General features: G+C 45.3%; 5 protein-coding genes across 5 annotated transcripts; all 5 read left to right on the top strand.

Moving 5' to 3' along the window:
- The first annotated feature begins 14,453 nt into the window (after positions 1 to 14,453).
- On the top strand, positions 14,454 to 16,115 carry LOC124655112 (purine-uracil permease NCS1-like). Its single transcript, XM_047194073.1, has one exon. The coding sequence runs from the start codon at positions 14,454 to 14,456 to the stop codon at positions 16,044 to 16,046; it is 1,593 nt and encodes a 530-aa protein (XP_047050029.1). The 3' UTR covers positions 16,047 to 16,115.
- Positions 16,116 to 29,370: 13,255 nt separating this feature from the next.
- LOC124683187 (hydroxyproline O-galactosyltransferase GALT2-like) lies at positions 29,371 to 33,626 on the top strand. The gene is made up of 7 exons (XM_047217751.1): positions 29,371 to 30,136; positions 30,973 to 31,205; positions 31,290 to 31,580; positions 32,108 to 32,236; positions 32,638 to 32,811; positions 33,147 to 33,254; positions 33,348 to 33,626. Exons 1-7 carry the CDS (start codon positions 29,371 to 29,373, stop codon positions 33,552 to 33,554), a joined length of 1,908 nt encoding a protein of 635 aa, XP_047073707.1. The 3' UTR covers positions 33,555 to 33,626.
- Positions 33,627 to 40,610: 6,984 nt separating this feature from the next.
- On the top strand, positions 40,611 to 42,923 carry LOC124683185 (pentatricopeptide repeat-containing protein At1g53600, mitochondrial-like). The gene has a single exon (XM_047217749.1). The coding sequence runs from the start codon at positions 40,611 to 40,613 to the stop codon at positions 42,636 to 42,638; it is 2,028 nt and encodes a 675-aa protein (XP_047073705.1). The 3' UTR covers positions 42,639 to 42,923.
- Positions 42,924 to 43,549: 626 nt separating this feature from the next.
- Positions 43,550 to 45,745, top strand: LOC124683186 (cytochrome P450 703A2-like). The gene is made up of 2 exons (XM_047217750.1): positions 43,550 to 44,530; positions 45,080 to 45,745. The coding sequence occupies exons 1-2, from the start codon at positions 43,607 to 43,609 to the stop codon at positions 45,743 to 45,745; spliced, it is 1,590 nt and encodes a 529-aa protein (XP_047073706.1). The 5' UTR covers positions 43,550 to 43,606.
- A 515-nt stretch (positions 45,746 to 46,260) lies between these two features.
- Positions 46,261 to 46,723, top strand: LOC124655101 (non-specific lipid-transfer protein A-like). The gene is made up of 2 exons (XM_047194066.1): positions 46,261 to 46,604; positions 46,714 to 46,723. Exons 1-2 carry the CDS (start codon positions 46,261 to 46,263, stop codon positions 46,721 to 46,723), a joined length of 354 nt encoding a protein of 117 aa, XP_047050022.1.
- The last annotated feature ends 25,366 nt before the right edge of the window (positions 46,724 to 72,089 follow it).

Below are 72,089 nucleotides of genomic sequence, written 5' to 3'. Positions count from 1 at the left end.
TCCACGAGATGGCCCCCATAGCCTTCTCACTTTTTGATGATGATGAGTTACCACATGCCATGAATGCACCTTCTTGCCATATGCACCATCGCCATGCATTTCATACTATCTTGATTGACACTAATGGTGATGTGCACAAGACATGGAACATCATGATGGATGATGTGTTCCTCTACCATGCACACACGCTTTTTGTTTTCTCTTTTGTGTGTATAGGTACCCGAAGGACAAATTCCACCGCTACGGAGCATGAGCTCATGAAACACGCAATTGAGAGCTACCCCAACAAGGACGAGATACATGATCCAACCCATGGGATTCACGCCAAAGGGTATGTTCCCAAACGCCTTCGCCCTCGTGTGTTTCCGGCTTGTCTTGTCGAGCTTCCGGTTTGGACCAATGCCTCGTCACCTCTTTTGCCTCTTATGCAACATATCTTGACACATCTTGTTGGCACAATGCATGGTTGTTGTATGTCTTGATGTTATCATCATACACTCCGAGAATCTCAAGGACCATGTTATACATGTGAGAGACACCTTATGCATCTTGTGCCACATGTCACTCATAAAGTTGCTCTTCTTTGGATTTCTCATTTCATCTTTGGCAATTGAAATGGATTCTTTGACACTTGAGGATACCCATACTTGGCTCACGCCAACCATACTTTCCCAAGCTAGAAGTTTCCATCTCTTTGCCATTGCACATAACAATTTTTCCCAAAATTTTGCCGCCGACACTTGCCTTTTGATTGTTCCATTTGTGTGGGACAATGCTACACATCACATTTTTGACACTTTACAAACCAAACTTTTACATGCACAAACTTTTGCCCCACCAAATTTTAAATACATCAACACTCTTTTGGTTCCCATTTTTGCCAAATGCCTATTGGACCGCGATCACAAAATTGGCATCCACAAGCTTTCCATTTGCAAGTTGTTTTTCCCCAAGCTCTTCTTCGACCGCGACTTTATCCCTCTACCACAACATGGGACAACCGTCATGGACTACACCGTCTGTGAGGAGGAACAAGAGTCGAGGACGACTCTTCCCCAAGGGGGGGGGAGATGATGTAGCCCCGCCTATCATCGACGCCACACCATGGCCAAGGATTCCCCCAAATGGACCAACAACACAAACCCCCGCCATATATGTCAAGGTGAACTCTTTCCTCTCTATGGTTGACCTCAACACCAACTTGAATGGTATGCTACCTCATGCCTATCATCATGGTGTCCATAGGTGCCGACATCGACAAGGACCAAGAGAGAAGGAACTCCCATGGTGCAAGGAAGGGAGAAGAAGAAGAAGGAAAGAAGAGAAGAAGGAAGAGGAAGAAGAAGCGGGAGGAAGAGGCCCAGCCGGCCCAAAGGCCGGCCAAACCGGGCCCCAGGCCGGCCAGGCCGGCCCCAGGGCCGGTCAGACCGGACCCCAGACTGGATCCACCCCGGCGACAACCGGCATCGTACCGACGGCAAACCGGGAAACTTTTGCGAACTTCCCGGTCTGGCGCCCGGTTGACCGGCCCTGGCGCCAGGCCGTCCGGTCCCAGGCCCGGTTGGCGCCCGGTTGACCGGATTTCACGGGACTGACTCGACCGGAAACGGCCCGAGTCAATCAACCGCATACCTTTTCGACCCAAGTCGCCTTGTACCTCTATATAAGCACCTAGGTCATCCCCTTTACCCCTTAGACAAGATTTAGGCTTAGACATGAAGTTGAGCTTTGTCTCCCTAGGGTTTCATCCCCTTTGTATCAAGGCTACCCTTGTTGGATGATTGGATTTAGTGTGTGAGATTCTAGTGCTACCCACTCTCTCTCCCACTCCTAGATTCATCTCCCTCACCAATCTCTCCGCTCGGAATTCTACCGCGCGTCTCTTCCGGGTTGATTCTATTGGCGTGGTCCATCGAGCCACGGGGTAAGTAATCGATTGTATTGGGTTGGTGTGCGTGCGTGAGTTCATCGTGTTCTTCGCGCTCTCCCTCTCTTCCTCCTTTGGATTTCGGGTCAATGATGTCTACGGGAGCTTCTATTCTTGTAGACAGTGTTGGGCCTCCAAGAGCAGAGGTTTGTAGAACAGCAACAAGTTTCCCTTAAGTGGATCACCCAAGGTTTATCGATCTCAGGGAGGAAGAGGTCAAAGATATCCCTCTCAAGCAACCCCGCAACCACAAAGCAAGAAGTCTCTTGTGTCCCCAACACACCTAATACACTTGTCGGATGTATAGGTGCACTAGTTCGGCGAAGAGATAGTGAGATGCAAGTAATATGGATGAGTATGAGTGGTAATAGCAATCTGAATAAAATATGGCAGCGAGTAAACATGCAACAAAACAAGTAAACAAACGGAGATTCGATGCTTGGAAGCAAGGCCTAGGGATCCCGCTTTCACTAGTGGACACTCTCAACAATGATCACATAATAGAACCACTCTACACTCTCTTGTTGGATGATGAACACCACTAATTGTGTAGGATTACGCGAACCCTCAATGCCGGAGTTAACAAGCTCCACAATATTCAATGTTCATATTTAAATAACCTTAGAGTGCAAGATAGATCAACACAACCAAACCAAGTACTAACACAGCATGCACACCGTTACCATCACACTATGAAAGGAGGAATAGATCACATCAATACTATCATAGCAATAGTTAACTTCATAATCTTCAAGAGATTACAATCATAGCCTACACCAAGTACTACACGATGCACACACTTTCACCATTACACCGTGCAGGAGGAATAGAGTACTTTAATAACATCACTAGAGTAGCACATAGATGATATTCAACTAGATCACATAAAGAGAGAGATGAACCACATAGCTACAGCGGAGCCCTCAGCCCCGGGGGTGAATTACTCCCTCCTCATCATGGAGACAGCGATGGCGGTGAAGATGGCGGTGGAGACGGCGGTGGAGATGACTCCGGGGGCAATTCCCCGTCCCGGCGGCGTGCCGAACGGAGACTTCGTCCCCCGAATTCGAGTTTCACGATGGCGGTGGCTCTGGATGGTTTTCTCTGGTTTCGTCGAACGGGCTCGAGGTTTTAGGTCGTGGACGACTAAATAGGCGAAGAGTCGGAGTCGGAGGGGCCACGGGGGCCCACACACTAGGGGCGCGCCCCCTTGGCCGCGCCGCCCGTGGGGTGGGGCCCCCCCGGCTCCCCTCTCGGCCCTTCTTCGGTGCTCCGGAAGCTTCCGGGATTTTTAAGATCTTCGGTGTTGATTTCGTCCGATTCCGAAAATATTTCCTTACTAGGATTTCTGAAACCAAAAACAGCAGAAAACAGCAACTGGCCTTTCGGCATCTCGTCAATAGGTTAGTTCCGGAAAACGCATAAATATGACATAAAGTATGCATAAAACATGTAGGTATCATCAATAAAGTGGCATGGAACATAAGAAATTATCGATATGTTGGAGACGTATCAGCATCCCCAATCTTAGTTCATGCTCGTCCCGAGTAGGTAAACAATAACAAAGATAATTTCTAGAGTGACATGCCATCATAACCTTGATCATACTATTGTAAGCACGTGTAATGAATGCAGCGATCAAAACAATGGTAAATGACATGAGTAAACAACTGAATCATAAAGCAAAGACTTTTCATGAATAGTACTTTCAAGACAAGCATCAATAAGTCTTGCATAAGAGTTAACTCATAAAGCAATAATTCAAAGTAAAGGCATTGAAGCAACATAAAGGAAGATTAAGTTTCAGCGGTTGCTTTCAACTTATAACATGTATATCTCATGGATATTGTCAATGTAAAGTAATATAACAAGTGCAATATGCAAGTATGTAGGAATCAATGCACAGTTCACACAAGTGTTTGCTTCTTGAGATGTAGAGAAATAGGTGAACTGACTCAACATAAAAGTAAAAGAATAGCCCTTCGCAGAGGGAAGCATCGATTGCTATATTTGTGCTAGAGCTTTGGTTTTGAAAACAAGAAACAATTTTGTCAACGGTAGTAATAAAGCATATGTGTCATGTAAATTATATCCTACAAGTTGCAAGCCTCATGCATAGTATACTAATAGTGCCCGCACCTTGTCCTAATTAGCTCGGATTACCTGGATTATCATCGCAATGCACATGTTTTAACCAAGTGTCACAAAGGGGTACCTCTATGCCGCCTGTACAAAGGTCTAAGGAGAAAGCTCGCATCGGATTTCTCGCTATTGATTATTCTCAACTTAGACATTCATACCGGGACAACATAGACAACAGATAATGGACTCCTCTTTTATGCATAAGCATTCAACAACAATTAATTTTCTCATATGAGATTGAGGATATTTGTCCAAAACTCGAAACTTCCACCATGGATCATGGCTTTAGTTAGCGGCCCAATGTTCTTCTCTAACATTATGCAATGCTCTAACCATTTTAGTGGTAGATCTCCCTTACTTCAGACAAGACGAAAATGCATAGCAACTCACATGATATTCAACAAAGAGTAGTTGATGGCGTCCCCAGGAACATGGTTATCGCACAACAAGCAACTTAATAAGAGATAAAGTGCATAAGTACATATTCAATACCACAATAGTTTTTAGGCTATTTGTCCCATGAGCTATATATTGCGAAGGTGAAGAATAGAAATTTTAAAGGTAGCACTCAAGCAATTTACTTTGGAATGGCGGAGAAATACCATGTAGTAGGTAGGTATGGTGGACACAAATGGCATAGTGGTTGGCTCAAGGATTTTGGATGCATGAGAAGTATTCCCTCTCGATACAAGGCTTAGGCTAGCAAGGTTTATTTGAAACAAACACAAGGATGAACCGGTGCAGCAAAACTCACATAAAAGACATATTGTAAACATTATAAGACTCTACACCGTCTTCCTTGTTGTTCAAACTCAATACTAGAAATTATCTAGACCTTAGAGAGACCAATTATGCAAACCAAATTTTAGCAAGCTCTATGTATTTCTTCATTAATAGGTGCAAAGTATATGATGCAAGAGCTTAAACATGAGCACAACAATTGCCAAGTATCACATTATCCAAGACATTATAGCAATTACTACATGTATCATTTCCCAATTCCAACCATATAACAATTTAACGAAGAAGATTCAACCTTCGCCATGAATATTATGAGTAAAGCCTAAGGACATACTTGTCCATATGCAACAGCGGAGCATGTCTCTCTCCCACACAAAGAATGCTAGGATCCATTTTATTCAAACAAGAACAAAAACGAAAACAAACAGACGCTCCAAGCAAAGCACATAAGATGTGATGGAATAAAAATATAGTTTCACTAGAGAAACCTGATAATGTTGTCGATGAAGAAGGGGATGCCTTGGGCATCCCCAAGCTTAGACGCTTGAGTCTTCTTGATATATGCAGGGATGAACCACCGGGGCATCCCCAAGCTTAGAGCTTTCACTCTCCTTGATCATGTTGTATCATCTCCCTCTCTTGATCTTTGAAAATTTCCTCCACACCAAACTCAAAACAACTCATTAGAGGGTTAGTGCACAATCAAAATTTACATGTTCAGAGGTGACATAATCATTCTTAACACTTCTGGACATTGCACAAAGCTACTGAAATTTAATGGAACAAAGAAATCCATCCAACATAGCAAAAGAGGCAATGCGAAATAAAAGGCAGAATCTGTCAAAACAGAACAGTCCATAAAGACGAATTTTATTGAGGCACCAGACTTGCTCAAATGAAAATGCTCAAATTGAATGAAAGTTGCCTACATATCTGAGGATCACTCACGTAAATTGGCATAATTTTATGAGTTACCTACAGAGAATTAGGCACAGATTCGTGACAGCAAGAAATCTATTTCTGCGCAGTAATACAAATCTAGTATGAACCTTACTATCAAAGACTTTACTTGGCACAACAATGCAAAAAAAGTAAGATAAGGAGAGGTTGCTACAGTAGTAACAACTTCCAAGACACAAATAAAAAAAACAAAATTACTGTAGCAAAATAAACACATGGGTTATCTCCCAAGAAGTTCTTTCTTTATAGCCATTAAGATGGGCTCAGCAGTTTTAATGATGCACTCGGAAGAAATAGTATTTGAAGCAAAAGAGAGCATCAAGAAGCAAATTCAAAACACATTTAAGTCTAACCCACTTCCTATGCAAAGGAATCTTGTACACAAATGAATTCATGAAGAACAAAGTGACAAGCATAAGAGGATAAAACACGAGTAACTTCAAGATTCTCAACATAAAGAGGGGAAACTTAATATTATTAAGATGCATATAACCATGTTTCCCTCTCTCATAATAACTTTCAGTAGCATCATTGATGAAATCCACAATATACCCATCACTTAAAACATTCTTATCATGGTTCATATGCATAGAAGTATCATTAATTTTGGCATAAGAAGAGTTCTTCTCATTAATAGTAATTGAAGCAAGATTATTATCAAGAATTTAAACATGGTAAACAAGTTGCATATTAAGGGAATTGTTTTTGGTAATCCAATCATGACTATGACAAGTTTCATAATGATAGTTATAACCTATATCATAGCATTCTTTATAATAATCATCAAAGGTCGGAGGCACAGTGTCATCATAAGAAATAGAATAGTTATCTTTCACAGTCGGTTTATCTGTGACCATACCATCATTGTTATTAGAAGGAGATGTATCAAACACATAATGATCAGTAGCAAAAGGATTTTCAAACACCTCTTCCCCAAGCTTAGAGCTTTTTATATCATTATGGGAGGAAGCATGGATAGCACTGATACTATGGCAATTATTATCATCATCATTTTCAGAATTAGTTTCCCAGATTTGCAATATCAAAAGTAGTGTGCTCATTCAAATCATGATCACTAATGTATGTAAAGGGCATAGGAAGATCATTGTATTCAGATTCATTATCATAATAATCATTAGGAGCAACATACTTACGGTTACCTAGCGTTATCTCATTCACGCGGGGATATGCCGTTACCTCTTTCTCTTTATTCTCCTTCTTCTTCTTCTTCTTCTTCTTCTTCTTCTTCGTTCCCTTCTTCTTCTTCTCTTCCTTCTCCTCGTTCCCTTCTTTATGAGGAAGAGGCTTGAAGGGTGGCTTGTCCGCATAACCTGATTTACTTTCGAAACAATAGAAGAAACTTGGGAGGATTCCTCCTTTTCATTAATTAGTTCAAAACACACAGCGGTCCTATCATATTTTGGCAAGGTGTCATCTTCTAAAATATTTTGTATGTAAGTATTTGTATGGCTATTATCAATACAATAAGAAAAACACCCATGCAGGACGTCATCAATATCAAGATCACTCATATGTAACAAAGAGATTTTTCTTGAGAGCTCTTCACACCACAAAAATAAAGTAAGTTCATCATGCTGATTAGGAGTAATTTCATCATCACAATACCAATTTGTAGCACTCATGGGGTTCAAATTATCATTGGAGGAGCATTGAAAATTAAAATGACCCACTCTATGGCAAACTTCACAAATAAAAGGATAGTCGGCACAAACCTTTTTACCAAGATCATCTAGAGCCCTAGCCCACTTTCTAGTTTTTTCATTAATATGATGGATACAATATTCATCTTTGACTTGATTAATTCCACAAGGTCTATGCATTCCACAAAAATTAACATGCTTATAGGAAATAGCATTCTTATGAGTTTGAGCATGCTTATTGCAATCATTAACAACAATTTCATTCTTCATGCAAGCCTCTTTAAAAGGTTCATGATACTTATCAAAATTCTTCTTAGGTAATTCAAAATGAGAAGCAAAGGCTTTATAAAGATTTGCAGCAACTTGAGAGTCAAGACCATAAGTAGCACTCATATCTCGAAATTTATCAGTATCCATAAAAGCTTCAATGCATTCATAATCATAATTTATACCTGACTCTTCACCTTTGTTGTTATCCCACCCTTCAGTGTTCTCCTCAATCCGATCAAGAAGATCCCACTTAGCTGCAACCTCCTTGCTTGTGAAAGATCCCTCCGAACAGGCATCCAGATAGTCCTTGTGTTGTCCTGAAAGCCTCGCATAAAAATTGTTAACAATAACATTACGGGAGAACTCATGAATGGGACATTTGAGCATTAGTGACTTCAATCTCCCCCACGCTTGAGAAATACTCTCTCCATCACGAGGATAAAAGTTATAAATATAATTCCTATCAATATGCACTTCATAAGGAGGATAAAATTTAGAGTAAAAGAGAGATACAGTTTCCTCCCAACCAAGAGAATGACTATTCTTCAACAATTTATACCAATGCGCCGCTTTACCAGACAAATGAAACGCAGAATAGCTTCTTCCTCACTTCATCCATAGAGATACTTGCACACTTGAATAACCCGCATAATTCATGCAAAAACAGTAAATGATCTCCAGGATGGACAGTTCCATCCCCTTCATAGCGGTTATCTATAACACGTTCAATAATTTTTATGGGTATCTTGAAAGCAGTGCTTGCAGTTGGTGGATTTAAAATATCACAAGCATCATTAGAGTTATCGCATATGGGAGATAAAGCATTATCAGAACAAATTTTCTCCCCTAAAGATGGGAAACTAAAAGATCACGTAAACTAGCTTCCCAAGCTTAGACTTATCCATAGCATTAGCAATGATTGCGTTCATACCAATAACATTGCTACTAGCATGCAAATGAGGTTCCATAGGTTCTTTAATTTTCGCATCACACAATTCATGTCTTAACTTAGGAAATAAAATAAGAAGCTCATTGTTGTCCATTATGCCTAACTAGTGTAAAACAAGAAACAAAAATATGCAATTGCAGGATCTAAAGGAAATAGCTTCGAGCACACACACAATGGCGCCAGAAAAGTACTTAGTTACCTGGAACCGGAGTATGAGTGCCTTTTACCTTTCCTCCCCGGCAACGGCGCCAGAAAAGTGCTTGATGTCTACGGGAGCTTCTATTCTTGTAGACAGTGTTGGGCCTCCAAGAGCGAGAGGTTTGTAGAACAGCGACAGAAGTTTCCCTTAAGTGGATCACCCAAGGTTTATCGATCTCGGGGAGGAAGAGGTCAAAGATATCCCTCTCAAGCAACCCTGCAACCACAAAGCAAGAAGTCTCTTGTGTCCCCAACACACCTAATACACTTGTCGGATGTATAGGTGCACTAGTTCGGCGAAGAGATAGTGAGATGCAAGTAATATGGATGAGTATGAGTGGTAATAGCAATCTGAATAAAATATGGCAGCGAGTAAACATGCAACAAAACAGTAAACAAACGGAGATTCGATGCTTGGAAGCAAGGCCTAGGGATCCCGCTTTCACTAGTGGACACTCTCAACAATGATCACATAATAGAACCACTCTACACTCTGTTGTTGGATGATGAACACCACTAATTGTGTAGGATTACGCGAACCCTCAATGCCGGAGTTAACAAGCTCCACAATATTCAATGTTCATATTTAAATAACCTTAGAGTGCAAGATAGATCAACACAACCAAACCAAGTACTAACACAGCATGCACACCGTTACCATCACACTATGAAAGGAGGAATAGATCACATCAATACTATCACAGCAATAGTTAACTTCATAATCTTCAAGAGATTACAATCATAGCCTACGCCAAGTACTACACGATGCACACACTTTCACCATTACACCGTGCAGGAGGAATATAGTACTTTAATAACATCACTAGAGTAGCACATAGATGATATTCAACTAGATCACATAAAGAGAGAGATGAACCACATAGCTACAGCGGAGCCCTCAGCCCGGGGGTGAATTACTCCCTCCTCATCATGGAGACAGCGATGGCGGTGAAGATGGCGGTGGAGACGGCGGTGGAGATGACTCCGGGGGCAATTCCCCGTCCGGCGGCGTGCCGGAACGGAGACTTCGCCCCCCGAATTGGAGTTTCGCGATGGCGGCGGCTGCGGATGGTTTTCTCCGGTTTCGTCGAACGGGCTCGAGGTTTTAGGTCGGGATGACTAAATAGGCGAAGAGTCGGAGTCGGAGGGGCCACGGGGGCCCACACACTAGGGGCGCGCCCCCTTGGCCGCGCCGCCCCGTGGGGTGGGGCCCCCAGCTCCCCTCCGGCCCTTCTTCGGTGCTCGGAAGCTTCCGGGATTTTTAAGATCTTCGGTATTGATTTCGTCCGATTCCGAAAATATTTCCTTACTAGGATTTCGAAACCAAAAACAGCGAAAACAACGAATCGGCATTTCGGCATCTCGTCAATAGGTTAGTTCCGGAAAACGCATAAATATGACATAAAGTATGCATAAAACATGTAGGTATCATCAATAAAGTGGCATGGAACATAAGAAATTATCGATACGTTGGAGACGTATCAGTCAACCGCAAGATCGGGCCACAAACGGGGTCTTAGACCACATCACTTAGCTAAGGGATGATCTCTTATAAAATAAGAGAAAACTATTTTCTCTATTGTACCATTTGTCTTCCCTTAGCAATTCAATTTTTTAATTTTTTTTAATTAATTCACATTTATTGTCTAGGGGTAACAATATGAAATAATGCATTGTATCATTTATATTTAGTGTCTTTTCTAGATGCGGACTTGCCCTTAGGGCATCTCCAACAGGCGGACCCAAACGGACGCGCTGGGCCGTCCGTTTTAGCCCGTTTGCGTGCCCGCGCGGACACCAGGACAGCGCCCCGCGTCCGCGTGTCCGTTTGGGTCGCACGCTGCGCCCAACGCAGCGGCCACCCATTTGGCCATTTGGCGTATTTCTTTGGGAAATAGGCCATCTGGCCACACATACTTATAAATAGTATCTATATCTAACAATTATAGATTAATATCAAATAGCATAAAATAATATCAAATAAAATGTTGCATGATGAAGAAATAAAATGTGCCATAGTTCGAACAAATATAAAAATTACAAATTGCACGGTGGACAATTCCGTGCACCGGCCATCGCTGCTGCTCCCATGTGCTTGGGGCCTTTGGAGTTCGCCGGCGCACGGTTCAGGTCAATGGACGAAGGAGACGGCCCCGTGAACGACTCGCCCACCTCCGGTGACCCATCCCGTGACGGGTACGCGTACCGCGCCGACTGCGTCCCCAATTCGTGTGCGACGGGCGTGTACCCAAACGGGGCAGTCGGCAGGGATGTTGACCTTGGAGGAAGGGGCCGGGTCACGGACGAGGCCGAGCTCCCCGCCGAGGGCCGTGCCGGCGCCCGGGAGGATCAAGTGCTGAGCGAGCGCTGCGTGGCCATAAAAGAGCATGGCATGCTCTTGCATGACGTCCGCCTTCGCCTCTGTCTTGAGTTGGAGAAGCTGCTCCGCCGCCCGCTGCCGCTCCTCCGCGGCAGCGACATCCATCTTCCGTTGCTCGAGCGCCCTACGGCGGTCGGCCCTCTTCTTGCTCTCGATCTTCCTCTGCTCCGCGGTGAGGTCGGCCTTCGCCTTCTTCGTCGCCGGCCCGGGCTCCACGACCACCGGCCCGTCCAGTTGAGGAGCCTCCGCCAAGGGAGGACCGGCAACGGCCGGGAGGCTGTGCCTCGTCTCCGATGGTGGCGGTGGCGGCGGCGGTCGCTTCGTCGGCCATCTCTAGGTTTTGGGAGTGGAGTGGACTGGGTGTGTTTTGGGAGACAGACAGGCGGGCCAGGGGCGGACAAGGGGAGGACGCGAGCGACCAGCATCCAGCGTCCGCGGCCACGCAAACTCGTCCCAGATTTGGGCCAGGTTTGGGTCGTTCCGGACGCCGCGGCCATCCGTTTTAGGGATGGGTCCGCGCGCTGGGCCGCGTTTTTGTCCGGTTGAATCCATCCGGACGCGCGGGCGCGGTTTGGGTCGCCCCGTTGGAGATGCCCTTAGAACCGCATCGGGGAAGTAGGAACAATTCTCTTTGTTTTGCCAATTTTGTCAAAACAGAAACTGAAAACATGCCGCGAGGCTTAGTGGTAACATAATCATTTGGTCCTATGACATTCAAAACATCGAAAACAAAAAGAAAACACCATGGGATTTAATAATGTAAGATTAAAGGCAATAGATGCACTGTTGATTCGCTTTTGACCAAAAAAGGAGGTTGTGGTTTGTGCAGGCAGCTGCGCATGATTAGCACCATGCCATGATTCGTGGATGTGTTTACCATTTTCCCAGGGCCCAACAACACTTGAACGAACACTTCCGGTGATATACATCCCGGATAATGAAAAACTCGAAAACCATGCTTTCAAATTTAAATAAAAATATTTCACACGTACATATGCATGATCATAATTATTTTTAAAATACAGATGCTAATTTGGCAACATAAAAATACAAATATGCAGGACTTTTACTTTTAGAAAACACCAAACTCCAATAAACCAAAGGCCAAACCCGCTTGAAAACAAAATTGTCCCTTTTGTAGAACTTGACTTGAGAGACCTCCCCACGATCGAAACTAAGTCGAAGTCTGGCTCCAAAGACGACGCTGAAGCATGTGGCGACAAACTTGTGCAATTCGCTCCACTCGATCTCTTCGGCACCTACGGAAGTTCAACATCAAAGAGAATAGAACCGAATTGCACAAATTCTGCGCGCGCCGCGCTATTCGATACGTAGGCAGATTCCAGAGTAGTCCAAAATGTACGTTTGTGATGCTACATGAGAGAAAAAAACGATTTGACAGGGTTGTATTATTTTTGCAATAAGGATACGATCACTACATGTCCATTGGTTCTTGTATGATAAACATCTCTATCAAAAACAAGTTAACTTTTCATGGTTATCATCCATGATCTGAACATCACGATTATTTATTGCATGTGCATGACCGTATTTTATCAACCGTAGGTCCATAGCCGGACCCAACCGTCCCTAAGTCCGGGCACACGCCTAGGCTTCAGGCCGGCGGCGCATCCTATTTTAATGAAAATTTGATGAAGATTTGACCGGGCCAGGCTTGATGAAAATCTTAGGTCCGCCACTTCGTAGGCTCATAATGCATCACCACGTAAGAGTCAGCAGAGAAAATATTTCACGGATCTCTCACTATTTTATTTCACCACCAATATGTTTCTTTTGAAAGAAACTACTCCCTCCGATTCATATTATTTGATGCTAAAATAGATGTATCTATAACTAAAATGTGTCTAGATACATCTATAATAATGTCAAGTAATATCAATCGGAGAGAGTAATATACAACTCGAAACTATAAAACAATCATAACATTGGGGAAGGATTTGCGAACTTGGTAAGAGATATAGAGAAATGCTTTAAAATTTGCTATTACAACATATTATTCGGAAAATATCAAATGTTTAAGGAAGCATAAAACACGAGGACGTTGCTTCACGTGTGCTAAAAGAGCTATAACTTATGATTTACTCATTCTCCGGAAGCTTGGGAGATCTTCAGTGTCCGGGGGCAAGAGATATGTAAAAACTCCTTGGTTTCCACTAGGAAAGAATTCCAAGGGGGTAAAGATTTCCGGTTACCGTGATTAGCGGAAAATCCCGACTAGTTACCGAATGAATTTGAAATTCAAAATTTGAATTTAAATTCTCTAGTATGGCCATTTAGCTTAGGGGGTATAACCAAAAAATCAGAATTTTCGTGCGATAAGTCCATTTTCCGCGAGTGGTCAGGATGTCTGGTTACCGACCAGTAACCAAAACGCTGCTCCTCACTAGTCGTCGTTGTTAATGCTACAAAATTTACTAAGTTATGATAAGAAGTACGAAAAGTCTGCATACAAGTGTCATCATCTCACCATTCCCACGAGGTCATAGGGCTTGCGACTACATTTTATTTTCTTTACCCTAGGCACTTGTTTACATATGTTTTTCTTGGGTGTGATTAGTTGAGAACTAACTAAGTTCTAGTAGAATAATATCATCAAACCTCAGTTGTAACCTATGTTGTAACTCATCTTTAGCATGGATCACAAAGAATATCTAACGGCATGGATGCATTCTAGTTGCAATCTCAATTAGAACTAAAAAATTCAGTTGCAATCCACTTGAAACTGAAAAAATTTCAGTTGCAATTCAACTTGCAACTCAAATACATGAATCATGATACAAATCTAACCTTGAAGAAGCCTATTTAGTTTCCAGTCTACTAAAAACTAGCAATTCCCACTTTTCTTCGATTGTATGCCTGTTTCTTTTGTTTTCTTTAGCACTAGTCGTTTTCCATGAACGAAACCAGACGTATAGGCTACTACTAGGTTGTCCTGCCTTTGTAAAAACGAAATTGATCTTTTGCCAAAGGCAGTGGCCCGGGCTGCACTGTAACCTAGTACAGTGCAAGTGTGCAACGTGCAACCAACCAGGTTTCGGCTCCTCCGATGCTGAGCCACCTACACGTAACACGTGTATCTCCCCTTATCACCTCCCTCCTTCAAACCTTCAACAAGTCCAACAAATATTTCGCGCCATCCCCTCCTCTCATTCCTTCCTCTGCTTCTCCCGCGCGCGTCAGCGAGGGAGACGGCCACCAGTGACCATGCCCGTCTCCTCCATCGCCATGTCGACAGCTCTCATCACCACGCGACATCGTCCCAGCAACCACCTCGTGTCGCCGCGGCTGCCACTCCTACCCCGCGGCCCACCGGGCGGCCTCGGGACGCCGACGAGGAGGATCATGCCCGTCTGTCCCCGGCACGGGTCCGGCGGATCGGACGACCTCGCACCCACGCCCAAGTCGGACCGCACCATGACGGCCTTCGACCTGGCCAGCCTCTGGGTGGGCCTCGTCGTCGGCGTGCCGGCGTACTACCTCGCGGGCAGCCTCGTGGACCTCGGCATGTCGGCGGCCCAGGGCGTCGCCACCGTCGCGCTCGCCAACCTCGTCGTGCTCGCCACGCTCGTGCTCACGGCCGCGCCCGCCGCCACGCACGGCCTGCCGTTCCCGGTGCTCGCGCGGGCCGCCTTCGGGGTCCGCGGCGCGCACGTCCCGGCCGTCGCCCGCGCGCTCATCGGCTGCGGCTGGTTCGGGATCGAGTCCTGGATCGGCGGCCGCGCCATCTTCCTCCTCCTCCCCGCGCGGCTCAAGGCGTGCGCGCCGCTGCTGGCGCCCGTGCCCGGGCTCGGCGGCGCCTCGGCGCTCGAGATCGCCTGCCTCCTCGCCTTCACGGCGGCGCAGCTGGCCGTCATCATGCGCGGCATGGACGCCATCCGCGACCTCGAGAAGTACGCCGCGCCGGTGCTCGTCGCGCTCACCTCCCTGCTGCTCTCCTGGGCCTACGTCTCCGCCGGCGGCTTCGGGACCGTCCTCTCGCTGCCGCCGCGGCTGGCCGGCCACGAGTTCTGGAAGATCTTCTTCCCGGCGCTCACCGCCAACATCAGCTTCTGGTCCACGGTGGCCATCAGCATCCCGGACTTCGCGCGCTACGCGCGGAGCCAGGCGGACCAGGTGCTCGGCCAGGTCGGGCTGCCCCTCTTCATGGGCCTCTTCACCTTCGCCGGCCTCGCCATCACCTCGTCCACCGAGGCCATCTTCGGCCGCGTCGTCTCTGACCCCATCGAGCTCCTCGGCCTGATCGGCGGGCCGGCCACCAAGATCCTCGCCATCTTCGGCATCAGCCTCGCCATCATCACCACCAACATCGCCGCCAACGTCGTCGCGCCCGCCAACACGCTCGTCGCGCTCGCCCCGCGGACCTTCACGTTTTCCACGGGCGCGCTCGTCACGGCCATGCTCGGCATCGCCTTCCAGCCGTGGCGGATGCTCAGCTCCAGCGAGAGCTTCGTCTTCACGTGGCTGCTCGGCAACGCGGCGCTCATGGGGCCCATCGGAGGCGTCCTCCTCGCCGACCACTACGTCGTGAGGCGCACCGCGCTGGACGTCGACGCGCTCTACTCCGAGGAAGCAGGCAGCCCCTACTACTTCCAGGGCGGATTCAATGCCGCAGCGATGGTGGCCATGGCGGCCGGATTCGCTGCCGTCGTGCCAGGGTTCCTGCACAAGGTAGGGCTGCTGCCGAGCGTGTCCAAGGCGCTCGTCGTGGCCTATGACAATGCCTGGTTCGCCAGTTTCTTCGTCGCCGGCGCCGTGTACTGCTTGCTCTGCCGCCGGAGAGAGGCTGCTCCTATTTGATGCTAGGGTCGGTTTCAGAATGACACTACGTACGAACAGCAATATTTACTGACAAAATGATAAAATAGATAAGTACTCCTAGTACAATTAGCCAAACAGTTCTACAGAGTTTGTATCCTAGTACAATTCTTTTGTCAACCAGCATGGTACTATTCAATAAATACAGTTTCAGACAGAAAATTTGTAATGAAAAGGAAATATCTTATCCGACATTTTTCAGAATAAATTGTACTCCTCAATTATCTTGGTAAATAACTTGTTGAGAAAGCATACATTGTGCCATGGTAATTAAGCGGTTAAGCCCGAAATGGGAACAAGAAATTTCTGTGAAGTTGGCAGTACAATGAAAGACTTGAACACAACTGATCTCCGAAATGAACTCAGGACATGGAGTATTCTCAGAAGTTGGCAAAATAAATTACGGGTGCATCTAGATCTTAGCCGATCGAGAGTTAGCTTAACTCTCCATCAAGTGGTGTCATTTACTCTTACTTGCAACCTCAATTACAACTGAAAAAAATCAATTTCAGTTCCCTTGCAACTTAAAAGTGTAGCTGCAACCCCACTTCCAACTTCGGTTACGTTCAAGATGTTGACAAGCCTTTGCCATTGAGGACGATGCCGTATGGCATGATCCAGCCGAACCTGCCTAAGGCATTTGATTTTTCTTACTGAGTCTGTTGAACTACATGGTTTTTTGATACTAAATGAGAGGCTGGGTTACATTGTTCTTCCTAACCGCTTGGAGGATTGACGACTGAAGAGATCTGAGACATGGAATCCCCTACCCGTTTTCCTATATGTACTGGTGATTGACTACTTGGGAAGATTAATGGACAAAGCATGGTCGCCATTAATTCTTCCCCCCTTCGCTCTCAGGAAATCAAGCACACTGCATCAATTCTAGTAATAGCTTCATGACAATTCACCAAATCCTCAATTTGTTTGGTAATGCTTCATGCCTAAAGACAAACATGTCCAAAAGCAAGATTTTGCCCGTTCATTGTGATGATATTGATATGCCCCCCTCCACCAAATCCTTGGCTACTAGTTGTCTCTTTCTCTTGCAAATACTTTGGCATGTCTCTATAGGATGGGAGACTAAGAAAAACACAACTGAGGACTATGCGGCAAAATGGCAAACAAAACCGCAGAACGGAAATCAAGATGGATTGCAATATCTGGAAAAGTCTCGTTGGTGATATTTGCATCGGATGTTGTGACTATTTTTAAGCTAATGCTACCTAAGTTTCCCATATGGCTTTCAAGGAATATATGTGTCGTGGGTATGACCACATCAAATGCTATAGGGGGTAGCACTTGAGAGCTACGGAGCAAGGGAGATGTAGCCATCTACAGATCGAACCAGGGTTTACCCAGATTCAGCTCATCCGGAAAGTAAAAGGCCTACTTCCTGCTTATATGTATCGATTGGAGTGTTACAATAGGGTGAGATGAAGGCCGAATCATCCGTCTAGGGTTCCACACCGAGGGTGCCACTGCCCACTGGTACTTTATCTGCAAATTACAGAGAGGACGCAGAGACGCAGAGATGAACTGAAGGTTGTCGCGGCCAAAGACGGAGAGAAGGATCGGCGATGGAAGATGCATCAGAACCGTGCTGAGCGGCGGCGACGATGGTGGCAGGAGAGACCGCGGAACATATACATGTAATCGATTCCGATCACGTTTAATCAAGCAGAACCATGCGGAGCAGCCGCGACGGCGACGGCGGACGCAGGAGAGGCGGCGGCACATGAGATACGACAAACAGATGAAACATGGAATCGATTTAGAGTAGGGTTTTTTTTGGACAATGAATAAACGTAGGTTTAATCTTGCTATGCGAGAATTGTTGGCGTGCGTGGCCGAAGTTAATCTTGGCCTTTGTTCATGATTTGATTATTCCTAACTAATCTAAATCGTTGGTTGTTTGTTGTTTTAATAATATAATAGATAGATGAAGAGATTTACTAAAGCTACATGTCCGTGCTGGTGCAAGTTGTCAGGTCAAAAGGCAGTTGTTTTGCACTCAGGATTCGAAATTTAATTTGTGAAGCTAACAACGTATTCAGAGCATCCTACTTTGTTTGTGGCAGATGTATTTTTTTTTTTTTTTTGTAATTAAGCTGCATGTATGTAACCTTTTCCTTCTGAATAAGTTCTATTTAAGGCTGATATCGTGTACCAACTGACGAGATGATATCAGGCTACCCAGTATAAGATTGTTGATTCTACAGTTGCAAAAGTTCTGTAACAAGCTATTACTTACCACTAAATTTGTTTGTGCATTCTGCAAATCCTCATGAAAATGTGATCTGCCCGCTATGCTTCTCCCTCCTCTCTTGCTACTTCTTTCGAACTGTGCGCAGTGTTGGAAAAGAGTGCCGAATGCCTCGAGGCATAATAGTGCCGTTTCTATTGTTTAGCCAAGAATTAATTGCTCTAATCGAAGTAAACTTAGGCAAGAACAAAGGAAGAAGTCGAAGTTGACAAAATGGAGGTCAGAGGAAGCAGCTGATGCACCTGATTTTTTTTTTTTTTTTTTGAGGCTAAGAAGTGTGATTAACGAATCACACTGGGAATACAAACGCCCACCGGGGGCGCCAACAGCCAAACATGGCGACCGTGCTCTAGGAGCACACTACTTCTAGCTAGGTTGTGAGCTTCCTTATTCGACACCCTACACTCATGGACAACGACCACCTCATCAAGCTCTCGAGCCGTCTCCTTGAACTCCCGCACAACGTGTGCATAAACTCCCATGGTGCCCTGGCTCAAGCTTCGCACCACGTTCAGGCAATCGCTCGCCACTCGAATCCGTCGAGTGTTTATGTCCTGCGCCAGGGATAGCGCCTCCCGGCATGCAAGAGCCTCCAGAGTCTCAGCATCTGTCTTCCCCGGTAGCACCACCGCCGAGGCTCCGCAGAACACACCCTCCGCATTCCGTGCCACCGCAGCCACCGTGCCGAGGCCCGTATTTTTGCTGACTGCGGCATCCACGTTAATCTTCATCATCCCCGCCGGAGGGGGAATCCACCGTGGCGCCCTGCCGCCGTCGCCAGGGGACGCCCTCCGCGGCTGGTGGGCATAGGCCTGCCCCAGGTCTGCCACATACCGCTCCACGAACAAGTGAACAGACATCGGACTTCTGAACTCCTGCTCGTGTATGGCCTTACGTCTTGCGTGCCAGATGGACCACAGAGTGACAAAGACGGTGGTCTGATCCGTCTGCGATAGTGTGGCCATTAGAACTGAAAGCCAGTCCCGCGCCTTCTCTTCCCCAGAGCACAGCCGATGCTCCGTAACGTCCTCGTCTGCTAGGGCCCATACTGCCCTGGCCATCGAGCAATCCAGCAGGGCGTGGCGCCAGGAGTCCTGAGCCCCGCATAGCTGGCAGCGATCATCATCAGCCATATTGCGGCGATGACGGACGTCATTCATTGGCATAGAATGCTTAGCCAATCGCCACAGAAACATCCGTACCTTCGATGGAACTGGTGTCCGCCAGAGCATCCTCCACTCCTTTTCTGCTGCGGCAGTGTCCGAGGTTGCAGCGGTGCCCTCCAACCAAGCTGATCTCCTCTCTTTTGTTGCTATGAGCATTTTGTACGCCGAGCGCACCGTAAACACCCCACGGCGGTCGTAGTGCCACGCCCAGAAGTCCTCATGACGCCTGGTACTCAGCGGGATCTGTAGAATCAGCTCCACATCCATAGGCAGAAAATGCCGCCGAAGTTCCTCCTCTCTCCAGGTGGCCATGCTCAGGTCCAGCAGCTCCGCCACCCGCACTGGAGGGTTCTCCGTACCGGGCGTAATACATCCATACGGTCTCAGCATGCAATCACGCGGGAGCCATTGCTCCGTCCACGGGTTTGTTGCCTCCCCGTCGCCGATCCGCTTCACCAGGCCTTGTTTGAGAACTTGGAGGCCCTCATGGATTGCCTTCCAGACCTGGGACGCCGACGCAAACGCCTCAGACTCCAGTAAGCCCGAGTTCGGAAAGTACTTTGCCTTGAGAACCGTGATCTCAACGAAACAGGATTTTGCAGAATGCGTCATCCTTGCCTTGCCAAAAGAGCTAGATTGAACAGTTCGATGTCCCTGAACCCTAATCCGCCCATGTGTTTTGGTTTGCACATCTCCTTCCATGACACCCAGCTTGGCTTCCGTTCGCCTTCATGGCACCCCCACCAGAACTTGCGTATCATGGTATTTATGCACTGACACAACCCCTTTGGCAATTTGAAACATGCCATTGAAAATATGGGGATTTCCTGTACAACAGACTTGATCATCACATCCTTTCCTCCTGCTGACAGCAGTCTCTCCAGCCACCCCTGTATGCGGCTCCATATGCGGTCCTTGATATACTTGAAGGCCCCCATCTTGGACCGCCCCACATCCGAGGGCATTCCCAGATATTTTTCATTGAGTGTCTCACAATGCACATCGAGCACAGTCTTCACACTCTCCTTCACACTCCCCGGGCATCCTTTACTGAAGAAGATAGAGGATTTATCCCGGTTAATACGTTGTCCCGAGGCCATACAATAGAGATCCAACAGCTGCTGAACTCTACCCGCTGTCTCCGTATCCGCCTTGAAAAGCAACAGGCTGTCATCCGCAAAAAGGAGGTGACTGACCGCCGGAGCCGACGGCGCCACCATTAATCCATGGAGCTCTGATGATAAACTGTGATGTTTTAAGAGGCACGAAAGGCCCTCTGCTGCCAACAAGAACATGTACGGCGATATTGGGTCCCCTTGACGGACCCCTCTAGTCGGAAGGAACTGTGGTAGCCTCCCCCCATTGAATAAAACCTGGAACGAGACGGTTGTGACTAGTCTCATTACCATCCTCACCCATAGGTTGTGGAACCCCAGCTTGAGCATCACTGCCTCCAAGTATCTCCACTCAAGCCGGTCGTACGCCTTCCGCATGTCCAGCTTGAGCGCACAAAATCTGTTTTTCTTTGCCCGGTTCCGCTTCATGAAGTGCAAGCATTCATATGCGGTAATGATGTTGTCCGTAATCAGCTTCCCTGGGACGAAAGCGGATTGCTCTTCCGCAATGATCTCAGGTAAACAAACTTTCAGCCTGTTGGCCATGACCTTCGATGCTATTTTAAAGATCACATTGCATAGGCTGATTGGTCTAAACTGCCCCAACTCTTCTGGGCTAGCTTCTTTCGGAATCAGCACCAGAAAGGTCTGATTTATTCCCCTGATGTCATCTCTCCCCTCCAGTACACGCACAACTGCTAGGGTCACCTCTTCCCCACATAGCTCCCAATGGGTTTGAAAAAAATGTGCTGGGAAACCGTCTGGTCCAGGAGCCTTTATAGGAAACATTTGGAAAAGGGCGGTTTTCACTTCATCAGCCCCTATTGGTTTCAACAATTGATCATTCATCTCTGCTGTCACCTTTTGGGGTATCAAATCGATGACCTCCCCCATGTTTGCCACCCCCTCGGAAGTGTACAGCTGCTCATAGAAATCTCGCGTCATAGACGCCATTTCCTCGGCGTCTTCCGTGGCCGTCCCATCGTGGCGCACAAGCCGAGTAATTTTGTTGCGTTTCTTCCTTTGACACGCTCGGAGGTGGAAAAACCGGGTATTCTTATCCCCCTCCGCCAACCACTGTATCCGTGATCGTTGGCGCCACATCACCTCTTCTCTACCATAAAGCTCAGTGAGGCGCTGGACAATCGCGCCTTCCTCCTCCGAGGGCCCCTGCCGAGCTAGCCCCTCTCTGAGCTCCGACAGCCGGAGCTGAAGCTGCCGTATCTCCCCCTGGACGCTCCCAAACGTGGTACGCCCCCATGTGCTCAGCGATCCAGACATCCGGTGCAGTTTGTCCTTCAACTGACTCATAGTTTCCGCCTTCCCCTCTGATGTCCATGCGTCTTTCAAGAACGGTTGAAAATCTTCGTGTTTCTCCTACATCATCTCATACCGGAATAGTTTGTCTCCCATGCTCCGTCGCTGGCTCGTTGTCTCTCGCCACCGCTACAGTATTGGTCCATGATCGGATGTGACCCCCGTCAGGTGTGTCACTGTCGCCATAGGAAACCTCGCGCTCCATGGCACCGTCGCCAGAGCTCTGTCCAGGCGCACTCGACAGAAAGCCCCTCCAGCTACTTTCTTCTCAAACGTCCAGCTTCTGCCCTCGTAGCCAAGATCAGCTAGTTCGCAGACATCCACTGCCTCGCGGAACCCTTGCATCTGCGCAAAATTTCTTTCCGCCGGTCCTACATGCTCATGTTGATGTAGCACCTCATTAAAGTCCCCGATGCACACCCATGGTAGCGCATTCGCCGACTTGATATGCTTCATCACATCCCACGTCTTGAAACGCAAAGGAACCTGTGCTTCGCCATAGATACAGGTTAGTCTCCACGGTTCCCCTTCAGCCTCCGTAACCTTAACATCGAGGTGATACAGAGAATACGGCAAAATATCAATTTTTATTTCATTCGTCCAAAACAGCCCAATGCCCCCACTCCGGCCAGAGCTGCTAATCTATGATCATACCCTAGCGTACTAGCTAGACCTTCCACTCTTGTTTTATGCAACTGTGTCTCGAGGACACATAAAATGGTATGGTTAAACCGCCTTTTAAGATCGCGAATTTCTCTAACTGTTGCGTCCCTACCCACTCCGCGACAGTTATAACTCATACAACTCATTGGGCTTGGCGGCGCTCCTCATCGGAGCCCGCCTCTTCAGTATTATTGGCTGTCATCCTCGGCCTCTTCGGGTCCGGCTTCACCGGCGAGAGCACCCCCGTCTTGTTGCCATTTGCCTCCATTGCCAATGCTGAGCTCAGGTTCTTCTTGGCATTTGGATTTTCTTTGCCATCCGTTAACATCAGCTGGCCCGCTACAGCTGCGGTTCCCCTCCCTTCCGTTCCTGCGCGAGGAGGCGGCGTTCCCTGCGGTCGTTTGCGGGATTCAGCAGTGGCCTCGCCACGACTGCCTCCTTTGCCGCCACGGTTGTTCTCCCGTGTCGGCGCTCCTGTGCGCACCCCAGATGTCTGAGGGTGCCAGTCCTCCATCGGCGCAATCAGCCAGTCTCCATATTGCAGCGCCGTCTTGTCATGAACTCCATCCTCACATTCCGTGTCGCCGTGTCCAAGGAGACCACAGAAATCACAGAACTTTGGTACCTTCTCATACAGAACTTGGAACATCATTCGGTCGCTCCCCTCAGGGTGCAGGCCGACAACTCTGTTCAGTGCCTTGCTGACATCTAGCTTGACCCTCACACGCACAAAGCTCGTACCGCTGGCGCCCAACGCATACAACTCCACTCCCAGAACCTCGCCAATCCGTGCGGCCATGTCACGCACGATCGCTTCCTTCCGAAACAGCGGCGGGATCCCTCGCACCTGAACCCAGGCATGGAGGCGATTGAGCACCACCGTGTTCGGATCAGCCACACCATCATAAGGTTCCACCATTACTCCCTGCTGGCGGAAGATCCAGGGTCCATCGTTCATGACCCTGTTCCGGTCTCCTAGGCATGAAACCTGTAGCACAAACATGTTGTCCTCGACCGGCCGTATAGTCCAACCCTTCGCGAAACCCCAGGCTGCGTCCATCTTCTGAAAGAACGGCTGGTTCCCAAAACGCCTGGTGGTGTGCACCTTGACCACCGCCATCCAGCGCGCTCCCTCCTTCAGGTTCGTGACTTCCTCCTTTGGAAGAACCACATCGTCCAACTCCTCATCCGTCAAGACCATCCTCTTCAGCATCTCTTGCAAGTCCACCGGGGCCATGGACCCCGACGCTCCTCCCTCGCGAGCCATCTTGGTCGCCATCAGATCCCTTCCTCAGATCGAAAACGTCGCCCCGCCCCGTCTTTGCCTCTCCGCCGCCAAGGCCGGGAAGACGTGCTAGACGTCCCCTGAGTCAGCCCGAACGGCGCGAGAGAGAGCGGAGGGGTTCAGAACGTCGATCGGAGGTGGTGACGGGAATCGCCTCGCTGGTCGCCGGCGAAAACCTAACCCTAGACGCGTGAGGCGAAAAGGTAGCTGATGCACCTGATGCCAGGCCTGTTAGAAACTGCGAGTGATTACGTGGTCGCTAGAAAACAGCCCAGAGGCCAAAAGCCCACTCGAGAGCATCTCCTCATGTGTGTACTCTTCCGCGGGAGGTAGCCAACGATCGTTCCCCTCCAGTTTAGTCCCACCTCGCTACCTCAAGGGGAAACCAACCAGCTTAAATAGCCTCTTCGATCGAGGTGTATCGCCGAGTCAATTAGCACGGACTTGTAACCCGAGCAGGGGCATTTGGGTGGCGTTGGATGCCTCGTGTGGCGCTTGAGCCTGGGCCTGGGTTTGCACTTCGTGGACAGCCCATTCCAAGTTGCGTAGTGGGCTCGTGGCGCTCCGGCGAAAGCCTGGGCGTCCTTGCACCTGGAGTGGCGGAAACGGCGTGAGGCTGGTTTTCCAACGGTGGAAGGATAACTGGCCGCTGCGACCCAGACCCAATTAGGTCCATGTGCCCTCTCTGGCAGACCACCACTTTTTTTTTTTTTTTTGCCTGGACTTCCTACTGCCGGTTAGCATCTGCTGAATGCTTGTGTCTTTGGCTGATCAATGGACTGCACCTTAGTTTTCTGCAACCTGCGTAAAAACGGCTGCTCCCAGTATAGCAAATGAAGATGTCCAACAACTTGTCTCCATCTCTGTCGAATGTACGTTTTGTAAGAAGTTTGAACATTATTCCCCTTCCTTACCAACAACGTTCTCATGATAAATGTGAGTAGAATTTGCGTAATGGAAGATCATTCTTCTTTGGTGCGAGCAGAATTGTGGGTTTGGATGGCTGCCATACTTCAGATGGAATTCAGATAGTAACTGAACATCCTGTGCTTGGAGATCCTTAATTTCCTCTTTTGTTCCCATCTAGGTAACATTGTCTTTTGGAAGTTCTGTCAGAAGCATTGTTCTGAAAGTCCTACCATTGGTGATTCTTAAGACACCTCTTGCTTTCTTATCCTATACTTGGATCTAGAAATCTTTCCATCTTTTCTGTAGTCCTGAAAACTGTTTTATGTGCTCAAATGAAGAAAAAAAGATCACACTCACAGCTAAAGTTTAACTTTTGATCTATCCCAGTGTAGGTCTTGGTCCTAGCCAGCGCATTAATATATGTATTACGCTGTGCTCTCTCACTTGAGTCCTAGTCTATTCTTATTGTTTTACCAATTAATAACTACATAAAATCCATGTGCGATTGACCAGGAGTGACAGAAAAGTTATATTTTATTTTGTCTCGTTATTCTTTCTTTAATGTGTCAGGAACCACCCAAATGAATAAATAATCATATGCATTTGGAGGATATATGAACTACGGACATTTAAACAGTTTGCTGTCATGTTCCTTGAATTGCAATGCCTAACTCATCGATGATCGTATCTGAAGTTTATTCTTCTCTTTGTTAGTGTGTACTTATCTCTGGATGATATTACAAAATTCTGGCATTATTTCTACAAAGGAGTGGAGCTAGTGCACATGCTAAAATTGGAGAGTTGATTTTTGTAACACCTAGCTGGAACCTGAATCCTATTAGCTTCAGGTTATGTTTTTGTGTGGATGATTCGTCGCATATTGCTGGAATGGTGGCAAAGAACACTTGTCATGGTAGTTGTTTGATTTCAGTACCTGAAGCTTTACTCTCTTTGTACTGCAATCTGCAAGAAAACTACTGTTTTCAGCCTTACATATACAGAATGTGGTGTTTTGTGTAGCCCTATTGATTTTCATCTTTGGTATTCGTTAAACTTTAGCGAACCAGTCGGTTGCGGCATTGCGGGAGAACCAGGTAATTATACTTGTTTTATTTTAATTTACGAAATTATCTTAGAGATGTGATGTCTATGTTTGCAACTGGGTTTTGAGTTGTATCTTGGGTTTTCAGGAGTGCAAAACGATGCAGCGCAAGTGCAAGTATACTGACATGATGGGGAGCATGTTATGGCAGCTGACAAGTGAGGCGTTCGATTGGGCACAAAGATGATCAACCGATGTTTAATGAAAAGTGACTTACTTTGAACGGAGGAGAAAGGTTCCTGAGTTTTATTTGTTAGTCTCGCTTCATGTACTTGATGATTTCCAGACCTGTAATAGTTTGCTTTGATTACAAAAATTATCTAAATGATGAAGCTTTGAAATTTTGAATTCATTTGAATGAATAGGTTTACTGAAGCTACATGCATGTATGCAGGGGTGCGACTGAACTTGTCCTATCAGATCAAAAGGCAGTTCTTTTGCACTCAGGATTTGAGGTTGAATTTGTGAAGCTAACAACATGCCCACAGCATCCTACTTTCTTTGAGCAGCTATATTGATTTTTCTCAGCTGAATGTAACTTTTCTCTTGTTGCTAAGTTCTGTTTAAGATTTGTGTCTTGTACCAACTGACGAGATGATATTACCCCTTGGTTAGAATGGATGATTTGAGTTCTCAGCTGAATGGAAAGAAAGCGCTCTTTTCCAAGGCTCCTTGGTTAGATGGAAGGCGGCCTAAAGATATTGCTCCACTCATTTTTAAAGGCTTCCAAAGGAGGAGATTCTCTGTTAGCAATGCTTTGGAAAACAATTATTGGATCACTCAAACAAATATGCAAGATGGCCTCTCCCTTGAGCACATAGTGCAATTCACCAACCTTCGGGAATTGCTAAGTCCCTTGCAAATGGATCCTAATACTCCGGATTCAATCCCGTGGAAGCTCACCATTTGGATGCTATTCGTTGAAGTCGGCATACAACATGCAATTCTTGGGCCAACCTAATTCTTCCATGTCATCCTTAGTTTGGAGACCATAGCCTTGACACGGGTCCGCATCATTGATATCCTTGGTACAAAGCTCAGTAGGTAATAGAGAATCCCATGAAGAAGTTCCAGAAGAATCCGAAGGATGTCATATTAGGAAAGCTAAGTCCATATTGGGTAAACGGGCATAAGCTGCAACTCGACCTCGAGGTGAACTCTGAGACCCAACCCACTATATAAGGATTGGGAGGAGCCACCGAGAGGGGACAGATCGAATCATAGCAAACACCCTGTAACCCTGGTTCCACATACTGTAATCTCGACGATTCTCCCTTGATAATAATATTCATCAGCTGCCTAAGTTTGGTTGACCAGTCTGTTGATTCGCCGATGTCCTCCATCCTGAAACCCAAGTCCATCACAATGTGCATTGACGAAGTTAACCCTTTGCCAGGCCTCCCCCGAAGTGCAAGTTATTTACTTGGTTGATCATTCAAGATAAAGTTCGGATGGAGGATATGTTTGAGAAATGTGGGTGGTAAAATTGTGGACAGTGCAAGGGGTTCGGATGATATGTCCGAGGATGTAGTTATTGATTACATTACGCACCATACTTAATGCAATTGTCTATTATTTTCAACTTAATACTGGAAGGGGTTCGGATGATAACCTGAAGGTGGACTTTTTAGGCATAGATGCATGCTGGATAGCGGTCTATGTACTTTGTCGTAATGCCCAATTAAATCTCACAATACTCATCATATCATGTATGTGCATGGTCATGCCCTCTCTATTTGTCAATTGCCCAACCGTAATTTGTTCACCCAACATGCTATTTATCTTATGGGAGAGACACCTCTAGTGAACTCGTGGACCCCGGTCCCATTCTTTATATCTCGAAATACAATCCATCGCAATTGTTCTACCGTTCTCTCGCAAACAATCATCATCCACACTATACATCTAATCCTTTGTTACAACAAGCCGGTGAGATTGACAACCTCACTGTTTCGTTGGGGCAAAGTATTTTGGTTGTGTTGTGCAGGTTCCACGTTGGCGCCGGAATCCCTGGTGTTGCGCCGCATTACATCTCGCCGCCATCAACATTCAACGTGCTTCTTGGCTCCTACTGGTTCGATAAACCTTGGTTTCATACTGAGGGAAAACTTGCCGCTGTACGCATCACACTTTCCTCTTGGGGTTCCCAACGGACGCGTGCTGTACGCGTATCAAACACACATATGACCATCTAGTGGATGCATCAATTAGCACCATAAAGTACCTAAATGGTCCAGATAGAGGTTGTATTGGACCACATATATCCTTGAATTCTTTCAAGAAAATTAAGCGACTCATTTTTAACTTTGAGGTAGGATGCATGAATAATTAATTTTCCAGTAGTACATGTAGTGTATATGAAGTTTGATGACTTAGGAAATCTTTTAATTGGTAAATTATGACCAACAAAATTGCTTATTTTTTTCTCATCGTACCTATTCCAGGATGACCAAGACGATCATGCCAAGTCTTGAATTTATCAAGATTTTGAAAAATTATTTTGTATGCAACATAAGATACAAGTTTAATGTATGTAAAGTATAATCCGGAAGAAAATAAATGTATTTTTTCAAGAGTTTGTTCCTCATATCTGCCGCTTTTACTAAATATTCTTTCTTATCCATCTTAACCATTTTAAGATGGAAGTCATTTGATCGGGCATTTCTTTAAACTTATGAGGGTACGTGTTGATTCAGGATGGAAGAGTGCATTCTGAATTAATTACAATAGTAGTACCCATAGGGGTGGAATGTGGCTCTTCCTGAACTAATTATTGCTTTGTTATTCCCGGTTATAGTCATAACATCTTTCTTTCTCTTAGTAAGAGTTTGGAAGTATTTCGTTTCCCTTAAAATTATGTTAGTGGTAGCACTATCCGCTAAACATAATAATGTTTGTGTCTGTGCTAAGAAGAATATGCTAGGGAATCTAATAAGTGCCTCATTAGCCTTAAATCAACTCTAATTGACTCCTAACACCTAGGAAGAAAAATACAGCTTGGTCGACAATAATGTTTAGAGGAGGTTAGCACATGAGATAACAAATCAAGCTTCCACATGGGTAGCAAGTGCCAATCGACGTGGCCACCGCAGGCTACACTGGCAGTCCAACGTGGCTAGCACGGTCCGGAGGTGACCGAACCGGACAATTAAGCGTGGACTCCAACGCCGGAAGCCGTAAGCCGGCCGGCCGGAGCCAAACCAGACAAAAAAACAGGTCCACATCACGGGCGGCCTCTCCATTTCCGATTGCCCCCACCACCACCACTCTCCGACCTCCCCGCACGCACGCGCGCGCATCTCCAACTCGCCACCTCGCCGCTCGCCTCGCCAGATCCGGCCGCCGCTCGCCGGCGGCAGGCGCAACGCGGCGCCGCCTGCCCTCGCCGCCAGGCCGCACAAAGGATCGCCACCTCCGCCCACGGCGTGGCGCGAGAGCGGCAACGCGGGGCCCTGGCCACGGCCCGCTGAGCGCGCGAGGGCAATGGCGCGGCGGTGGCGGCCGTCGCACCTGGTGTTCGCGGCGGCGGCGGCGTACCTCATCCTCATCTCCCTCAAGTTCCGCCGCGTGCTCGACCTGGCCACCTCCGACCTCGCCACCTCCGACCTCGCCTTCTCCTCCCCATCCTCCACGGACCACCTGCCGCCTCTCCACCCAGGCAGCTCCGCCCCCCCATCCAACGCCACCCTCTTCCACGTCCAGCCCTTCTGGCACCGCTACGACCGCGTCTCCCTGCCCGACCTCGCCGCCGGCGCGCGCAACCGCTCGGCGCTCGACCGCATGGCGGACGACGCCTGGGCCCTCGGCCTCACGGCCTGGGAGGACGCCGCGGCCTTCGCGGGGGACCCCGACGACCTCGCCGCCGTCGACGCCGCCCCCGCCGACAAGTGCCCCGCCGCGGTCTCCGTGCGCGCGCGCGGCCGGGTCGTCATCCTGCCCTGCGGCCTCGCCGCCGGCTCCTCCGTCACCGTCGTCGGCACGCCCAGGGTCGCGCACAGGGAGTACGTGCCGCAGCTCGCCAGGATGCGACAGGGCGACGGCACCGTGCACGTCTCGCAGTTCATGGTCGAGCTGCAGGGCCTCAGGGCCGTCGACGGAGAGGACCCGCCCAGGATCCTGCACCTCAACCCCAGGATCAGGGGGGACTGGAGCCAGCGACCCATCATCGAACACAATACATGCTACCGGATGCAGTGGGGCTCAGCGCAGCGTTGTGACGGCTTACCGCCGGAGGACAACGAAGATAAGGGTACTTTTCTTTCTTATTAGTGCGAATCCCTTGTGATTTGTAGTAGTAACTCGGTTATCATACTAGCATCCTTGCTACTTGCTACTGGAGATAAGGGAAGGCACATTATAATTGCATATTTGCATTGCCATTTTTCTGTTTTGAACTTAGTAGTTAACCATTGCCGCTGCTATTGCGTTACGATGATCAATTAACCATCACAACTGCTTCTAAGTTCTAGCCCATGGAATGGCTAACGTTTATTCGATCAAACTATCAAAGAGCCCAACACATAAGGACTTTTTTGGCCAATGTGCAAGGAATTCTGGGGACTTATATTTTGATGCCATTGCCATTTTGCTATGGTAGATTCCTTTTTAATATGTTGATGGGACGACGATCTTAGAGCTATAATAATGTTTAGTGCCCCTATCCTTTGAGTAATATCCGTTTAAACTAGTACCATTAAGAATTACACTTGCATATGTACATACCATTTCTATGATTATTCACCAGTACCTTAATATCTACCATTTGTTATTGCATGTCAGTATAACATAGAATTATGAATAGATCTATGGAGTATGCACAATTTCTCAATTGCATAGGATTTTTTTCCTTTTTGGAAGTGCTTGCTTTCACATCCGTCCAAATGTTACCTGACGTGATATGCCTGATACATATTGAAGTAATACAAAAATTTATTCAACTGTCATTTCTTTTGGAATATCCATTTTAGCACTTTTCATTGCCAAATGAAAACCTCAAGGTGTTAGCTCCTCTATGGTAACACTATGTCCTTTTATCCTCAGGCTAGCATATTTGGCTAAAACCTACAATTTCATATTTTTGGACAGTCGATGGGTTCACCAAGTGTGAAAAATGGATACGTGATGATATCGTTGACAGAAAAGAATCCAAGACAACTTCATGGCTAAAGAGATTTATAGGGCGTGCGAAGAAACCAGCAATGACATGGCCATTCCCTTTTGTAGAAGACAGGCTGTTTGTTCTTACAATACAAGCTGGAGTTGAAGGTTTCCACATATATGTTGGTGGCCGCCATGTGACCTCTTTCCCTTATCGACCAGTATGTTCTTCAGAGATATTAATCCTGCTTCCCTTCTGTCATGATATTTAGAAGAAACTCTAATGGGTAAGGGATCATTTTCAGGGATTTACTCTTGAAGACGCAACAGGATTATATGTTAAGGGTGATGTGGATGTCCATTCAGTCTATGGCACTGCTCTTCCTATGTCTCATCCCAGTTTTTCTCTCCAGCAAGTCCTTGAGATGTCAGATAAATGGAGGTCCCAACCACTGCCAAGAGATCCAGTGTACCTTTTTATCGGAATACTCTCGGCATCGAATCATTTTGCTGAACGCATGGCTGTGAGAAAAACTTGGATGCAAACTTCAGAAATTAGGTCTTCTAAAGTAGTAGCACGATTCTTTGTTGCATTGGTAAGCAAATTATGCATTCAAACTAAATCATATCTTCGTGAAAAGTGTCTTTGTCCTTTGTCTGTGCAATGCATCTTTAGATTTTGTACTGGTGTTCTATATTTATATGCATGATCAGTTTGTCGATTGGAATACTGGAATTATGGAAGTACAATACATCATACAAGTTGTAATATGTGGGCCACATATCTGATACACATGCACAAACAAATTTGGGCTGAAATTTGTTGTATGCGGAGGACTGTGCTGGCTATCTACTGCTCATCTTCATGATTTGATTACTATTATCTTGAATTATTGGACATAGCTTCAGCAGCATATAATTTATGCATACTTCTTACACATACGCAGTGAAAAAAATTCAGTATTAGCATTGAATTTCGACCTACTTAACTTCTTAATGGCATGCCCTCCATTTATAGGAAATACCAGTAGCATGTTTATTATGTTGTAAAGAAAGGAAAATAAGCGTTCTTCAGGAAATGAATGCATGCCATAATGTTATTCATCACAAATTGTGGTTGCAGAATTCTAGGAAGGAGGTCAATGTGATGCTGAAGAAAGAAGCAGAATACTTTGGAGATATTGTCATTTTGCCATTCATAGATCGTTATGAACTGGTAGTTCTTAAGACAATCGCTATTTGCGAGTATGGGGTGAGACCCTCTTTGCTTTGCTATCATCATCTTTCGTTAGACTTGTGCTGCAGCTATGGCATATAAATTGATCTCCAATGCCAACTGGAAGTTGTAAGCCAGCCCGCACTCAATAAATGGCAATGGCCTTATTGCTTACCTTAACAAAAGAGATTGTTTGAGCTTAAGCTGCTTGAAGCTTAAGCTCTACCAACAAATTAGTTGCTAGAGTAATTAAAATGCATGGAACCCACTTTGGAGCGAGGAGCTTAATTACCTTCCATGTAACTCTTTGAGAGTCACTTCCCTCCAAACTGGGATTATAGTCTATGGGTATCACAAAAGTTACATGAATACAAGTCGCTATGCATAGTGTTAACTATATAACGAACCTGACATCTGCTCATCATATCACCTTGCAGGTGCAGAACTTGACAGCTGCCCATGTCATGAAGTGCGACGACGATACATTTGTGAGGGTAGATGTGGTTCTGAGACACATCAAGATGAACTCTTTAAGCAAACCATTATATATGGGAAACCTTAACCTCTTGCACAGACCACTGAGAACTGGAAAATGGGCAGTTACGGAGGAGGTATTATCATTTAAAAGAAACAATACACTCAAGTTAATCAGTTGATTATTCAAAGTTCATTTATTATCTGTTTAGAGGTCATGCAAACCTGTGAGTTAATCTGTTATACTGCTGCTTACCTGAATCTTTTTTTCTAACGGAGATATGTAATCTCACAAATTTGTGAGCTGTGTTTTACTGCCTTAAAGGCTGAGCAGACGACATTATGTGGTCGTTCAAACGTAGGAAATTCTCTAAATGTCCACCATGAACTTGTATTTTTCTTTATAAATTTGAATCCTTTTTCCAACATATGTGCCATTATCTTCATTTTGATCCCTACTCATACAATGCAGGAATGGCCTGAAGATATTTACCCACCTTATGCAAACGGACCTGGTTATGTAATTTCTGGTGCGATAGCAAAATTCGTCATGTCTCAGCATGCCAATCAGAGTTTAAGGGTGAGCCTCCCATCCATTGATGTAACTTACTACCTTTTGATAACCTGTATCATGTTGTTCAATCAGTCTACTTTTTTTGGCTATGCCTTGCAGCTATTCAAGATGGAGGATGTAAGTATGGGGCTATGGGTCGAAAAGTTCAATTCTACGATGCCTGTCAGGTATTCTCACAGCTGGAAGTTCTGCCAGTACGGTTGCCTCGAGAACTACTACACGGCACATTATCAGTCACCAAGGCAAATGCTATGTTTGTGGGAGAAGTTGGTCCGGGGTCGCCCATCCTGCTGCAACTACAGATAGCGGGATGCGATCTGTCATTCACTTGGTAGTCAGCATATTCCTTCTATCCCAGCCGGTGAGTTTGGCTGTGGCTGGTGTTCTTTTTTTTGACACGAATCACCCATGGATAGCTTAGAGGCTGCTGCTCCTTGGCTCGATTGAGCTTACATTGCTGTGAGGTTGAAGCTTGAAGATTAGGTAGGAAGCTGCAACCCTCTGGTTTCATACATTTGCCTGGTTTACTACGTTCATGTAATTGGTCCCCGTTTTCTTTTAGGGAGATTAATCCCATTTTGACGTAGAAGATGTGATCAAAATATTGAGATGTATGTCTGTTGATAACTTATGGTAGACAAAATGATCACATGTTCTTCTCGTCTCCATGTGATGTTAAATCATCATAGTTTCTTCTCATTTCTGATCACTTATTATTTCTTCCACTCACATGGTGGTGGGGTATCACACCGGCTGGAGCTCTGCTGTCGCCGGCCAAAGTTCCAGCGGCAAGAGTCAAATGATATGTATGTATGACACAATTGCAAAAACATTTGTAATTGTTCAAATCAAGAATCACCATTAGATATGTTAATGATGTACTCCATATTTACAGTAATGTATATGATCTTGTCACCCTTTTTTTTTTTTTTTGAATATGACACTGGCATTAAAAGAAACAGCGAAAGTACAAAGCATTCCAAGAAAAACGAAAATTACAACGAGATCCTTGAGAAGCCCTTCATCTTCAACCTCCAGACCGTGTCGTCAACCTCCAGACCGTATCGACGGCGTGCCCTGAGTCGGCTTGACGTTGTTTGTTGTGGACGGGAAGTCACCGAACGAGTTAAAAAGACCACATCCATTCCAAAGATGAAGAAGAAGTTCATGAAGAAGAAGGATGAACTGCCGTTGAAACTCTTTGATGATTCTAAGATCCCTAGATCCGGACGAAAACCTTGAAGACGACACCACTCCCACAAGCCTCTCGACGTTGCCGTCGAGATGGGGTTAAAGCTGGGGAGACCTTATGACAGGCTCAGGCTCACAGATATGAACAAGAACAACTAGTAGTGCCTAATCTCTCGATTATATTCCTTAATTCAAGAGGGATGATCAAGGTTACAGACGCCCTTACAACCAACCACGGACAGTGGCGGCTACCGGGAATAAACCCTAATGGATAGATAGATGCGAGCTCTCTCTGGGAGAGGAGATTAAAAAGGGAAAGAGAGAAGCTAACAGACAAAACTACCGATTGGTTGAGCTCCAGCTGTAAAGTAACCATTGGACCAGTTCAAGGCACTAGAAGGAGGGCTGCTTCTGGACGTTGATTGGCATATCGACGGCCCAAAGTGACTGAAGCTTGGTGACCTCTTTCAGGCATGACAACTCCCCCCGATCGACAACAGTCTTGTCCTCAAGGCTGGAATCCTGGGAACACCCTCTGGATGAATGCCGCGTCTTCCCAGGTGGCTTGTTCAACCGGCATGTTTTCCCATTTGATCAACCAACGAGGCACTGGAATGTAGATGGAGCCTTGCTTCTGCGGAATCAATGTTCCGTCCGATATTGCTTCGAGAGCGATTAGAATTGTTCCATCTGGGTTCAACAGTGGTAGGTTAGGACTAGGAATGGCCTTAGGTCCCAAGTGCTTCTTTAGTTGGCTAACATGGAATGTACTGTGCAGCAGACAACCTTCTGGCAAGAGGAGTTTGTATGAATTGTTTCCCACCTTGGCTAACACTCGGAAAGGACCATAATATTTAGAGTGTAGCTTCAAGCACCTGTGTAAACTTAATGAAGTATGTCTATACGGCTGTATCTTGAGATACACCATATCACCCACTTCTAGTGTTCTCTCAGATCTTTTCTTATCAGCTTGGATTTTCATTCTGTCTTGAGCTTTCTGCAGATTTGCTTTTATCTGTGCCGCAATATCAATGCCAGTAGAGTTTGGTATGAGGTCTTGTGCATTTTCTTCTGTTGGCAATATCAGCTCTGCTAATTGAGGAGGAGGCTTGCCATAGAGAGCCTGGAACAGCGTCATGTTGAGGGAGGTGTGGAAAGATGTGTTGTACCACCATTCTGCCGGAGCTAGCCAATGGTGCCATTTTTTTGGCTGCAAGAATGCCATATTCCTCAGATAGTTTTCCAAGCATTGGTTGACCCTTTCGGTCTGACCATCCGTCTGTGGGTGGTATGAAGTGCTAAAGTGCAGCTTGACCCCAAGTGACTTGAACAACTTGAATGCTCTAGCAACTGTCTGAACATTAATAGGATGCTTGAGGGAGATGAAATGAGCATATTTAGTAAATCTGTCCACCACCACCAATATCATGTTTTTGTGTTCAGATAAGGGCATGCCTTCCACGAAGTCCATACTGATGTGTGTCCAAGCAAAGTCAGGTACAGGTAGAGGTTGAAGAAGACCTGGATATTTGCAGTGTTCTGCTTTATTCAGCTGACACGTGGGACATTGCTTGATGAATTCAATTACTTGCTGTTTAAGTCCAGGCCAATGAAAGATCAACTTGATTCTCTGGTATGTAGCCTTTTCTCCAGAGTGTCCTCCCAATTCGGAGTTATGCAAGGAATCAATGACTTTGGTCCTTAAATCAGAGTAGCTGCCAATGTAAATTTTTGTTTTGTACCGCAACACCCCTTTTGTATAAGTGTAGTTTGGTACTGAAGAGGGTGCCACTGCTAGTTTCTGTATCAAGTCCTTGCAGTGCTCATCATTTGCATAGGATTTAACCACTTCACTTATCCACATAGGCACAGCCGCACTGGTGATCAATGAGAACAACTTCGCTTTGACCCTTGACAATGCATCAGCTACTTTATTTTCCTTACCCTTTTTATATTCCACAGTGTAATTATACCCCAAGAGCTTGACTAATAACTTGTGTTGAATGCCATCAGTTAGTTTCTGCTCTTGAATATATTTGAGGCTTTGCTGATCCGTTTTTATAACAAGTGATGTCGCCGAGAAATAGTGCTTCCATTTCTTCAAAGCTTCCAAGATAGCCATAGCCTCTTTATCATAGGTAGATAATCCTGCAGATCTGGGACCAATAGTTCTGCTCAAAAAGGAGATGGGCTTGCCGTGCTGCATTAAAACGGCTCCAATGCCAAAATCACTTGCATCTGCCTCAAGTGTGAAAGGGAGAGAGAAATCTGGTAGTGCTAACACAGGTGGTTGTGTCATTGTTTGTTTGAGTTTGTGAAATGCCTGCTCCTGTTGCTCAGACCACTGGAAACTATCTTTCTTTAGTGCATCAAAAAGGGGTCTGCAAATAATGCCATAGTGTTTTATGAATCGCCTGTAATAGCCTGTTAGTCCCAGAAAGCCTCTTAGCTGTGTCACATTTTCTGGTTGAGGCCACTGAACAATTGCCTCAATCTTGCTTGGGTCTGTAGCTACCCCATGAGCTGATATAATGTGACCCAAATACTCCACTTGCTTTGTGGCAAAAGTGCACTTAGATTTCTTGGCATAAAGATTATTCTGCTATAATAACTTGAAAACTTGTTTCAAGTGCACAATATGGGCATCCATGTTCTTACTGTATAACAGAATATCATCAAAGAAAACAAGTGCAGATTTCCTTAATACTGGTGCTAGCACAGAATTCATTAGCTGCTGAAATGTGGCCGGGGCATTCGTTAACCCAAATGGCATTACTACATATTCGTAATGCCCTTGATGAGTTGTAAAGGCCGTTTTTGGAATATCTTCCTCTTTCATTCGAATTTGGTGATATCCACTTCTCAGGTCCAGTTTAGTGAAGACTGCTGCTCCATGTAACTCATCCAACAAATCCTCAATTATTGGTATAGGATATTTATTTTTGATTGTTTGCAAGTTGAGTTTCCTGAAATCAGTGCATTTCCTCCAGGACTGGTCTTTCTTTTTCACTAGCACCACTGGAGATGAATAAGGGCTACTACTGTCCCTAATAACTCCTTTTTGAAGTAGTTCCTTCACAATCAGTTCAAGAGCATTCTTTTGATTGTGTGGCATCCTGTAAGGTCTCTGGTTAATAATCTTAGCTTCTGGCACTATGGGAATAGCATGATCACAGTCCCTTTTTGGTGGCAATGTAGTTGGCTCTGTAAAGACTACTTCAAATTCCTGAAGTACCTTCTGAATAGCTAGTGGAGGTGTGACTGCCTCTCTGGCATCAAGATGGGACATTGGTTTGATAAACAAAACTGCTCCACAAATAGCATTGAGTAAGAGTTTGTGACATTTTCTACTCTCTTTTATATTAGCCGATGAAGGTAGACTTTCATCATGGAACAACACTTCATTGTCATCTGCCATTGTGACTTTGAGGATCATCTTTTTATAATCCAAGGTGACTGGGCTCTGTTGGTAAATCCAATCAGAACCTAATATCACATCATAACCCTTCAGGTTCAGAATACGAAAGTCAGAGGTGAAATGGACCCCCTGAATTGTATACTGACAGTTGTAGCACATGAACTCTGTCGATAACTGTTGCCCATTTGCAACTGTGACTTGCATTTTCTTTGATGGAATGAGGAGACACCTTGTCTTCTTTGCAAACTCAGGTGTCATAAATGTTGTCGTACTTCCTGTATCAATCAGAGCTGTCGCTGCTTGATTTCCAATCATGATAGACACTGTGAATGTGAGTTTCTGTGTCTTGTGTGATTTCAGGCCCACTAGAGCATGCATGGACAGGTGGAGTTCTGCCTTGGGAGGAACCTGTAAATCGTCATCACTGTCAGTATCTTCTGTCACATAGACAATATCACCTCTTTCGTGGTGCTCATCTTGTAATGCCAGCACTTGATTCTTAGTGGCCAGTTTGCACACTTTCTTGTGCCCTGGAAACCACGGTTCCCTACACTTATAACACACATTTTTCTGTGTTGCTTCTTGGATGACTGATGCTGGTGTGGCATTCACTGGCTTTGCATCAAACTGAACTTGCCTCTTTGCTGAATATGGTGTTGGAGTGTATGTTCGTTTTACTGGTACAGCGGATTCCATCCTCCTCGCTAACCACATTGCTTGTTGCAGATCAGGTGGTTTATGACACTGGAGATGGGCTTGAATATAATCAGTAAGACCAGAAATGAAGCTGTTGATGTAGTAGTCCTCAGGTAAAGCTGGATTATCCCTTCGCATCAAATTCATGGCTGCTTCAAATTTCTGAATATAAATGGAAACTGTAGATGTTTGCGTCAATGAGTGAAATGCCCGCACATTGTCACACACAGAAGTGACTGCAAATCTGTCTCCAACATATCTGCAGAACCGATGCCAGGGTAAATTATGGGCATTGTAATTTGTGCCGCGCCACCACTGCATAGCTTCCCCAGTCAGATAAGTCACTGCCACCTCTGTTCGTTGCTCTAAAGGGGTTCTTGCTGAATCAAAGTACATCTCTATAGTTTGAATCCATGAGTCTGCATCTTGACCGGCAAATTCTGGTATATTCATTTTTGCAGGTTTGACAGTTGGTATTCCTCTTCTGGCATCTAACTGATCTTGAGAAGGTGCTCTCTGTCTGCTATTCATCATAACACCATCAATTTGTGGAGCTGCCTGCTCTGGTGGTGCAACAGGTTGTTGCACTCGAGCTGGTACATTCTGGCGATGGGCAGGTTCATGAATCAAGGTAGTTACTTGGCCTGCATTTGGGTGCCTGTAGGGTATCTTTGGAGTGCCATCCAGATTATCTTCATGCCCTTTGTCATCATGCAAAGTGCAATTTCCTATTCTTACCACTTCCTGATGCCTACTAACTGATGCAGCTGATTGTACCCCTTGACATGGTGGTGTATCAGGTGTGTGACCAGATTGCTCTACCAACTTTTCCTTGTTTGCAGCAAAAAGTTTCTCAAAATTCGCCTGAATGCTCACAAAGTTGTTCTGAATGCTTATGAAATTTTTGTTCACTTTGTCACTAAAGGCGGCAAACTCTGCTTTATCTTCCTCTCTGTATTCTTGCAGCATCTTGACATCTAACTGGAGGGATTCGAGTTGCAACATACCAGTATGGATGGAAGAATCTCCTTCAGCCATGGTGCCCGTGGGTTCTCCTGCTGCCCAGAAGAACACGAATAGGGGGAGGGAGGGTGGGATTCGACAACCGACGCCGGGAAGAAGAGCAACCGAGAAGGATTCCACGGGAGATCCCAACTTCTCTTCGCTCTAGATCCAATTCGCCTCCGAGAATCAACCCGCTCTGATACCAAATTGACAGGCTCAGGCTCACAGATATGAACAAGAACAACTAATAGTGCCTAATCTCTCGATTATATTCCTTAATTCAAGAGGGATGATCAAGGTTACAGACGCCCTTACAACCAACCACGGACAGTGGCGGCTATCGGGAATAAACCCTAATGGATAGATAGATGCGAGCTCTCTCTGGGAGAGGAGATTAAAAAGGGAAAGAGAGAAGCTAACAGACAAAACTACCGATTGGTTGAGCTCCAGCTGTAAAGTAACCATTGGACCAGTTCAAGGCACTAGAAGGAGGGCTGCTTCTGGACGTTGATTGGCATATCGACGGCCCAAAGTGACTGAAGCTTGGTGACCTCTTTCAGGCATGACACCTTATTGCACGAGGCAGCGCCACCACCACCTGAGCGCCGCTCCTACAAACTTTAAGCCCACAAAACAGGGGGTGAAGCCCTCCCGCTGACGAGGGCCGCAATCCACCACACCCCATGACCCGAAGGCCCACAGAGGCGGGGCAGCCGCTGGCAGGAAGCGAGGAAGACCTAGATTGCTTGAGAGCCTCACGTGGGACCAACTATATGATCTTGTCACCCTACAAGCTATGCCTTCAAATTGGTCAAATCATGACATGTTTAGTTGTTTTTCATAACTTGTCAACTTCTGTGCCACGAGAGCATGCAAAAGATGTGGTAAGATTTTAGTAGAAAAATGTCGCTGAAACCAAATGCCACGAACTTGTGTGGCTAAATGTGAAGCTTACACAATATTGGAAAAGCAGAGAATTGTCGATGCTCGGAGTTTACTTCTCCGGCGGGAGCCTGTCCCCACTGGCACACACGGTGGTTTCCGCACCGCCAATGGCTGCGCTGCGACTCCGACTGCCAAGCGCCCCCGCCGTCGCCACTCTCACCGGCGTCCCCCGCCGCCACGCAATCCCGCAGGAGGAGGCCGCCCCGCCGCCACGCCTCCCCAACACAGCCCACCTCAATGCGCTGCTCACGTCCTACGGCCGCCGCGGCCGCCTCCGGGACGCCCAGGAGCTGTTCGACCGAATGCCCCGCCGGGACGTCATCTCCTGGACCGCGCTCCTCACCGCCTACGCCGACAACGGCGACCTCGCCTCCGCGCGCCTCGTCTTCGACGACATGCCCCGCCGCAACGCCGCCTCCTGGAACGCCCTGCTCTCCGTCTACCTCCGCGCTGGTCAACCAGCCGCCGCGCACGCGCTCTTCTGCAAGGCGCCGGCCAGGAACGCGGTGTCCTACGGCGCCGTCATCTCGGGGCTCGCCAGGGCAGGGATGCTCCGCGAGGCCGAGGCCGTGTACGCGGAGGTGCCACGGCACTGGCGTGACCCAGTTGCGTCAAACGCGCTCATGGCCGGGTACTTGAGGGCCGGGGAGCTTGCCATGGCGCTGAGGGTGTTCGACGGAATGACGGTGAGGGATGTCATATCCTGGAGTGCCGTCGTTGACGGGCTCTGCAAGCATGGAAGCTTGTCGGAGGCCAGGAAGGTGTTCGAGACCATGCCGGAGCGGGATGTGGTGTCGTGGACCTCGATGATCCGTGGATATGTGCAACATAGGATGTACAGAGATGGCTTGTTGCTGTTTCTGGACATGAGAAGGGCAGGTGTTCAGGTCAATACGACGACTCTCTCAGTTGCGCTAGATGCTTGTGCTGAGGCCAGCCTTGTCAGAGAAGGAATTCAGATTCACGGTTTGATTATAGCAATGGGGTTTGAGATCGACGTTTTCTTGGCTGATTCAGTAATCATCTTGTATTCCCGGTTTGGTTGGATGGTTGATGCTAGAAGGGTGTTTGCTTGCATGAAGTGGAAAGACATAGTATCGTGGAACTCGTTGATCACTGGATATGTTCAGAATAACATGGTGGAAGAAGCACATGTGCTGTTCAAGCTAATGCCTGAGAAGGATGCTGTTTCTTGGACATCGATGGTTGTTGGGTTTGCTAACAGGGGTTGGATGAGGGAATCTGTTGAACTTTTCGAGCAAATGCCAGGAAAAGACGAGGTTGCCTGGACTGCAGTTATTTCTAGTCTGACTGCAAATGGAGACTATTTAAGTACAGTGCGGTGGTTTTGTCGCATGGCACAAGAAGGGTGCAAACCTAACACAATAGCTTTTAGTTGTCTACTCAGTGCTTTGGCCAGCCTGACAAAGTTGAATCAGGGAATGCAAGCTCATGCATACGCAATCAACATGGGATGGGTACTTAACTCTTCTGTTCACACTTCTTTGGTATCAATGTACGCAAAATGTGGAAGATTGGCTGAAGCTTATCGTGTTTTTTCAAGCATTAGCAGGCCAAATCTTTTCGCTACTAATTCTATGATTACAGCATTTGCACAGCATAATTTTGCTGAAGATGCATTCAAACTTTTTACCAAAATGCAAATTCATGGCCACAAGCCTAACCATGTGACATTCTTGGGAATTCTGACTGCCTGTTCACGTGCTGGTTTGGTTCAACAAGGTTACAACTACTTTGAGTCAATGAGATCAGTCTATGGCATTGATCCAAACCCTGACCACTACACATGTATGGTTGATCTTTTAGGTCGTGCAGGCCTCCTCGCTGAAGCGCTTGAAATGATTAACTCAATGCCTCAGAATGATCATTCTGATGCATGGGCAGCTTTGCTCAGTGCTAGTAGTCTCCATTCCAATCTTGCTTATGCAAAAATGGCAGCACAGAAGCTTCTCGAGATGGATCCTTATGATGCAACAGCTTATACCGTCCTGTCAAATATGTTCTCTTCTGCCGGGATGAAGGATGATGAAGCAATGCTAAAAGGTTTACAGTTGTCCAACATGGTCAGTAAAAACGCTGGCTATAGCCTTATTATACAGGATAAGGTAGCATAAAAACAGAACACACAATGAACACTTCTAGAGTTCTAGATTTAGTTAACTGGCAGGCCAAGACACAAAAATATAAAACTGACAGGCTGTGCTTATGTATGCATACATGTTGAGACACATAAATTGAGATGACTTCAGAAAGAGCTCACATGATCATGTGCAGTCCCTATTTTTCTGCACTTGAAAGATCGAGGATCCTATGCACACAACTCATCTGCTATAGAGAAGTACTGAAGAACAAAGGATCTGCTTGCTGAGCGAAGCCTAAGGCTGATTTGAATGAGACAACTATGGCCAAGGTAAATTGGGTGGTTTATTTCTTATTGATCTTTTCGTTTCAGCAGCAGAAGTTTCCAACCTCTTAAGGTAGGCTTACAGGGAGAAGTGCACCAGGGAGTTAGATACTGTGTTTGAGATAACGATAGATTTCTCCATGTTCTCTTAAGTAAACTATGATTTATCTCTGCTAGTATATTATTGTATATTATTGATGTGGTAGATGTTGGAGTAAGATTTGCATGCTAAATATATTATGTCTTCATAATGACAGGAATCTGCTGAACAAACTTCTAGATGATGTTCGATCGTTCATGCCTAATTCAAAAAAAGTTTTGTAAAAATAGAATTTGTGCCACGAAAATTGCTGATAACAGTGTGGAAGTCATATATTTTGTGAATACAAGATCTGTTGTCAGGTTTAATTTTTTTTGTTCCTGTTCTTTTCTATATACATTTCCCTGGGCATTTTTCCGCTCTCTGCATCACTACCTTAGTCATGTCAAGATCATGACATTTGTTATAGGATGTTAGGTGAGATGTTTAACCATACATATCAGCACAAGAATCATGACCACTCTAATACTCTAACCATATCGCTTCAACTTAATGATTTTTCACCGGCAAGCTTGATGAGATCCCATAAATAGAACAACATTTGCAATTCGACTAGAATTTCCATCCTCTTGTGATCTATGGATCCACTTCTTCTTTCCATCATCTTATGCTCATGGATCCTTGCTGCAGTGTATTGGAGAAGATTCAACAGGATGAGGCTAAGGCTTCCACCTGGACCTCCAAGATGGCCAATCTTTGGGAACCTTCTCCAGTTGAGTCCTCTTCCCCACAAGGACTTTGCTCGATTTTGCACCAAGTATGGACCCCTTGTCTATCTTCGTCTTGGAACCATTGATGCCATCACCACTGATGACCCCGAAGTCATCCGTGAAATACTTATCCGTCAAGATGAGATCTTTGCTTCACGGCCCCGGACATTGGCTGCTGTTCACCTCGCCTATGGGTGCGGTGACGTGGCTCTTGCTCCACTGGGGCCAAACTGGAAGAGGATGAGGAGGGTCTGCATGGAGCACCTGCTGACCACCAAGCGGCTGGAATCCTTTGCTGCTCACCGAGCTGAGGAAGCTGAGCACCTCTGTCAGTTTGTATGGGCTAAATCCCAGTCAGGTAAGCCTGTGAATCTCAGAGAGGTTCTTGGGGCCTTCTCAATGAACAATGTGACGAGAATGCTGCTAGGAAAGCAGTACTTTGGGCTGCAGTCAGCAGGCCCTGGTGAAGCGATGGAGTTCATGCACATCACCCATGAGTTGTTCTTTCTGCTGGGCCTGATCTATCTTGGCGATTACTTGCCTGCCTGGAGATGGGTCGATCCATATGGATGCGAGAAGAAGATGAGGGAGGTTGAGAAGAAGGTGGATGATTTTCACCAGAAGATAATTGATGAGCATAGGAAGGCAAGGGAGGCCAGGAAGAGTGCATCCCTTGATGATGATGGTGATGATAGCAAAGAAGAGATGGACTTTGTTGATGTGCTGCTTTCCTTGCCTGGCGAGAATGGGAAGGAGCACATGGAGGATGTGGAGATCAAAGCCTTAATGCAGGTATCTTTACTGTTGCAAATCCTCAAGTTCATTTCCTTTAAGTTAGTTCCGTCTTTCCTGTTTGTGCTCTGTCAACATTGCATGTGCTATTCTTGAAACTATATATGACTTCCTAGTTGTTGTGCAATTATGTCTAAAAGAGAGCCACAAAAAAGTTCTTTTACTTTCTTTTTTTGTAACCGAGTAGGGAATACACTGTTTGATTTCACAGCACAGTTTGGAATTTACCTATTCTTCTGAAACAGAAGCTTGGGATTTGCCATTATTTGTCTTTTGCACTAAAGAAAGCACCATGTTATTTCCATTGTGGATTATGTTGATTTAGGTTTGTAGGCACATGGTCGGTACTGCAAATGAATATATTGCTGCTACTGCTCCCCCCCTGAATCACAAAGAAATTGGAAGTAAAATAGGTGTGAAGAGATAAAATCATACATTTACATGTTGATTATTGAGCGTGACTTGCTGTATCAGAAAAGTTAGGCTGAAGTTCACAACACATTCTGAATGAACAAACTCATCCATGCATGTGTATAACTGTATACGCAGGACATGATCGCTGCTGCAACTGATACTTCATCAGTGACCAACGAGTGGGTGATGGCGGAGGTGATCAAGAACCCGCGCGTCCTCCGCAAGATCCAGGAGGAGCTCGACGCCGTGGTCGGCCGCAGCCGCATGGTGGTGGAGTCGGACCTCCCTCACCTGACCTACCTCCGCTGCGTCGTCCGGGAGTCCTTCCGCATGCACCCGGCCGGGCCGTTCCTGATCCCGCACGAGTCCCTGAAACCGACGACGATCATGGGCTACGACATCCCGGCGCAGACGAGGATCTTCATCAACACCCACGCGCTGGGCCGGAACCCGCGCATCTGGGACGACATCGAGGAGTTCCGGCCGGAGAGGCACCTCCCGGCGGACGGCGGGCGCGTGGAGATCAGCCACCTGCCGGACTTCAAGATCCTGCCCTTCAGCGCCGGGAAGCGCAAGTGCCCCGGGGCGCCGCTGGGCGTGATCCTGGTGCTCATGGCGCTCGCCAGGCTCTTCCACTGCTTCGACTGGTCCCCGCCGGACGGCCTCCGCCCCGAGGACATCGACACCAACGAAGTCTATGGGATGACCATGCCCAAGGCCAAGCCGCTCATCGCCGCCGCTCAACCACGCTTGCCGCCGCAGATGTACGGCTCCTGTCCTAGCCATGGCATGCAAATGTAAGCTCGAGCAGAACATAGGTCCTACTCCTATTATACTACCACAAGAACGGTGAACAAATACATATGCACTCTGACAAATTCGGAACACAATGAATTGCATGATTTCCTGGTCATTAACTGTCTTCTCTCTGGATCTTTCGTTCATTAGGTGTAACTAATTAAGTCTTCCTCGTGCATGAAATCTCTGAGTAAATAACTGAGCTAGCTTCATAGAAGCATGCAATTACTTGGTGAACAACCATGACATAATGGTAGCTGCCAAGCACCATCTTCTGTTACAGAAGGCTGTCGCGGGCTTCATACACAACATCGTCTCTTCTGCCATGGCGTTGTAACAAACTAACCATCTCATCCGTTCTCGGCACACAAACATACATGTCATTTAATGAGTTTGGCATGGATCACCATGCATCTCCACGCTATAAAGCCCAACCTGAAGCCACACTTCCATGATCACAAGCTCCTCACGAGAAGGAAAACAAAAGCAAGGGCCGGGTAGCTAGGTTGCTAGAGAAGATGAAGGGCACCGTGGCGTCTGTCGTGGTGGCGGCACTGGCCGTAGTGTTACTGGCAGAGGTAGGCCACGGCGCGCTGACCTGTGTCGAGGTGGATGCCAACCTGCTCCCGTGCGCGGAGTACGTGACCGGCAAGGGGGCGGCGCCGCCCGCCCTGTGCTGCCAAGGCCTGAAGCGCATCAGGGCGCTGCCGGCGGGGACGGTGGAGCGGCGGTTCGTCTGCGAGTGCATCAAGAGCGCGGCGGCGCGATTCGACGGGCTCAAGAGCGACATCGCGCGCGACCTCCCGGCGGCGTGCGGCTCGCCCCTGCCGTTCCCTCTCGCCCTCGACTTCGACTGCAACACGTGCGTAGTTAATTACCTCACTGTTGTTCGAGTACTTTTTTGATCCCTTGCTTTTTTGTGCTAATAGTTCTGGTTGTTTGTTTCACTGTGCGTTTTGTTTCTGTTGCAGCATCCCCTGAGCATGAGCTAGCTCCCCAAGATCCGCCCTAGCTCCTAGGAATGAGCAAGAGAGGGAAATCCAGATAGAGATGAAATAAAATATGGCATCACAATATGCATACGCTCTATCTGATATTACCATCTTATAAATAACAAATATGAAATCCAACACATGTGTTTTTTAATTCCAGTGCTGCTTCTTTTGTCGCAATTCATACAGGGAGACCTACACAACTAGTTTCCTGATATAGTATATAAAGTAGTACAAGATAATGTCTATTCTAAGTTAGTACGCCGATCCTACTATGCAAACATGGTGAGTGAAACCGCAAAGTTAACTTCGTTCCCATGCAATCACTAATTATTGTCCCTCAAACAAAATTAAAATTGCAGTATCAGCAGCCAAAAAAGTACAGTACTAAATTGATGTTGTAATTAAGGTGTTCCATGTTGGCTAACCATAGTGGATGCCAATCAGAAGCATAAACCAACGGGGTGTGTGTGTTATTACCTACTAGCGTGTGACCCAAACCACTTCTTGGCTCGACCAACTCTCTGAATCCATGTCCACATTTCTCACTGTTCTCTTGTTCACTAGTCGGGTACCGGTTGAGTTGTTCTCTACTCGTCTCTGTTATCTCCGAAGAAAATACGGCTTAGAGGTTTAGAGGGACCTCCAAGCAGTTAATTAGAAGAATATTTATGTGTACATATCTGCAAGCGGACGCTCGCGCTCGAACTCAAGCAGGCGGATACATAGGTATCAACACCTTACTGGCGATTCAAGCTAGGCCTGAGTTCACCTCTTCGCTATTCACCACACCGATTTGGTGGAGCTGCACCTTGAGACGCTTGTGCGATCGAACGAGAGAAGATAATAGAGTGTCTTTGTATTGTATTTTTTTCCGCTGGGTTATTCATGTTGTCACTTTCAGCGATCCATGAGTTTGTAGTCTTCACTTTCAAAACTTGAAACTATGCAATAAAAGGCTTCACCCATCGGTTTAATGCAGAGGCTGTGGTTTTATCTTCCATTTCGAAGAAAAAAATTAGGACTTGAATCAGCTTTGTGTTCAATCTGAAATCGGTTGAACGTTACAAAGGGTATACCCTGTAATCGTATATACATATTTCTCGAGTGCCATCAAATCATGGTTATTAGCACTGTATAAAAAGGCCAAAATATATCTTGTTCGCAATACTAAATACACCAAGAAAATTACCTATGGACAATTGGACACAACCATACACATTAGGTTACACATGATACATGCATGGCGAACGAGCAAAAGAATTGGAATTAAAGAATCACAACCATAATAAAGAATTAATGAATCCTCCCTCAAAGAAAAAAAGAATTAAAGAATCCTGCAATGCATAAACCTAGCTAGAAGCAATCAAGCAGCACGGCGTGGCGCCGGCGCCGTGGCCGTGGCCTGATCAGCCGCCGCGATCTTCTCCTCCTCCTTGATCCGTTGGAGCACGCGGAGCTTGAGAGCCTGCAGGCGCTCCTGGTAGGCAAGCACCTCGGCCACCCCCATGCCGGCGATCTCCTCCTGGCTCTTCCTCAGCGCCTCCATAAGCTGCTGCGCCGGGCTGTGGCCATGGCCGATCGCGCGCGTGTCGCCGGAGTGCGATGACACGGTGCCTATGCCGGCGCCGCTCGCTGCCGCCGGGAGGGCAACCTCGGCCTGCTCCTGGCTGTTGCCTTCGCCGGTCCCCGCCATGCCTAGCGCCCGGTTACGATGCGACGTCGCAGAACTAAGCTTTGCTGGTGTTCCGCGCGCGATGAGAAGTAGTACCTTGTATGGTGTTGAGCTATATATATACTCAGCGGGAGGCAGAGCGCGGAGCCGAGTAGGATTAAGGGTAATCTGTGTGGTTATGTTCGCTTAACACGAGATTAATAATCCGAGTAGAATTGGGGTTCAGATCAGAATTCTTTTTCCGTAGTGAGTTGCACTACTGCAGTAGTGCACTAGTACATGCCTTTTGAAGCATCCTGGCAAGGGACTGGGTCTGCATGGCACGAACTATAAAGCGGCTCAAAAGTTAGCCCGTAACTAACGCTCGATTCGGCAATTTTTCTGGAAACAGAAGTTGGCGAGCGCAAATCGGCCAAAAATTTTTTTTGGGGCGAGGGGGGGGGGGGGACGCGGTGGAAAAGGCGGGAGATCTCCGTTTAGACGCGCAAAGTAGCCTCGCCGCCCGCCATAGTCGGTCATCCCCCCCCCCCCCCCAAAACGAGATTCCCTTTAGCGAAGAAAGCGACGACGGTGGCAGCGGTGATCTAGATCTGTGACGGCGGCAGCGAGCTAGATCTGCGGCGGAAATCTCCAGGACCGTCTCCCGCAACCTCTTCGACGACCTGTGTAGCTGGTTTTCGAGTCCAAGACCTCCTGGAGCGGTGACCCATCCCTGCCCCTTCGTCTTCGGCTCCGGCAAGATGCGGCCGCCATTCAAAAAGACTGTAAGCTTGACCAACCTACTCCCGCCCCTCCTCTTACTGATTTAGCTTACAAACAAGCCGATTTAGCCTAGATTCATGCCAATTTAGCCACATCAAAATGACTAGGCTGGCCTGCAGAAGATATGTGTTCAAGCTGGTGCACTTGTAACTGTGATTCAGGCATAAGTGTTATGTCTGCACGCGAGAACCATTCGTCGCAACACTAGGCCCAGTGATAGAGAGAGGATTAACAACCTGAATTACATCTACAACAATGATGATGTGCAATCTGTGAGCATGCTAAGGATGAAAAAACTGCCTTCAACCAACTCGTGAACACATTAAAAGGAAGGGGGTAGGAACAACATCCACACTTGTATCGAAGAGCAAGTTGCTATGTTCCTTCATGTTGTCAGGCACAACCAACGATTTCGAGTTATCCATAGCACATGGAGGAGATCAACCGAGACAGTTTGTAGGTACTTCAAGGAAGCGCTATATGCTATTGGAGAACTGAGAGGAGAGATGATCAAGCCTACATCTTCGGCCACCCCCACGAAGATCGTTGAAAGTCACCGCTTCCTCTTTGATCTTTGCTGATGAGGGGTAATGTCACCACTTGAGAGAAGTGGTAACTAGAACTACGTTTCGTAGATAACCAAACAACCAAACTACGCGCTTGAGACACAAATTATAGTTTTCTTGCCAACCAAACAAGACACATAAATGGGCTAAAAAATTTTATTGGCAACCAAACAAAATGCCATTCAGGTATATGGATTTGGTCCAGTTAAACATGGCTATGTGAAAAAGATCTTACTTGATGTAGCAAAGGGATGCGACCAACCAATCACGCCCTACATGCTGCTGCGGTACCTAGTTCGCCAGGCTCGCAGATGAGTACATGAACGGCGTGGTGCACGTGGAGAACTGCAGGTCCGCTTGATGCGGCTCGCGGCGTCGCCGATGTACGCCATGAATCTTGTCGACCGGAACAAGCAGTTGCTTGCTTACTCCCTTGCTCAATTGCTCGGTATATGAGCCTCAAATTGTTTGCTTCTGCTAAATCATCCTTGGTTAATTGCAAAATGAGTGTAATAAACTGATCAAATACAGAGACTGAGGGTCTGGCAAGTAGGCTATATACTGCCTGTTTGTTCTGGACATCGATCGCGACACGATTTCCATTATATCCTTTGATACTTATTTTGTATTACGTTTTAGTATTTGTCTATGAAGTAAGGTTGGGATGAATATTAGATTTGCTATGTCTTAGTCGGCTGAGAATTTTTAAGTCTCAATCACCAAAAAAATGCAGCGGAAACCGGTTGCATATTTTTAGCTGAAAATGAGTGTAGTTATACTTTTACTTTTCTCTGTTGACTGAGTTCAACGTTCTTTGCTGAACTGGACGAGTATGATTTTATAACTGAAAAAGGCAAATCTAGATTTTCAGTGCCAGACTCTCAATTATGGATTTCCTTGTTTTGTTGTTGGACTGCTACAGATCAATACTTTTTCTTTTAACATTCACTTAGACAAATAATATTTGAAACTTTAAAACATGAGATCTTGTGTAGCTCCCGCTGTATTGGAATATACCAATGCGTATAAATATTACCAGACCTGCTACAAGTGGCACTATAATCTTTACCAAGTTGCTTTTCTTTTGTCATGCAAAAAAGTATCCCATTAATCCATTATAATTTATTATGCCACTCCTTTTGCACGAGGTGTGGTTATAAACAAAAATAGAGAGATCCTTCCGCTTGATGATTTTCCGATGTAGCTTAGGGAAATTTCATTTGAACTACTTAGGCAAAAATTGTAGTAAGCTCACCTAGTGCTATCAGTGAAATCGACATTGCTAGCAATGTTCACCATCACTTTGTGGTTGAATGTGTGAAGAGGCGGCAGAATCAAGTTGACCATTGAAAATTCAATTTTCTTCAGCAAATTAAGGTTTTCAGACTTTTGGAACATACCCCGTGAGGTAGTTGTCCGCAAGCCTTATCTCCAAAAGCCCTTTTAAATTGCGTAGGGTCTAGCTTATTGTGCTATTGAGTGCATAACCCGGTAAGCTAAGCACTTCCATCTTCTTTCGAATGCAGGTGACACCAAGGTAGGACATGTAGGGGGGTCACTTTTGATACAAGAGTCGGCTAGCTTGAGGGGTAATGAACATCGATGAGGAAACAGAGCATTACCTCTGATGAACATTTGTTTGTCAAATTTGAGTAGGGGGCAGGTGCCCCCCCCCCCCGCCCTTGTCGGAGGTAGCCACCCTGACGCAGAAACTCTTGTTCTACGGGAGGAACTTGTAGGGGGAGAATTAGCATGCTGCACTATTGTTTTCAATCGGATGAAAAGTACATAGAATTGAGTGCGGCCCTCGTCTTTCCTTTTGGTCCAGTCGCCCAATTGGTGCTATTTGGTTGAAAGATGATACTTGTAAGATATGTTAATTCCTTAGTTATTCAAAGGCCAGCAATGCTTGGAAGATCTAACGAAGAGACTATTCAAGTAAAATGGTCCTCAAGCCTACTAACCTAGCTCGTCGGAGCTAGCCCCTTGAGGCAGCACTGATGGGAATTCACAATGGATTTCCTTAATTACGTTGGCACTCCAGAGGAGAGTATTGTAGTTAGCAAAGAATTTTCCCCACGAGGGTGACTCGAGGATTTATATTGAACTCTTGGGGGAATTGGTGAAGAGTTATCTCTTTTCCTCTTCTTCTAGTAATCCTGCAAAGTAAGGAAATTGCCTTGTGTGCCCAACTTCACCGTGTGGTTGTAAGCACAAGTTTTCGTATTAATATTTGTAGATAATTAAAATATGTAGTAAAAGTAAAGCAAACAAAATAAACTAAGTAAACTAAGTAAATGCAGTAGAGAGATAGTTGTTTTTGGGTTTTATATGTGATTAAGTAAACTAATTATTTTTGTATTTTTGAATTAAAATATTGCTACAAATAGAAAGTAAGATAAATTGGAAAAGTGTTTCTTATGATTAAAATTAGAACGGGGTTCATGGGTTCACTTGTATACTCTCTTTTTAAAGTTGTAGTGGATAATAACAATTCATCAATGAGATAATATTGGTGGAACTTCAATATGTGTTTGATAAGCATTCATATGTGCATCACGTTGTAACATAGATATGATGCAACACATCTCTCTTACACTCCACAAGAAAGGAAAAACTCCAAACAATCTTGTATTAAGAATTAACAGAGCATAGCCATAAGTACTTTGGCATAATGTTTAAATATCAAATATGCTACCTTGAACAAACAAGATCATCACTTTTATCACGTGGTAAACATAACATATGCATTCACTTTATCCCTAGTGAGAGGTAGCAAAGGAAAAACGAAACCATAATAGACCATGAATTTGTTGTCACTATTTAATCACTAAACCATGTTACTCCATCTAATACAAAAATCTCTCTACACATGCTCTTGCATATAAGTTGGATCAGAACCAATACTTAAGAACGGGGTACATAATATGCATATATCAATACATCTTATACATAATAGATTCCAATCTCATATCACAATATCATAGAATAAAGATCCACCACATAGGAATTACATATATAACCATAATCATGTTGGGCAGCTCATATGATACTAAGATCTATAAAGAATAAGAGAGAAATAGATCAAGCTACTGCCACAAACCCATAGTATAGAGGTGGACTACTCCCGCTTCAACATGGTGTTGATGTGGAAGACCTTGGAAAAAGTGGAGATCCCTCCGCGGCGGCTCCGGTGGAGTTTTCCCCTCCAATCTTCGCCATTGTAGCCTCCGTTTTCGTGTTTCGGTGTTTCTGCGGCGCTCCCCTAGAGGAAAACCTAGGAGGGTCTATATATACTGGTTTTTAGGCCAAACGAAGTCGGCTGGCACACAAGATTGAAGCGAATCGTACGGTTGATACGTCTCCAACGTATCTATAATTTCTGATGTTCCATGCTAGTTTTATGACAATACCTACATGTTTTGTTCACACTTTATATCGTTTTGATGCATTTTCCGGAACTAACCTATTAACGAGATGCCGAAGTGCCAGTTCCTGTTTTCTGCTGTTTTTGGTTCCAGAAATCTTACACAGGAAATATTCTCGGAATTGGACGAAACAAAAGCCATACTTCCTATTTTCCACGGAAGGTTCCAGAGCACCGAAGAGGGATCAGAGGGGAGCCAAGGGGGCCCCACCCCACATGGCGGCGCGGCCAAAGGGGGGGGGCGCCCCCCTATGGTGTGGGTCCCTCAGGACCCCTCCGAGGCTGCCCTTCCGCCTATAAAGTCTCTCCGTCGCGAAAACCCTAAGGAGATAAGCCACGATACGAGAAAAGTTACGCAGCCGCCACCATCGCGAAGCCAAGTTCGGGGGACAGAAGTCTCTGTTTCGGCACGTCGCCGGGACGGGGAATTGCCCCCGGAAGCCATCTCCATCGACTCCATCGCCATCTTCATCGCCATCGCTGTCTCCCATGATGAGGAGGGAGTAGTTCTCCCTCGAGGCTAAGTGCTCTACCGGTAGTTATGTGGTTCATCTCTCTCTTCCATGGTGTGATCTTTATGTGACCATGAGCTTTGTATCACTATTAATCTATATGCTACTCTAGTGATGTTATTAAAGTAGTCTATTCCTCCTCCATGATGTAAAGTTGACAGTGTGTGTATCATGTAGTTGTACTTGGCGTAGGTTATGATTGTAATCTCTTGTAGATTATGAAGTTAACTATTACTATGATAGTATTAATGCGATCTATTCCCCCTTTCATAGCTATTGTTGACAGTGTGTATGCTATGTTAGTACTCGGTCTAAATTGCAACGGTCTATTATGCACTCTAGTGGTTACTTTAATATGAACTCCGAATGTTGTGGAGCTTGTTTACTCCGGCTTGAGGTGTGTTTTTATAGCCCTACACAATGAATGGTGTTTGTTATCCAACAAGAGAGTGTTTGAAGTAGCACAAGTGAAGAGAAATTATTTATTTATGTGATCTTTGTTGAGAGTGTCCACTAGTGAAAGTATGATCCTTATGCCTTGTTTCTAAGAATTGAAACTCCGTTTCCAACAAGTTCTATTACATGTTTGCTTGCTGCCATCTTTATTTCAGATTGCAATTACTACTCATAATCATCCATATTACTTGTATTTCACTATCTCTTCGCCGAACTAGTGCACCTATACATCATACAAGTGTATTAGGTGTGTTGGGGACACAAGAGACTTCTCTTCATGAAGAGTGTTTGAAGTAGCACAAGAGACTTCTTGTATCTTAATTGCAGGGTTGCTTGAGAGGGATATCTTTGACCTCTACCTCCCTGAGTTCGATAAACCTTGGGTGATTCACTTAAGGGAAACTTGTCGCTGTTCTACAAACCTCTCGCTCTTGGAGGCCCAACACTCGTCTACAGGAATAGAAGCGTGCGTAGACATCAAGCTATTTTCCGGCGCCGTTGCCGGGGAGGTAAGGTAAAAGGTATTCACATCCTCCGACTACTAAGCTATTTCCTAGCACCTGTTGCTCGGTGTGTGAGTGCTCGAAGCTATTTCCTTTAGATCCTGCAATTGCATCTTTTTGTTTGTTTTTTTTATTTTCACTAGTTAGGCTTAATGGAAAACAACAAAAAAATTAGAGATCTTTATGAACTTTATCTTGAGTTAGGACATGATGTGTTTGCAGAGAGAATTAAAAAACCCATGGAACTTTGTTTGCAAAATAGTTGTAGCAATATTATTAGCATGAACTCTTTGAACACTATTATTGCTAATGCTATGGAAGAATTTAAGCTTGGGGAAGCTGGTTTTGATGAGCATGATATTTTTAGTCCCCCAAGTTTTGAGGAGAAAATTTTCTTTGATGATACTTTGCCTCCCATTTATGATGATTATAATGATAGTGGTATTTTGGTGCGACCTACTATGGAGGATAAAGTTTATTATGATTACAATATGCCTCCTACATTTGATGATTATGGTGATGAGAATAATAATGATAGCTACTTTGTTGAATTTGCTCCCACTACAATTAATAAGAATGACTATGCTTATGTTGGGAGTAGTAATTATTTTATGCATGAGACTCATGATAAGAATTCTTTATGTGATAGTTATATTGTTGAGTTTGTTCATGATGCTACTGGAAATTATTATGAGAGAGGAAAATATTGTTGTAGAAATTTTCATGTTTGACTAAAACACCTCTCTACATGCTGAAAATTTTGAAGTTACTCGTGTTTTATCTTCCTATGCTTGTCACTTTGTTCTTCATGAATTTATTTGTGTACAATATTCCTATGCATAGGAAGTGGGTTAGACCTAAATGTGTTTTGAACTTGCTTTTTGATGTTCTCTTTTGCTTCAACTCTTATTTCTTGCGAGTGCATCATTAAAATTACTGAGCCCATCTGAATGGCTATAAAGAAAGCACTTCTTGGGAGATAACCCATGTTTTATTTTGCTACTGTTTTGTTGTGTCTTGGAAGTTGTTACTACTGTAGCAACCTCTCCTCATCTTTACTTTATTGCATTGTTGTGCCAAGTAAAGTCTTTGATAGTAAGGTTAATACTAGATTTGGATTACTGCGCAGAAACCGATTTCTTGCTGTCACGAAATTAAGTAGCCCCGTCTGTAGGTAACTCAGAAAAATCTGCCAATTTACGTGCGTGATCCTCAGATATGTACGCAATTTTCATTCAATTTGAGCTTTTTCATCTGAGCAAGTTACGTGCCCTGAAAAATTCGTCTTTACGGACTGTTCTGTTTTGACAGATTCTGCCTTTTATTTCGCATTGCGTATTTTGCTATGTTGAATGGATTTCTTTGTTCCATTAACTTTCAGTAGCTTTGTGCAATATCCAGAAGTGTTAAGAATGATTATGTCACCTCTGAATATGTGAATTTTCGATTATGCACTAACCCTCTAATGAGTTTGTTTTGAGTTTGGTGTGGAGGAAGTTTTCAAGGGTCAAGAGAGGAGGATGATACAATATGATCAAGAAGAGTGAAAAGTCTAAGCTTGGGGATGCCCCCGTGGTTCATCCCTGCATATTTCAAGAAGACTCAAGCATCTAACCTTGGGGATGCCCAAGGCATCCCCTTCTTCATCGACAACTTATCAGATCACCTCTAGTGAAACTATATTTTTATTCCGTCACATCTTATGTGCTTTACTTGGAGCGTCTGTGTGCATTGATTCTTACATGTTTACCTATTGCACTTGTTATATTGCTTTATGATGACAACTATCCATGAGATATACATGTTACAAGTTGAAAGCAATTGCTGAAACTTAATCATCCTTTGTGTTGCTTCAAAACCTTCTACTAAGAATTTATTGCTTTATGAGTTAACTCCTATGCAAGTGATGGCGTGTAACTCACACGTTCGTTGGAAACCCCAAGAGGAAGGTATGATGCGCACAACAGCAAGTTTTCCCTCAGAAAGAAACCAAGGTTTATCGAACCAGGAGGAGCCAAGAAGCACGTTGAAGGTTGATGGCGGCGAAATGTAATGCGGCGCAACACCAGGGATTCCGGCGCCAACGTGGAACCTGCACAACACAACCAAAGTACTTTGCCCCAACGAAACAGTGAGGTTGTCAATCTCACCGGCTTGCTGTAACAAAGGATTAAACGTATTGTGTGGAAGATGATTGTTTGCAGAAAACAATAAAACAAGTATTACAGTAGATTGTATGCGATGTAAAGAATAGGACCGGGGTCCACAGTTCACTAGAGATGTCTCTCCCATAAGATAAAAGCATGTTGGGTGAACAAATTACAGTCGGGCAATTGACAAATAGAGAGGGCATAACAATGCACATACATGATATGATAAATATTGTGAGATTTAGTTGGGCATTACGACAAAGTACATAGACCGCTATCCAGCATGCATCTATGCCTAAAAAGTCCACCTTCAGGTTATCATCCGAACCCCTTCCAGTATTAAGTTGCAAAACAACAGACAATTGCATTAAGTATGGTGCGTAATGTAATCAATAACTACATCCTTAGACATAGCATCAATGCTTTATTCCTAGTGGCAACAGCACATCCACAACCTTAGAACTTTCTGTCACTGTCCCAGATTTAATGGAGGCATGAACCCACTATCGAGCATAAATACTCCCTCTTGGAGTTAAGAGCAAAAACTTGGCCGAGCCTCTACTAATAACGGAGAGCATGCAAGATCATAAACAACACATAGGTAATAACTTGATAATTAACATAACATAGTATTCTCTATCCATCGGATCCCGACAAACACAACATATAGTATTACGGATAGATGATCTTGATCATGTTAGGCAGCTCACAAGATCCAACAATGAAGCACAATGAGGAGAAGACAACCATCTAGCTACTGCTATGGACCCATAGTCCAGGGGTGAACTACTCACTCATCACTCCGGAGGCGATCATGGCGATGAAGAGTCCTCCGGGAGATGATTCCCCTCTCCGGCAGGGTGCCGGAGGTGATCTCCAGAATCCACCGAGATGGGATTGGCGGCGGCGGCGTCTCAGTAAGGTTTTTCGTATCGTGGCTCTCGGTACTGGGGGTTTCGCGACGAAGACCTTAAGTAGGCGGAAGGGCAGGTCAAGGGCCACACGAGGGCCCCACACAACAGGCCGGCGCGGCCCAGGCCCAGGCCGCGCCGCCCTAGTGTGTGGCCGCCTCATGGCCCCACTTCGTCTCTCCTTCGGACTTCTGGAAGCTTCGTGGAAAAATAGGCCCCTGGGCGTTGATTTCGTCCAATTCCGAGAATATTTCTTTACTAGGATTTCTGAAACCAAAAACAGCAGAAAACAACAATCTGGATCTTCGGCATCTCGTTAATAGGTTAGTGCCGGAAAATGCATAAATACGACATATAATGTGTATAAAACATGTAGATATCATCAATAATGTAGCATGGAACATAAGAAATTATCGATACGTCGGAGACGTATCAGCATCCCCAAGCTTAGTTCTTGCTCGTCCCGAGCAGGTAAACGATAACAAAGATAATTTCTGGAGTGACATGCCATCATAACCTTGATCATACTATTGTAAGCATATGTAATGAATGCAGCGATCAAAACAATGGTAATGACATGAGTAAACAAATGAATCATAAAGCAAAGACTTTTCATGAATAGTACTTCAAGACAAGCATCAATAAGTCTTGCATAAGAGTTAACTCATAAAGCAATAAATCAAAGTAAAGGTATTGAAGCAACACAAAGGAAGATTAAGTTTCAGCGGTTTCTTTCAACTTGTAACATGTATATCTCATGGATAATTGTCAACATAGAGTAATATAACAAGTGCAATATGCAAGTATGTAGGAATCAATGCACAGTTCACACAAGTGTTTGCTTCTTGAGGTGGAGAGAGATAGGTGAACTGACTCAACATAAAAGTAAAAGAAAGGTCCTTCAAAGAGGAAAGCATCGATTGCTATATTTGTGCTAGAGCTTTTATTTTGAAAACATGAAACAATTTTGTCAACGGTAGTAATAAAGCATATGAGTTATGTAAATTATATCTTACAAGTTGCAAGCCTCATGCATAGTATACTAATAGTGCCCGCACCTTGTCCTAATTAGCTTGGACTACCGGATCATCGCAATACACATGTTTTAACCAAGTGTCACAAAGGGGTACCTCCATGCCGCTTGTACAAAGGTCTAAGGAGAAAGCTCGCATTTTGGATTTCTCGCTTTTGATTATTCTCAACTTAGACATCCATACCGGGACAACATGGACAACAGATAATGGACTCCTATTTAATGCATAAGCATGTGGGAACAATTAGTGTTCTCATATGAGATTGAGGATATATGTCCAAAACTGAAACTTCCACCATGATTCATGGCTTTAGTTAGCGGCCCAATGTTCTTCTCTAACAATATGCATGCTCCAACCATTAAGGTGGTAGATCTCTCTTACTTCGGACAAGACGGACATGCATAGCAACTCACATGATATTCAACAAAGAGTTGATGGCGTCCCCGGGAACATGGTTATCGCACAACAAGCAACTTAATAAGAGATAAAGTGCATAAGTACATATTCAATACCACAATAGTTTTTAAGCTATTTGTCCCATGAGCTATATATTGTAAAGGTAAAGAATGGAAATTTTAAAGGTAGCACTCAAGCAATTTACTTTGGAATGGCGGAGAAATACCATGTAGTAGGTAGGTATGATGGACACAAATGGCATAGTGGTTGGCTCAAGGATTTTGGATGCATGAGAAGTATTCCCTCTCGATACAAGGTTTAGGCTAGCAAGGTTATTTGAAACAAACACAAGGATGAACCGGTGCAGCAAAACTCACATAAAAGATATATTGTAAACATTATAAGACTCTACACCGTCTTCCTTGTTGTTCAAAACTCAATACTAGATATTATCTAGACTTTAGAGAGACCAAATATGCAAACCAAATTAGCAAGCTCTAGGTGTTTCTTCATTAATGGGTGCAAAGTATATGATGCAAGAGCTTAAACATGAGCACAACAATTGCCAAGTATCAAATTATTCAAGACATTTTAAAATTACTACATGTAGCATTTCCCGATTCCAACCATATAACAATTTAACGAAGAAGATTCAACCTTCGCCATGAATACTATGAGTAAAGCCTAAGGACATATTTGTCCATATGCAACAGCGGAGCGTGTCTCTCTCCCACACAATGAATGCTGGGATCCATTTTATTCAAACAAAACAAAAACAAAAACAAACCGACGCTCCAAGCAAAGTACATAAGATGTGACTGAATAAAAATATAGTTTCAGGGGAGGAACCTGATAATGTTGTCGATGAAGAAGGAGATGCCTTGGGCATCCCCAAGCTTAGACGCTTGAGTATTCTTAGAATATGCAGGGGTGAACCACCGGGGTATCCCCAAGCTTATAGCTTTCACTCTCCTTGATCATATTGCATCATTCTCCTCTCTTGATCCTTGAAAACTTCCTCCACACCAAACTCGAAACAACTCATTAGAGGGTTAGTGCACAATAAAAATTAACATGTTCAGAGGTGACACAATCATTATTAACACTTCTGGACATTGCATAAAGCTACTGGACATTAATGGATCAAAGAAATTCATCCAACATAGCAAAAGAGGCAATGCGAAATAAAAGGCAGAATCTGTCAAAACAGAACAGTCCGTAAAGATGGATTTTATTGAGGCACCAGACTTGCTCAAATGAAAATTCCCAAATTGAATGAAAGTTGCGTACATATCTGAGGATCACTCACGTAAATTGGCATAATTTTCTGAGTTACCTACAGAGAATTAGGCCCAGATTCGTGACAGCAAAGAAATCTGTTTCTGCGCAGTAATCCAAATCTAGTATGAACCTTACTATCAAAGACTTTACTTGGCACAACAAAACACAAAACTAAGATAAGGAGAGGTTGCTACAGTAGTAAACAACTTCCAAGACTCAAATATAAAACAAAAATACTGTAGTAAAAACATGGGTTGTCTCCCATAAGCGCTTTTCTTTAACGCCTTTCAGCTAGGCGCGAAAGTGTAAATCAAGTATTATCAAGAGATGAAGCATCAACATCATAATTTGCTCTAATAATAGAATCATAAGGTAACTTCATTCTTTTTCTAGGGAAGTGTTCCATACCTTTCTTGAGAGGAAATTGATATTTAATATTACCTTCCTTCATATCAATAGTAGCACCAACGGTTCGAAGAAAATGTCTTCCCAATATAATGGGGCAAGATGCATTGCATTCAATATCCAAGACAACAAAATCAACGGGGACAAGGTTATTGTTAACCATAATATGAACATTATCAACTCTCCCCAAAGGTTTCTTTTTAGCATTATCAGCGAGATTAACATCCAAATAACAATTTTTCAATGGTGGCAAGTCAAGCATATCATAGACTTTCTTAGGCATAACGTAAATACTTGCACCAAGATCACATAAAGCATTACAATCAAAATCATTGACCCTCATTTTAATGATGGGCTCCCAACCATCTTCTAACTTCCTAGGAATAGAGGTTTCAAGTTTTAGTTTCTCTTCTCTAGCTTTTATGAGAGCATTTGTAATATGTTTTGTAAAGGCCAAATTCATAGCACTAGCATTAGGACTCTTAGCAAGTTTTTGTAAGAACTTTATAACTTCAGAGATGTGACAATCATCAAAATCTAAATCATTATGAGCTACAGCAATGGGATCATTGTCCCCAAGGTTGGAAAAAATTTCAGCAGTTTTATCACAAGCAATTTCAACAGTTTTAGCAATTTCAGGCAGTTTTGTACGCTTTGCACTAGGAGCAGAAACATTGCCAACACCAATTATTTTTCCATTGATAGTAGGAGGTGCAGCAACATGTGAGGAATCAACATTACTTGTGGTGGTAATAGTCCAAACTTTAGCTACATTATTCTCTTTAGCTAGTTTTTCATTTTCTTCTCTATCCCACCTAGCACGCAATTCAGCCATTAATCTTATATTCTCATTAATTCTCACTTGGATGGCATTTTCTGTAGTAGTAATCTTATTATCAATATCCTCAGGTTTAGCAGCGATTTTATTAATTAAAGAGGATTGTGACGCGGACATGTATGAGATTCGGGTTTCGGCATTTGAAATTTTAGTTTGCAAACCCGAAATCTCCCTATTCAAGTTTTCAAGTTGATTTCCTATATTTTTCAACAAGGTAGATTGTTCATTCATAGTTTTAGTAAACAATTGATTTTGCTCATATTGTGATTGCATAAAGTTCTTAGTGGATCTTTCAACTTCTAGCATCTTTTCCTCATATCTACCATAAGAATTACCATAATCATTACCACTAGCAGAAGGATATGGCCTATAGTTATTACCAGAATTGTTCCTATACGCATTGTTCTTGAAATTATTGTTTTTAATGAAATTCACATCAACATTTTCCTCTTGAGCAACCAATGAAGCTAAAGGAACATTATTTGGATCAACATTAGATCTACCATTCACAAGCATAGACATAATCACATCAATCTTATCACTCAAGGAGGAGGTTTCTTCAACAGAATTTACCTTCTTACCTTGTGGAGCTCTTTCCGTGTGCCATTCGAGTAATTTATCATCATATCATCAAGAAGCTTTGTAGCCGCCCCCAAAGTGATGGACATAAAGGTACCTCCTGCAGCTGAATCCAATAAATTCCGCGAAGAAAAATTTAGTCCTGCATAGAAGGTTTGGATGATCATCCAAGTAGTCAGTCCATGGGTTGGACAATTCTTTACCAAAGATTTCATTCTCTCCCATGCTTGAGCAACATGTTCATTATCTAATTGCTTGAAATTCATTATGCTACTTCTCAAAGATATAATTTTAGCGGGAGGATAATATCTACCAATAAAAGCATCCTTACATTTAGTCCATGAATCAATACTATTCTTAGGCAAAGATAGCAACCAATCTTTAGCTCTTCCTCTTAATGAGAAAGGAAAAAATTTTAATTTTATAATGTCACCATCTACATCTTTATACTTTTGCATTTCACACAATTCAACAAAATTATTGAGATGGGCAGCAGCATCATCGGAACTAACACTGAGAAAATTGCTCTCGCATAACAAGATTCAGTAAAGCAGGTTTAATTTCAAAGAATTCTGCTATAGTAGCAGGTGGAGCAATAGGTGTGCATAAGAAATCATTATTATTTGTGTTTGTGAAGTCACACAACTTAGTATTTTCAGGGGTATTCATTTTAGCAGTAATAAATAAAGCAAACTAGATAAAGTAAATGCAGGTAACTATTTTTTTTGTGTTTTTGATATAGAGTGCAAGACAGTAAATAAAGTAAAGCTAGCAACTATTTTTTTTGTATTTTGATATAATGCAGCAAATAAAGTAGTAAATAAAATAAAGCAAGACAAAAACAAAGTAAAGAGATTGGGAAGTGGAGACTCCCCTTGCAGCGTGTCTTGATCTCCCCGGCAACGGCGCCAGAAAATATGCTTGATGGCGTGTAACTCACACGTTCGTTGGGAACCCCAAGAGGAAGGTATGATGCGCACAGCAGCAAGTTTTCCCTCAGAAAGAAACCAAGGTTTATCGAACCAGGAGGAGCCAAGAAGCACGTTGAAGGTTGATGGCGGCGAAATGTAATGCGGCGCAACACTAGGGATTCCGGCGCCAACGTGGAACCTGCACAACACAACCAAAGTACTTTGCCCCAACGAAACAGTGAGATTGTCAATCTCACCGGCTTGCTGTAACAAAGGATTAACCGTATTGTGTGGAAGATGATTGTTTGCAGAAAACAGTAAAACAAGTATTACAGTAGATTGTATGCGATGTAAAGAATAGGACCGGTCCACAGTTCACTAGAGGTGTCTCTCCCATAAGATAAAAGCATGTTGGGTGAACAAATTACAGTCGGGCAATTGACAAATAGAGAGGGCATAACAATGCACATACATGATATGATAAATATTGTGAGATTTAGTTGGGCATTACGACAAAGTACATAGACCGCTATCCAGCATGCATCTATGCCTAAAAAGTCCACCTTCAGGTTATCATCCGAACCCCTTCCAGTATTAAGTTGCAAAACAACAGACAATTGCATTAAGTATGGTGCGTAATGTAATCAATAACTACATCCTTAGAAATAGCATCAATGTTTTATCCCTAGTGGCAACAACACTCCACAACCTTAGAACTTTCGTCACCTGTCCCGGATTTAATGGAGGCATGAACCCACTATCGAGCATAAATACTCCCTCTTGGAGTTAAGAGCAAAAACTTGGCCAGAGCCTCTACTAATAACGGAGAGCATGCAAGATCATAAACAACACATAGGTAATAACTTGATAATTAACATAACATAGTATTCTCTATCCATCGGATCCCGACAAACACAACATATAGTATTACGGATAGATGATCTTGATCATGTTAGGCAGCTCACAAGATCCAACAATGAAGCACAATGAGGAGAAGACAACCATCTAGCTACTGCTATGGACCCATAGTCCAGGGGTGAACTACTCACTCATCACTCCGGAGGCGATCATGGCGATGAAGAGTCCTCCGGGAGATGATTCCCCTCTCCGGCAGGGTGCCGGAGGTGATCTCCAGAACCCCCGAGATGGGATTGGCGGCGGCGGCGTCTCAGTAAGGTTTTCCGTATCGTGGCTCTCGGTACTGGGGGTTTCGCGACGAAGACCTTAAGTAGGCGGAAGGGCAGGTCAGGGGGCCACACGAGGGCCCCACACAACAGGCCGGCGCGGCCCAGGCCCAGGCCGCGCCGCCCTAGTGTGTGGCCGCCTCGTGGCCCCACTTCGTCTCTCCTTCGGACTTCTGGAAGCTTCGTGGAAAAATAGGCCCCTGGGCGTTGATTTCGTCCAATTCCGAGAATATTTCTTTACTAGGATTTCTGAAACCAAAAACAGCGAGAAAACAAGAATCGGCTCTTCGGCATCTCGTTAATAGGTTAGTGCCGGAAAATGCACGAATATGACATAAAGTGTGCATAAAACATGTAGGTATCATCAATAATGTGGCATAGAACATAAGAAATTATCGATACGTCGGAGACGTATCACAAGTCTTATTGATGCTTGTCTTGAAAGTACTATTCATGAAAAGTCTTTGTTATATGATTCAGTTGTTTAGTCATTATCTTTACCATTGCTTTGAATCACTTCATTCATCTCATATGATTTACAATAGTATTGATCAAGATTATGATAGTAGCATGTCACTTCAGAAATTATCCTTGTTATCGTTTACCTACTCGAGGGCGAGTAGGAACTAAGCTTGGGGATGCTTGATACGTCTCCAACGTATCTATAATTTCTGATGTTCCATGCTAGTTTTATGACAATACCTACATGTTTTGTTCACGCTTTATATCATTTTGATGCATTTTCCGGAACTAACCTATTAACGAGATGCCGAAGTGCCAGTTCCTGTTTTCTGCTGTTTTTGGTTCCAGAAATCTTACACAGGAAATATTTTCGGAATTGGACGAAACAAAAGCCATACTTCCTATTTTCCACGGAAGGTTCCAGAGCACCGAAGAGGGACCAGAGGGGAGCCAAGGGGGCCCCACCCCGCATGGCGGCGCGGCCTAAGGGGGGGCGCCCCCTATGGTGTGGGTCCCTCAGGACCCCTCCGAGGCTGCCCTTCCGCCTATAAAGTCTCTCCGTCGCGAAAACCCTAAGGAGATAAGCCACGATACGAGAAAAGTTACGCAGCCGCCGCCATCGCGAAGCCAAGTTCGGGGACGAAGTCTCGTTCCGGCACGCCGCCGGGACGGAGAATTGCCCCCAGAAGCCATCTCCATCGACTCCATCGCCATCTTCATCGCCATCGCTGTCTCCCATGATGAGGAGGGAGTAGTTCTCCCTCGAGGCTAAGGGCTCTACCGGTAGCTATGTGGTTCATCTCTCTCTCCCATGGTGTGATCTTTATGTGATCATGAGCTTTGTATCACTATTAATCTATGTGCTACTCTAGTGATGTTATTAAAATAGTCTATTCCTCCTCCATGATGTAAAGTTGACAGTGTGTGCATCATGTAGTACTTGGCGTAGGTTATGATTGTAATCTCTTGTAGATTATGAAGTTAACTATTACTCACGCTGGGCGTTTGGGATTTCCCGAAATTTCGGGACGGGTAATTCGGGTCATGTCTATTTCGGGTTTCTAAAAATGACACCCGAAATTTGTCTAAATTTTCTGACACCCGAAAATTCGGGTACCCGACTATTCGGGATCGGGTTCGGGAATTCCCGGATTGCCCGATATACGATAAAGTTACACAGAAAAGAGAAATACGACATCATTTTTTTGACATGGCGTGGAAGAAAACGTCGGCCTCGCGCTGCAGATCATGGGCCTCGCCCTCGGACTTGGAGGCATAGGCGGCGGGCGGTGCGCGCGCTGGGAGGCTGTGCGCGCGCTGCGCCGCGAGCTCGCCTCGTCGATGCATAGCTTGCCGCTGCTGCCGCTTTGGGGAAGAAGGAGGCAAGCGCCGATCTATTGCGAGCGACGCAGAAGTGTGCTGGAGCATGGGAGAGCGAGCGGCGCCGCCGTGTGCAGCTTGGAGCCGGCGGTGCAGCGACTTGGGTAGGCCTGCAACCAGCCGGTCATGTGGTGTGTGCGGCGGCGGCCAAGTCATGATTTGGTTTGGGAGGAGAACTGAGAAGACGATTCGTAGTTGGCGTGGGCACGAACAGAGGCAGAACTAGGATGCGTACTAGGGATTGAGTAGTTGGGCTGCTTAGAAATTGAATAGTTGGGCTGGGCCTTCATTGTTTTGGGGATTTTTTACTGGGCTTTTTAATACTTCGGGAAATTCGGGCTGTTCGGGTTCTGTGGGTTGGAACCCGAATTTCCTGAAATAAATTCGGGTAATCAGATTTGACTCCCGGAAATGTGTTCGGGCTTTTCGGGTTCGGGCTATACGGGTTCGGGTTCGGGAATTTCGGGTTCGGGATTCGGGATTCGGGTTTTATGCCCGGAGTGAACTATTACTATGATAGTATTGATGCGATCTATTCCCCCTTTCATAGCTATCGTTGACAGTGTGTATGCTATGTTAGTACTCGGTCTAAATTGCAACGGTCTATTATGCACTCTAGAGGTTACTTTAATATGAACTCCGAATGTTGTGGAGCTTGTTACTCCGGCTTGAGGTGTGCTTTTATAGCCCTACACAATGAATGGTGTTTGTTATCCAACAAGAGAGTGTTTGAAGTAGCACAAGTGAAGAGAAGTTATTTATTTATGTGATCATTGTTGAGAGTGTCCACTAGTGAAAGTATGATCCCTATGCCTTGTTTCTAAGCATTGAAACTCCGTTTCCAACAAGTTCTGTTACATGTTTGCTTGCTGCCATCTTTATTTCAGATTGCAATTACTACTCATAATCATCCATATTACTTGTATTTCGCTATCTCTTCACCGAACTAGTGCACCTATACATCTGACAAGTGTATTAGGTGTGTTGGGGACACAAGAGACTTCTTGTATCTTAATTGCAGGGTTGCTTGAGAGGGATATATTTGACCTCTACCTCCCTGAGTTCGATAAATTTTGGGTGATTCACTTAAGGGAAACTTGCTGCTGTTCTACAAACCTCTGCTCTTGGAGGCCCAACACTGTCTACAGGAATAGAAGTGTGCGTAGACATCAACGGTCAATGACGAAAAGAGAGGTGGTGGCGCGCCCCACAGCTGGGCGCGCCACCATGTCTCCGGTGGGACCGACTATGGCACGCGGTGAGACTACTTTGCACGTCTAAACGGAGATCTCCCGCCTTTCCATCGCGTTACCCCACGTATGATTTCGGACGATTTGTGCTCGCCGACGCCTGTCCCCAGGAGAACGGCCGAATCGAGCGTTCCTCGCGAGCTAACTCTTGGGCCGCTTTAAAGTTCGTGCGATGCAATATTATCATGCGGCCCAGCTAACCAATCTTTCAATTTTTGGCCCACTTAAAAAAGAAAATTGAGCAACCAAACACGCTTCCGTGTGCCCGCGAGGCAGACTTCTTGCTGGGGGACTCACACACGAATTCTCACTGACACTCTGTTGAGTGATTGTAATGCTATCAAGTGATATATAAAGCTTTGAATTCCTCCGAAAAAGAAACCAGCGTTTGTGTTTTCTTATCACCATCCCAGAAGGTTTGGAAATATTGGTTGTGCGTAGTGTTTTCCCGTACTTAATATCTCTGGCTATTTTTTATGAAATCTCCAAACGGGTCAAGAAGACAACATTTATCCCAGAGATGAGGAACCACCGAAGAAGCTCCATGGCGATCAAAAGGTCCACCACCCCTCAGCCAGAAGAGGTCCTCGAGAACCACACCACTCCCGCACTGGTAGAAAAACAGACTTCCGTCCAGCACCATAAGTCGCGAAGCTAAAGGAACCGCGACTAATGGGACCTTTAGTCGCGGTTCGGGAGGCGAACCGCGACCAAAGGCCTGGGCCCGTGGCGCACGGTGGCCAGCTGGTGCACGTGGGGGGCTTTAGTCGCGGTTGGCCAGGCCAACCGCGACTAAAGGTGCCCGAAGGCCTTTAGTCGCGGTTGGCCAGGCCAACTGGGACTAAAGCCCCTCCCCTATATATACCCATCCAGCAACCAACACTTAGCCATTTGGAGCCATTCTCTTCACAAACTTCACAAGTGGGTGTTAGGTTTGCTTTTGGTTCCTCTTATGCACATAAGGTGTTTGATGAAATGCCCCAAGAGCATGAAACAAACATGATATGAAGTGTTGGAGCCACACTTGAGCTTTCTCATTTATTTTTTCCTCCTCGATCGCGGTTAGCAACTTGAACCTTTGATGTGTCATTGATAAAATATGCATGTGTGTAGTTCATTGTTTAATTTATATATATTGTTTGTAGCTAGTTAGTTTAACAAATGCATGATGGTTAATTATATATTTTATATTATAATAATGCGGATGAATCGGCAATGGATGTACGGTAACCGACTCTCCGGCTAGTTCGAGTACGGGTTTGAAAGATTTCCTCATAGTGGCTAATGCGAACAAGCGTGGGGGTTTTGTTATCTCGTCCATGTGTTAACTGTAAGAATCAGAAGGGTTACTCTTCCTCAAGAGATGTTCACATGCACCTGCTTCGGCACGGTTTCATGCCAAGCTATAATTGTTGGACCAAGCATGGAGAAAGAGGGGTTATAATGGAAGAAGATGAAGAAGGGGATGATTTTATCGATGAAATCTATCTTGCTCATTTCGGTGATACTTTCATGGAGGATGCTGAAGGTGAAGGGGAAGGTGAAGGGGAAGGTGAAGAAGAGGCACGTGATGATCCCGTTGATGATCTTGGTCGGACCATTGCTGATGCACGGAGACGCTGCGAAACCGAAAAGGAGAGGGAGAATTTGGATCGCATGTTAGAGGATCAAAGGAAGGCGCTGTACCCCGGATGCGATGATGGTCCGAAAAAGCCGGGCTGCACACTCGGATTTGCTGAAATGGAAGGCACAAGCAGGTGTAGCTGACTCGGCATTTGAAAACTTGCTGAAAATGTTGAAGAATATGTTTCCAAAGAATAACGAGTTGCCCGCCAGTACGTACGAAGCAAAGAAGGTTGTCTGCCCTCTAGGTTTAGAGGTTCTGAAGATACATGCATGCATCAACGACTGCATTCTCTACCGCGGTGAATACGAGAATTTGAATGAATGCCCGGTATGCACTCGCATTGCGTTATAAGATCAGAGGCGATGACCCCGGTGACGATGTTGAGGGCCGGAAACCCGGGAAGAGGGTTCCCGCCAAGGTGATGTGGTATGCTCCTATAATACCACGGTTGAAACGTCCGTTCGGGAACAAAGAGCATGCCAAGTTGTTGCGATGGCACAAAGAGGACCGTAAGTCGGACGGGGAGTTGAGACACCCCGCGGATGGAACGCAATGGAGAAAGATCGATAGAGAGTTCAAAGATTTTGCAGCTGACGCAAGGAACATAAGATTTGGTCTAAGTACGGATGGCATGAATCCTTTTGGCGAGCGGAGCTCCAGCCATAGCACCGGCCCGTGACTCTATGCATCTACAACCTTCCTCCTTGGTTGTGCATGAAGCGGAAGTTCATTATGATGCCAGTGCTCATCCAAGGTCCGAAGCAACCCGGCAACGACATCGATGTGTACCTAAGGCCATTAGTTGATGAACTTTTACAGCTGTGGGGCAGACCTGGTGTCCGTGTGTGGGATGAGCACAAACAAGAGGAATTTGACCTACGAGCGTTGCTTTTCGTAACCATCAACGATTGGCCTGCTCTTAGTAACCTTTCGGGACTGTCAAATAAGGGATACAATGCATGCACGCACTGCTTACATGAGACTGAAAGTGTACATTTGCCAAATTGTAAGAAGAACGTGTACCTTGGGCATCGTCGATTTCTTCCGAAAGGTCATCCAAGTAAGAAAGAAAGGCAAGCATTACAACGGCAAGGCAGATCACCGGCCGAAGCCTCGCGGAACACACCGGTGCTCGAGGTATTTGATATGGTCAAGGATTTGAAAGTCATCTTTGGAAAGGGTCCTGGCGGACAATCAGTTCCGAAGGGAGCCGACGGGCACGCAGCCATGTGGAAGAAGAAATCTATATTCTGGGAGCTAGAATATTGGAAAGTCCTAGAAGTCCGCTCTGCAATCGACGTGATGCACGTTACGAAGAATATTTGCGTGAACCTCCTAAGCTTCTTGGACGTGTATGGGAAGTCAAATGATGCAAAGGAAGCACGGCAGGACCAGCAAAGTTTGAAAGACCCTGATGACCGGCATCCGGAACGGTTTCAAGGTCGTGCCAGCTACGCTCTGACCAAAGAAGAGAAGGTCATCTTTTTTGAATGCCTGAGCAGTATGAAGGTCCCGTCTGGATTCTCGTCCAATATAAAGGGAATAATAAACATGGCGGAGAAAAAGTTCCAAAACCTGAAGTCTCACGACTGCCACGTGATTATGACGCAATTGCTTCCGATTGCTTTGAGGGGGCTCCTGCCGGAAAATGTTCAAGTAGCCATTGTGAAGCTATGTGCATTCCTCAATGCAATCTCTCGGAAGGTAATCAATCCGGAAGTTCTACCACGGTTACGTAACGATGTGATCCAATGTCTTGTCGGTTTCGAGTTGGTGTTCCCGCCATCCTTCTTCAATATTATGACGCACCTCCTGGTTCACCTAGTCGATGAGATTTCCATTCTCGGTCCCGTATTTCTACACAATATGTTCCCCTTCGAGAGGTTCATGGGAATATTAAAGAAATATGTTCGTAACCGTGCTAGGCCCGAAGGAAGCATCGCCAAGGGCTATGGAAATGAGGAGGTAATTGAGTTTTGTGTTGACTTTGTTCCTGACCTTAAGCCGATTGGTCTTCCTCGATCGCGGCACGAGGGGAGACTAAGTGGAAAAGGCACGATCGGAAGGAAATCAACGATATGTATGGACGGCCATTCTCCGACGGAAGCACACCACACAGTTCTGACCAATTCCAGCTTGGTGGCTCCGTACTTTGAGAAACACAAGAATATTTTACGCTCGGACAACCCCGGGAAGCCTCGAATCCTGGATTAGGAAGGCCCACATGGAGACTTTCGGCGATTGGTTGAGAAAACATTTAATGAATGACGATCATGTTGTAGATCAGCTGTACATGTTGGCCAAGACACCATCTTCGACTATAACGACTTTCCAAGGGTACGAGATAAATGGGAATACATTTTACACGATCGCCCAAGATAAAAAGAGCACCAACCAAAACAGTGGTGTCCGCTTTGATGCGAGCAACCGAGAATGGGCAAAAGGTCACATATTATGGTTACATAGAGGAGATATGGGAACTTGACTATGGACCCTCCTTTAGGGTCCCTTTGTTCCGGTTCAAATGGTTCAAGCTAACAGGAGGTGGGGTAAAGGTGGACCAGCAATACGGAATGACAATGGTGGATTTCAACAATCTTGGTTACCTTGACGAACCATTCGTCCTAGCGAAAGATGTCGCTCAGGTTTTCTATGTGAAGGACATGAGTAGCAAACCGAGGAAACGGAAAGATAAGAAAATGATCAGTACATCATGCGATGATCCAAAGCGCCACATTGTTCTTTCAGGGAAAAGAAACATCGTGGGAGTGGAGGACAAGACAGACATGTCGGAAGATTATAATATGTTTGCTGAAATTCCGCCCTTCAAAGTGAACACCGACCCAAGCATTAAGTTAAATGATGAGGATGCTCCATGGATACGGCACAATCGTAAGCAAGCAGGGACACAAGGAAAGAAATGATGTGTAATAATTTATTGTACCAAACTTTGTTGAATGGATCATGTGAATTATATTACCCGTGATGTGTTTGGTGTCCATTTTCGAACGATTCAATTGACTCGAGATAGCACTGATGATACATG

Source organism: Lolium rigidum, chromosome 1 (genome assembly GCF_022539505.1).
Source record: "Lolium rigidum isolate FL_2022 chromosome 1, APGP_CSIRO_Lrig_0.1, whole genome shotgun sequence".
Classification (NCBI taxonomy): domain Eukaryota; kingdom Viridiplantae; phylum Streptophyta; class Magnoliopsida; order Poales; family Poaceae; genus Lolium; species Lolium rigidum.
Note: the sequence above shows the minus strand (reverse complement) of the source record. Positions and strands in the feature narration are given on the sequence as shown.

Coding starts and splice junctions, on each gene's coding strand:
- LOC124655112 (XM_047194073.1), top strand. CDS start 14,454: ATGCCCGTCTCCTCCATCGCCATGTCGACAGCTCTCATCACCACGCGA.
- LOC124683187 (XM_047217751.1), top strand. CDS start 29,371: ATGGCGCGGCGGTGGCGGCCGTCGCACCTGGTGTTCGCGGCGGCGGCG. Junction 31,206..31,289: donor CCTCTTTCCCTTATCGACCA/GTATGTTCTTCA, acceptor GATCATTTTCAG/GGATTTACTCTTGAAGACGC. Junction 32,237..32,637: donor TCGCTATTTGCGAGTATGGG/GTGAGACCCTCT, acceptor ATCACCTTGCAG/GTGCAGAACTTGACAGCTGC.
- LOC124683185 (XM_047217749.1), top strand. CDS start 40,611: ATGGCTGCGCTGCGACTCCGACTGCCAAGCGCCCCCGCCGTCGCCACT.
- LOC124683186 (XM_047217750.1), top strand. CDS start 43,607: ATGGATCCACTTCTTCTTTCCATCATCTTATGCTCATGGATCCTTGCT. Junction 44,531..45,079: donor AGATCAAAGCCTTAATGCAG/GTATCTTTACTG, acceptor CTGTATACGCAG/GACATGATCGCTGCTGCAAC.
- LOC124655101 (XM_047194066.1), top strand. CDS start 46,261: ATGAAGGGCACCGTGGCGTCTGTCGTGGTGGCGGCACTGGCCGTAGTG.